Raw genomic sequence first — 72,089 nt, 5'->3', positions numbered from 1 at the left:
TGCTCTGATTGCTATGTATTTTGTTTCCTTGCTCCCTGGTAGGGGGAGCAATAATGCTGTCTGTAGTTGCTGTTGTTGGATAGGATAGAAAAAGAAAAGGCTGCAGGAAACATACCCGTTAGCAATTTTTCTATTCATGCATGGGGGTTCCACAAGCTCCCTTCTGCTCCTACTACATTTCAAAAGCAGTTTCTGCAGCTTCACGTTTAGAGTGTAGCTTGTTAATGTTTCCTAACATAGGCAAATATGCTATTCTAAAATATACATATTATTACAAAACCCAAGATATCAGGGTTTCCCTGGCATTATCCTTGCTTTGCTGGCCTGTATCTTGGTTTATAAGTGTTCTGTTTTAATCTGTATATTTCATGCATACAAACTCCAGGTGAGAATATACTGGGCTGAAAAACAACGCAAGTGGCAAGAAATGGAAGAGAAAGATCTACAACGTCTGGCAGAACTGAAGAAATTAATGATCGAACAAGCAACTAAAGATAAAGAAAGGTATTAAAACAAATAAAGAAAACAAAACAAAAAACCTTGAGACAGGGCCGGCTCCAGGCACCAGGCAACCAAGCTGGTGCTTGGGGCGGCACCTGGAGGGGGGCAGCGCGGCGCTCCGGCCGCCGGGGAGAGCGGGGCCACAGCCGGGCTCGCCGCCCTCCCCCCGGCGCTCTGGCCGCCCTCCCCCCCGCGCCCTCCCCCCGCCCTGGGGCGGCAAAAAAGCCAGAGCCGGCCCTGCCTTGAGAAGTGAATAGATGATCAACAGGCAAGAATGAGTAACTAGTCTCTTCCTGATCTGATTTGCTCAGTTGCCCCAAATTTGGGATAAATGGATTGTTCTTTTTTTTTTCTTTCCCATTATACAATGAAACTCTGTCCTACCATACAGTTACAATTGAATTATGGAACCCAATAGCAACACAGTTCCCTGGACCAATTTGTGTATACATATGAACTAAACCATATTAAACAAGGCTTTATACTGGTGTGAACTGCAAATTGTTGCAACTAGAACAGGATTCAACAATTTATAACTGAGTCCCTTGACTCCATTATAGTTTAGTGTAGATAACCCCTTCCATTCCTCCATCTCATAGAACTACTTCTAATCTATTTGAGAGACAGATAATGGGAGACATTTATATAGAATTGATTTCCTGCCTTAAAGATCCATTATTTAATGTATACATACTTGTGGCTTACATTTTCAAAAGTGACTAGTGATTTTGTGTACTTTGATTTTTTGGGGGGGATTTTTTTTAGGCACTCAAAAAGGGGGAAGTGTCTGATATTCAGAAAATGTTGAGCCCCAACACTCTGAAAGTCAGGGTGACATCCTTTTAAGGTGTTTCAAGTTGGATGCCCAAGAATTAAGACACTCAATTACTAGTTACTTTTGAAAATTTAGACTTAGTCTTTACATACGTAACATTGTATTTACAATATGAATCTTGATATGTATTGTGTTCATATGTGATACTATGCCACTCCAAAGAGAGGTTTTCAGTAGATGGGTGGATTCCCCCATCCAAAAAGGATTGTTTTAGAATTTTCAATATATAGAAAAAAGAGCATCTTGGTTATAGTTTCTCCACAATTTGGAACCAGTATAGTTCAAAATGAGAAAAGAAAATGTCTGACATGCATTGCAATTTATTAGTTTGATATTATAGACAACTTTACCCTAAGGATTGGGGCCCTCTGTGGACCGGGGTTCTGTCCGTTTTCTGGAACGGGAAGAAAGCCAGGAACCAGTTTAAAACCAGGCTATTTATCAAAAAACCCTTTCTTTGTCTGTTGGTCCCTGGGGAATCCCATTTGAATTAGTATATGCTCACCTTTCTAGCTTCTCTGGAGATGCTAAAACCTGAGTGAATTTGCCCAATCACCCCCCTGCTGTTCTCCTATTTATCCTTCCCATGGAAATTCATACAATTCCACAATAACATTCAATTGCATTTTCAATACAATGAATTCCAAAGATGTTAGTTAAACCTTACTGAATTAGTTTTATTTCAATAAATTTCATTCAGGATATTGTCAGTCTGTCACAGTATGAGCACTGTTCTGTCCTCTGTTCCACATCCTCAGTGTTCTTTACTTATGTATATTTATTTGTCGCCTCTTTAACACACCTGCAATGGCTTTTCGTTTAATTCACTGCACTGAAGCCATTAATCTTGTACTTTACCTAAAGCCATGAATGTTTGGGATTGAGATCCAGTTGAAATTATTGCCTGAGGCTATTTAAGGGTCAAGGGCAGAGAGACTGTATTATGTTTTCCAGCAGTAGTTTAAAAACAAAACAAAAAACCATCAACAAGGTGGATGTGTAGAAGCTGTTGTGTTGACTCTGTGCCATATGAGGACCCCTGTACAAGGGGGTGATCCTGCCAAGGCCAGCTATGTCAGTAATGCAGCCTGATTCCAGTGATAGTGCAGTATAAAACAGCCACACAACAAATAAGAATCTAGTCCTTCTATTTATGAGCAATTTACTATTCATTACAAAAGATACATAAGCAGTGCATGAGTTATTTTCTAATGTCTTTTTAAAAGCTATAGATATTTGGTTATATAGCATCATACGGTAGGAGAGGATTAAACGTATATAAAATAAACAAATGGCACAATTCAGTAAAGAAATAATAGAGGTGAGATTATGAATCAAAAGTAAGTAAATGCTCAATTTTACGTTTACCAGACTTGTCATACTATACAGAATAAAACAGTGTAAGGAAAGGAAAAACTACTTACTGTTTGTTGAGGATATTCATTCTTTGGAATTGTGTAGTGCTTTTCATCTTCAGATTCCTTCACTAACATTAATCAAAGAAGGAAAGAGAGGTGTTACTGTTATTAGGTACTGTAGTGCCGCATGTGTGCTGCCTGGCACTCTACACTATATTAAGTATGCCAAGCTAAAATGAAACACATGCCCCAGTGAGTTTACAGTCAAAGGTCACAATGCTATGAAGACTTAGGTATGTGCTTAATTATAAGCAGGAGTAGTCCTAGAATCTTTGGCTAGGTCTACACTACCCGCCTGAATCGGCGGGTAGAAATCGACCTCTCGGGGATCGATTTATTGCGTCCCGTCGGGACGCGACAATCGATCCCCGAATCGATGCTCTTACTCCACCAGAGAAGGTGGGAGTAAGCGCCGTCGACGGGAAGCCGCAGAGGTCGATTTTGCCGTCATCCCTACAGCGGGGTAAATCGGCTGCGATACGTCGAATTCAGCTACGCTATTCGCATAGCTGAATTTGCGTATCTTAAATCGACACCCCCCACCCCCGTAGTGAAGACGTAGCCTTTGTAGGATTGGGCTTTACAAAACTAAGAATGGGGGCAATACAAAGCAATACAGTACTAGACAGACATAGCATGGCAAGTAGTCATTACAGGTGGCATGTTTTACTGATCTAATGGATTTTCAGTAGATTTTTAAGGAGGACAGGAAAGGTGTTTGGCATATGTGAATTGTCTCGCTATTCCAGATACAGGGGGTGGCAAAGAAGAAGACACAAAAATAGGAGCAGGCAAATGGGATGGAAAAAGATAAATAGGCTTTTTTTTTTAACTAAAGTTTTCTGAATTAAAGATAAAATTGGGTAACTGGGCCTATGAAATTATCATTGAGAGGGAGAAGGGCTAGATTGGTCTTTTTCATCTCAAACATGGATGATCCTGTCACTATGTTAAGACTATATTCCAGAGGTTTACTTGTGTGCTGTAGCTGCTTATATTGCAAAGCACGAGTAAACCAGATTTACAGCTGCTTTGCATTACCAGAAAGTGCCAGTGAATCTGACCATAAATAAGATTTTTTTTCCTCTTAAAGACTAAGTACTTCACTTTTGACGCTTATTGAGGTTACAATTTCTGACTTTATGAAGAAATGTAAAATTATTGCTGTACTATTTAAAACTTTTAAAAAATCCATGTTGTGGGGTAGTGACAATTATTCATACCTCATTTGATAGTTTTCTGTTCTGATAGAAAATCAAAGGGTAGGTCTACACTTACCTCCGGGTCCGGCGGCAGGCAATCGATCTTCTGGGATCGATTTATCGCGTGTTGTCTAGATGCGATAAATCGATCCCGGATCGATCCTGGAAGTGCTCGCCGTCGACGCCGGTACTCCAGCTCGGCGAGAGGAGTACGCGGCATCGACGGGGGAGCCTGCCTGCCGCGTCTGGACCCGCGATAAGTTCGGACTAAGGTACTTCGAATTCAGCTACGTTATTAACGTAGCTGAATTTGCGTACCTTAGTCCGAAGTGGGGGGTTAGTGTGGACCAGGCCATAGTGTAATTCACTGCAGCAGACTGCTGAATCATTCATTGTTTGAAGCTCTAAACTTTTGATGTTCATTCTACACAAATGCTCTAAAAAGACCGGAAAGTAAAGGAATGTGAAAGAGATTATAGAACAATAGTGCACAGCTACTGACTATTAAACTTTAATAGTCTTATTTAATTTTCTAAGGAAGATTGTAGCTTTTTTTTGTAAGTAATAGAGTCTGTTGCATGGTAACTATCCCATAATGAGAGAGACTCCCACCATAAAAATAGAAACCTAATAAGAAAAATGTTCAAGTGGAGACTGAGTTGCATACACATATGTACTCACATTTGAACAGACAAAACCTGCATTTGCATATACACGTGAGATAAATGGGGCAGGTTATGCTTATAGACATTGAATAGTATCGTTCTCCACAAGTAGTCCCATTGAAACCAATAGGAACCACTTGTGGAGTAATGGGTTACTGAGGCTAGGTCTACACTACCCACCTGAATCGGCGGGTAGAAATTGATCTCTCGTGGATCGAATTATCGCGTCTCGTCGGGACGCGACAATCAATCCCCGAATCGACGCTCTTACTTCACCAGCGGAGGTGGGAGTAAGCGCCGTCGACTGGGAGCCGCGGAGGTCGATTTTGCCGCCGTCCTCACAGCGGGGTAAGTCGGCTGCGATACGTCGAATTCAGCTACGCTATTCGTGTAGCTGAATTTGCGTATCTTAAATCGACCCCCCCCCGTAGTGAAGACCTGCCCTCAGTATCAACAAAGGTATCAGCATTTGGTCCATTGAAAGGGCAAATGGGTACTTGTATGTGCAAATACTGTACCGATTTCCCTGTATACACATAGGGCCGTATCCTCAGCTCATGTAAATTGTCATAGCTCCATTGACTTCAATTGACAATTTACACCAGTTGAAGATTTGGCCCATAAATTTTATGGATGCCAGCAAGGAGCTACTTCTGGAAAACCTGGCCCAACATCTGATGTATTTTAGGCCCCAGGTATCCAATGACTTGGCAAGCTCATACAAGTGCGTGTCAGATATGGAAACATCTTCTGAGCTTCCGTCCTTTTGTTTAACCACTACATAAAAACTATATGTACCCACAGCATTCGTGACATATTTATTCTAATCACAGTAACAAACAATAACTGATTATAGTCTGAAAAAAACTTGTATTACAAACATTTTTAAAAGTTCTGTTAAAACTTTTATAATAAGCATGTTAGTTTTTTCCTCTTGAATAGTTATGAGACTGTCTGAAAGCAGAATTTTAATGAAATTATGCTTATCAGAAATTACATAAGTATGTACCCACAATACTTCAAAAGGTAGCTCTGCTGAAACTAATTAGCTAAACTCATTTGTCAGCTTGTTGCTTATTAAAATTGTTATTTACTGGGAACTTAAAGTCAAAATTGAATATTAAAACATTAAAATTAAAATGTTTTGCTGTAAAATTAAAGTTTACTTTGAAATAACAGTAGTTAAAATGTTACTGAGTATAATATAGTAAGTATAATAAAATTATTACAGTATCATGTGGATACTGTGAAGTTACAGCAGAAGTGAAACACTTAAAGTCAACTATAAAATATTTATTAAGCTGTTTTAAACTTGGAATACTATTTGCAACTGAGAATATATTTACAAATTAAAACTCCTCCTGTTGTGTATGTAGCTTTCATATCTCTACTGTTATCCTCTGACCAGGAAGCTAAAGATCTTTGTTAATGCTGCTCCCGACTGGACAGCTTGAACAACATGATGATCTTCTCAAGATAGTACAGGGGTTCTCAAACTGGGGGTCGGGACCCCTCAGGGGGTCATGAGGTTATTACATGGGGGTTGCAAGCTGTCAGCCTCCACCCCAAACCCCGCTTTGCCTCCAGCATTTATAATGGTGTTAAATATATAAAAAAGTATTTTTAATTTATTAGGGGGGTCGCACGCAGAGGCTTGCTATGTGAAAGGGGTCACCAGTAAAAATGTTTGAGAACCACTGAGATAGTATGATCATGAAAATATGATGATCTTCTTTCTTCTTCTCATGAGCTAGGAGTGCCACGTCTTCAACACTTTCAGCCCTTGCTTGGTCAGAAAACAAGAAACAGAAACCTTGGGCCTGATTCTCCACTGCTTTGCACATTACGTAATCATTTACACCTGTGCAAAGTGAATGCAAAATTCATGTAAGAATCTACCATTCTGCTGTGATAGTGTTTCACACTCCCTTTATACATGTATAAATGACTGCAGTAGGGACAAGTCACTTAAAAATCAGGCCTTGATACATGTCCCTACGTTTTTTATTTAGTAGTTCCTAGCAACTTCCAGCCTCATTTTTAATAGCACTGGATAATTTTAGAAAGAGTATGGTAGTGCAAGCAGTTAAAGCTTCATGAAAGGCTTTCAATAAAATGCTAATTTTATCATTTGCCATTTTCCATGAAAAAATAAAAATTCTTAAGTCATCTCACTTCATGCAAGAAGCAGATTAGGCTTTCACCTTGAGACAAAAATATTGCCGAGGCCTGTGTTGTGAGTCTGAACCTATTCAAAATACAGGAACAACAAGAACAAATTTAGAGAGTGTCTTGTGCATCCTTGAATACCAGTTTGTCCTGTTAATTGCTCTTGGATCATTGCAGCCGTGGTCTTTCGTAACTGCGTGGTTAACTGGCTGCTTTTTCCCAATCCTTGCAATTTACACTACAAGTTATACTCTCCTCTGAGTTTAATAAAGTTTTTCTTTTTCTAAGAGTAATAGTATTAAAAATCCCCACTTTTTTTGCAGTGCTTCCTAGTGCATATCCCCAAAGGAAGTTAAAAATTTTGAGGAAGAGGGGTGTGTGTCTGTCTGTCTGTCCCATGAATACAGGGGAGGGCAAATGCTACCTCATGCAAAAAGACAAAGCAGGTTTCTGCTTTTTTAGGGCAATACAATTCAGTAGCTTTACTTACTTCTACAAGAAGCAAGATTAGGGGTCTTGCCTATTTATTGAATGGAAAGAGGAAGGATAGGGAGAGTCATGTTTTTGCTGCCATGTCTGGATGTCAGAGTGCATTGCTTTTAAGGTTGTTAGTGAGGAAAATGGAAGAAAAATAATAATAAAGAATTATAGAGAATATTGGACAAAAATTAGGCTCCATAAATGTGTTCTGATAATTAGCTAACTTGTGAGAATATTCATGAATAATTATCCATTCTTTAAACTCTGGTAAAATAGTTAAATAAGTTAGTTTCAGGTGTTTTGAGGAAACCTCGTATTATTCATGAGACAGAAATAAAGAATTTCACCCTTGTTTTCAAGCAGAAACGTTAAAACCACAGTTTGATACAACTTGCCCAATGTTTTCATCATATATATATGCTCTATTGTACAGGGTTAAGTTTAGACAAGAACTGTTGGAAAAACGCCTGATGGAGAGAAAAGAACTGTCCCTTCAAGAAGCCCATGAGAAAGAAGAAAGAGAGAGACGTCTTGAAGCCCTCAGGCAACAGGTGATTTTGTTTCCTGTGTATAATATTTAGATATACAATTAAGCTACATAAAATTACATTAATATAACACATTACAAAAGCAATCCCCCAGCAATCAAGGAATGAAAAAGTTAAGGTTTTCACAGTAACATTACTTCTGCCACTTTACACACCCTTTGTGTTTTGTGCTTCTGACAATATGAGCATTAATATATTAAATGACATAGTGGAATCTGTTAACATTTGGAAGTGGATAGTCATTAATTTCTCTGAGTTGGGACCCTTTTCTCTTTTTCTTCTGTTGCTGTTCCTTTTAGTTTCAATCCTGTGTAGAGGACCAGCACAAGGCTTATGAACCACTTCAGCCCCGAAAATGAGCGTAAGTGGTTCATAGGCCCTGGGTTGGCTCTCTGCACAGAATAGAGTTTAACTCTCTATGAAGTTTGTGCAGTTCATGAAAAAACTGTATTCCAGACAGCACTTATCCAAGGTTGCCAAATAAAATTTACTGTGATAACGTTATTTTTTTCCCCTAACCTTTGAACATATGTCTTTGAAACATTTATGTTACCTTTAATTTTTTTTTCAATTTAATTTCCCTGAGTTGTTTTTTGTCTTCAAGGAATAAAAGGGAAATCCAGTACTTGAGATTCTATGCTGTATTCATGGAGGTGCGTGCAGCATAGGAAGTGCAACCCAGAGTGTGGGTGGGGAGCAGGGAAAAGTTTATTTAAACCACTTTTTGTGTCTTTCCAATTGTGGGCTACTCTAGGGGCCAAAACAGCACCCAGTGTAACTCAGATAGCCCTAGTGTTACAGCAGCCTCCCCAGGGTAGCCTGTGGTTTGCAATGCAAGCCAGAATGACCATAGCAGAATTCCCTATGACTCCCACCCCCAGCACACGCTCTGCACTGGGGCATAGGCAGCCCAATACAGTGTGTGAGCCAGGCCTGAGTGGCCTGTTTATGGCCTTATAAATTCCTTGAATTAAGACTTTGGATTTGCAGAGTTTACAAAGTCTACAAGGAAGGATGATCCTGCAGAGCTGAAAGTCTATAAATGAGGCTCTGAGGGTATGTCTACACTGCATCCAAAAACCCACAGCTGGCCTGTGCCAGCTGACTCAGGCTCGCAGGGCTCGGGATGAGGGGCTGTTTCATAGCAGTGTAGACTTCTGGGATTGGGCTGCAGCCCAAGCTCTGGGACCCTCCCTCCTCACAGGTCTTAAAGCCCGGGTTCCAGCCTGAGTCCTGAATTCTACACTGCAATAAAACAGCCCCTTAGCCCAAGCCCTGAGAGCCTGAGTCAGCTGGCACAGGCCAGCCGAAGGTTTTTAATTGCAGTGTAGACATACCTGAGGGAGAGAAATGCATAAGAAAAGTTATTTACTGAAAAATTAAATCTGTCTGCACAGATGCAAGCTGTGATACTGATCTTGCAAACAGTTATGTGCAAAAGTAACTGGACAGGGGTAGGCAGCCTATGGCATGCGTGCCAAAGGTGGCACGTGTGCTGATTTTCAGTGGCACTCACACTGGCTGGTTCCTGGCCACCAGTCCGGGGGGCTCTGCATTTTAATTTAATTTTAAATGAAGCTTCTTAAACATTTTAAAATCCTTATTTGATTTACATACAACAATAGTTTAATTATGTATTATAGACTTATAGAAAGAGACCTTCTAAAAATGTTAAAATGTATTACTGGCACGCGAAACCTTAAATTAGAGTGAATAAATGAAGACTCGGCACACCACTTCTGAAAGGTTGCTGACCCCTGTCCTAGTCCTTAGTTGTCTCTACTCAGAGCAACACCCCAAATCCTCTTATGTCTTGCTTGAAGTTAGCAAGATCCCTTTGCCAGCATGAGTACACTTTATGCATGGTTCTAGCACTAGAGTTTATGGTAACTCAGAAGAGCACTGTCTTTCTGTACAGGTTTCTGGAACATGCCAGCTTGTTACAGAGATACAGATTGAATTTACTTTCTTGAGTTTAAAAGGCAGGCCTAGGCTAGATTGTTCTCTTCTGGCCAAAATGTCCTCATTACATTCCTTTAACATGTTTCAGAGCTGGTTTTCAGATAAATGAGCCTCAAAGTTCAATTGGCTGCTATTTCAGTCTTTTCTTTTTTTTTTTTAAACCTATTGAAGTTTTTTTTAAGATTGAGTAAAATGATTGAGTTAAAATATTCTGCTAGAATAACCACATTATTTAGTGATGTCAATACAGTGAGTTACGAACATCAGAGTTATGAACTCACCAGTCAACCACACACCTCCTTTGGAACCGGAAGTACACAATCATGCAGTAGCAGAGACCTCCCTCACCCCCCCCCCCAAAAGTGCAAATTCAGTAAGTTATTGTGTTAAACATAAACAACTAAAAAAATAAAGGGAAAGTTTAAAAAAAGATTTGACAAGGTAAGGAAACTGTTTTTGTGCTTGTTTCATTTAAATTAAGATGGTTAAAAGCAGCATTTTTCTTCTGCATACTAAAGTTTCAAAGCTGTATTAAGTCAGTGTTCAGTTCTAAACTTTTGAAAGAACCACCATAACATTTTGTTTAGAGTTACGAACATTTCAGAGTTAGGAACAACCTCTGTTCCTAAGGGGATCATTACTCTGAGCTTCTACTATATGTTCCAGACAAACTTGATTAAATCAGTTGAATCAGATTGGCATTGTTTACATACAAGAAAGTATATTTTCTTGGTCGCAGTAACTCTGTGAGCTGCCACCATGCTGGTGATGGTACATCAAGGTTAAAATGTCTCCAAAAAGGCTTTTGATGACGATGACTGAGTTCCACCTTAACTATTCCTCTAATCAATCATTTTTCTCCATCTTCACCCGATATTGGTAGGGTCTTAGTCCATGAAATAAATCCCTTAGTTTTTATCTGGAACAGATAAAAATATTTAGAAAGTCCATTCAGTTGTTTATCTTTTTGACATGGTGAAACTATGGATATAACCTTTTGGTTAAAGAGAGAGAAAGGTTGAATCTTCTGTCATGTACGGTTTTAATATTTTTTGCTTGCATTAGTTATCTGATTAGGTGTCCGCAATTATATCCTACTTCAGATTGACTTTTCTTCATGCAGTTTGCTGTATTTTTACAAAACAGTATTAGGCCACTTGTATATACTACAGCACAAAGAAACTACATAAAAATTGTCTACAAACTGCAATTTATACTCTCTTGCAAGAAGAATTAGATTTGACTCTTTAATAAAGTAAGGATTGTTACTTAATATAACTACTAAGTTATTAGTCCACTTCTTTCATCTCGTTCATCATTTTTTGGTTGTTGGTTTTGACTGGGAAGAGTCCCTACATCTTTCTTAGAGCCCTGAGGACACCATCATTTCCCCTCATATATTCAATACCCTCACTCAGTTGAGAGCTCTTGCACAACCACCATAATTCCAGTCTTGGAAAGTCTGGTTAGAAATAAGCAATTTCTCTTCTTCAATATTTACCTCTGCACATTGCTGCTTATAGGATGTACACACATGCATACTCAGCTTGGAGCCATCTAAAAGAACAGTGGGCTATGTGAGCTCTCCTTTATGGATTTGGCTATTCAAACCATAAGCTTTCAAAAGGATAAGCCACCCCTACAGTACTCATTCACTTCCAATAGAATATGGCTGTGGATGTAAGGACCATCTTTATGGTGCCCTCACTGTTTTTAGGCAGAATTTCTGCATTTGCCTGTAGTTTTAGTTTAGTTTAGAATGTAGTGTAGTAAATTTTGAAGTTGTTTTATTTGACATATTTTGATTTAGACTGCACTTTGGGGCCCTTCCATGCTCCAGAACTGTGGTTCTCAAGTGTTGCCTTTACTGGTTCCCTTACCTTTGAACCATGCATAAACCAGAAGGGTGGGTATAAGAAGTATCCAGCAGGCAGCAATGAAGTGTCAGTGACTGATCAACACATTTTCTGCCTCTTTTGTTTTGGTAAGGATCATTCTTCAGCTCCATGGTCTGTCTGTGCAGCCTTTACACACAAAGCCTGAAAGCAGAGAAGCGCTTCTAAATATTTTCCTTATGCAAGAAGTCTTGAATCCTGGATCAGCCTCCTTCTAACTAGAGTCCTACTAGTTTCCAGGATGTTCTAGCTCTACCTTCAGTCCCATCTTGATTCCAGGGTCTATTAATTATGTGTTGACTTCCAGAAGATGCTTGGTCAGTGCTGAATCTTTGTAAGCTCCAGGAGTTTCTTCTGTTCCAAGGCTTATATTGGTGATGATGCCCTCCACATCGTTAGAGACTTTGGTATCTTCTTCCAGCAAGGAGGCCATAGTTCATCAAGGTTTCTTTGGAACCAACAGAATTTTCAAGGCATTCAGCTGCCAAGACTGCTGTTGGTTGTGAGGTTGCCTCAATTCATTTTTCCTCAGCATAGTCAGAGTTGGTAAGCGGGCTACCATCTAGATAGCACATTACATCAGTGCTCCAGGATCTGCGATGGCTACCTATGAGCTTCCAGACAAATTAAGGTTTAGGTTTTGACCTATAAAGCCCTAAATGGCCTGGGACCTGCCTCCCTGAGAGACTGTCTGTCCCTCTGTGATACACTGCCACAGTTGTGCTAGGTCTCCCTCCATAGGCTTGGCAGGGCTTCCTCCATATGGGTCTTGGGGCTCTGCTATGCCCTTTCATCCCTCATTTGACATAGCATAGGTTTGCTGATTTTCAGGGCATGCTGCATGGCCCATTTATTTTACCTAGCATTTGACCCTTTGAGGTAAGGTGACTGAGGTATGGTTGTCTGTGCGTGTTTGATTATGTGCTGCTGTTTATTTAAAAAATGACAAAAAATAATTGGCAGAACATGCATATTTTGTGAATGGGCACTTTTTATTTATTCTAAATAAAATAATAAAATACTGAGGTGCTAGGTCTTCTCTTAGCTGCCCAAGAATAAGATATGGCTTAGATGAGTCATCTCAGCACCAGATGGTGGTGCTGTCATCCAAATGCCAGAAGAAGCATCATGGATCGAAGGATAGGCCTCTATGGATGAGCAGTTTTGATCTGAGGAGACTGTCCTAAAAACGAGATTGGTTTGCTACCCAGATCTGTAGTTACTTCACATAGTGGCCTAGCTAGTGATAGATTGCTGAGAACAGATGTGAAGGAGTGCAGAACAAACTACTTCAGTGCAAGAAGGAGTCTATGGGAGCCTGCTATTCGTTGAAGTGGACAATGATCTCTGCATAAGCTGTAATCAATAGGCATTCACAAACGAAATAACCTATGTTGAAATTTTGGGCTAGTCAATTCAGTTCAGAGGAGTCAGGGGATCTATGCTATTATCCCTAAGCAGCAATTTCTGCTAAGTGAGATTCTTCTATTGTGTTCTGCCTGATGTCATCTTATGATGGTTCTTGAAGGGACATACGTGTGTATTTCTGTCAATCCCATAAGCTGTTCCATCTTTTGACTTGAACTTAGTGCTTACAAGATTGACAGCACCATGTTCAGGACTCCTGGCAGACTGCTGTCTGTCTTATATATCACATCTGAATTTCTGCAAAATTTTCATGAATCCTCTTATCCTCTACCAAAAGTTCCAGCCAGTACTGTTCCCACTGTGGAGATTAAGCAAAGCTATCATTTGTGGGTATCTAGACATATCTTTCTGCAGGACCACTCTTTTTTGATTTGGAATCTCAACTCACCCTGCTGCCTGTTCTAGGAGATCAGCTCTGCAATCATTGTTTAATTAACCCTTCTCAGTCCACCTCCTAGGGGATTGTAGTGCTAGTTCCTCTCTTAAATAGCTAGTTTACTAGTCATATTGAGAGGAAATTATTGGAGAAAGAGGAGTTATTTGTCAATAACTCTTGTTTTGCTCCTGCATTTCCACATTTCTCACCTCCTGTGGCCCCCCATTTCCCTGCTTCTTCTGAGTTTTCTGAGATTGTTGGATTCAGTGGAAGGAACTGAGGGCAGATGAAGTCACACATACTTTTTATAGCCTGGAGACCAATCATTTAGACCCACAGCGGGTCCCACTGCTTTTCAGAATGGTTCAAAGTTTGGCATGGGCACACTTACATCTCACAAATGTGGAGTTGCACAAGGAATATGTTTAAAGGACAACTGTTCCTTGGTAAGAACTTTTCTCCACGCCAGTCCATTTCTCTCCAACTTCATTCCAGTTAGATAGTATCAACTATTTGATTAATAAGTATTTTCATGTAATGTTATTTAGGTTGCTATTGTTGCTGAAATTGATCCAGCTAGAATGGTGGCTGATACAGTGGCATCTAAAGCTAAAATGGGCATTGGAACTGAAGAAGAAGAATGTGTTCTTCAAAGACCACTGTTTACATTACATACATACAGTGAACAACAGGTAATTGCCTATCTTGTATAGACTGTGTACAAATGAATATTCCATTAACAGAAAGATTAATAATAGAAAGTTATTGTCATGTGTGAAACCAAAAACACTGGAAAGAAACCAGTAGGGCTGTTGATTAATCACAGTTAACTCATGCATATAACTCTAAAAAATTAATTGTGATTAAAAAAATTAATCACAGTTTAATTGCCCTGTTAAACAATAGACTACCAATTGAAATTTATTAAATATTTTGGATGTTTTTCTACATTTTCAAATATATTGATTTCAATTACAACACAGAATACAAAGTGCTCACTTTATATTATTTTTATTACAAATATTTGCACTGTAAAAATTATAAACAAAAGAAATATATTTTTCAATTCACCTCATACAAGTACCGTAGTGCAATTTCTTTATCGTGGAAAGCGCAATTTACAAATGTAGATTATTTTTGTTACGTAACTGCACTCAAAAACAAAGCAATGTAAAACTTTAGAACCTACAAGTCCACTCAGTCCTACTTCTTGTTCAACCAGTCGCTAAGAGAAACAAGTTTGTTTACATTTACGGGAGTTAATGCTGCCCACTTCTTATTTACAATGTCACCTGAAAGTGAGAACAGATATTGACATGGCACTTTTGTAGCCAGCATTGCTAGGTATTTACATGCCAGATATGCTAAACATTCGTTTGCCCCTTCATGCTTTGGCCACCATTCCAGAGGACATGCTTCCATGTTGATGACACTCATTAAAAAAATAATGCGTTAATTAAATTTGTGACTGAACTCCTTGGGGGAGAATTGAATGTCTCTTGCTCTGTGTTTTACTCGCATTCTGCCATATATTTCATATTTTAGCAGTCTCAGATGATGACCCAGCATGTTGTTCGTTTTAAGAACACTTTCACTGCAGATTTGACAAAATGCAAAGAAGGTACCAGTGTGAGATTTCTAAAGACGGGGTGTGGAGCATGTTTTCAGAAGTCTTAAAAGAGCAACACTCCGATGCGAAAACTACAGAACCCAAACCACCAAAAAAGAAAATCAACCTTCTGCTGGTGGCATCTGACTCAGATGATGAAAATGAACATGCGTCGGTCTGCGCTGCTTTGGATCGTTATCGAGCAGAACCTGTCATCAGCATGGATACATGTTCTCTGGAATGATGGTTGAAGCATGAAGGGACATAGGAATCTTTAGCACATCTGGCATGTAAATATCTTGCAACGCCGGCTACAACAGTGCCATGCGAACGCCTGTTCTCACTTTCAGGTGATGTAAACAAGAAGCAGGCAGCATTATCTCCTGCAAATGTAAACAAACCTGTTTGTCTGAGTGATTGGCTGAACAAGAAGGAGGTCTGAGTGGACTTGTAGGCTCTAAAGTTTTACATTGTTTTATTTTTGAATGCAGTTATTTTTTGTACATAATTCTACATTTGTAAGTTAAACTTTCATGATAAAGAGATTGCAATACAGTATTTGTATTCAGTGTATTGAAAAATACTATTTCTTTTATTTTTACAATGCAAATATTTATAATAAAAAATAAATATAAAGTGAGAACTGTACACTTTGTGTTCTGTGTTGTAATTAAAATCAATATATTTGAAAATGTGTTAAACATCCAAAAATATTTATATAAATGGTATTCTATTATTGTTTAACAACGCAATTAATCGCACAATTAATCATTATTAATTTTTTTTAATCATTCAATTAATCACGATTAATTTTTTTAAATGCTTGACAGCCCTAATATCTATTTAATATATTTAAAATTAAAAAGTAAACTCTCTGACATGTATAATGTATTTCTCTAAAGGATTGTTGTTGTTCTTCCCCCTTCTCTGATTAGTATTATGTTAAATGTTTAGGGCAGGGATTGGCAACCTTTGGCACGCAGCCCGCCAGGGTAAGCCCCTGGTGGGCCGAGTCGGTTTGTTTACCTGCCCTGTCTGCAGGTTTGGCCGATCGCAGCTCCTACTGCCCGTGGTTCACTGTCCCAGGGCAATGGGGGCTGCGGGAAGTGGCATGGGCTGAGGGATGTGCTGGCCACTGCTTCTCACAGCCCCCATTGGCCTGGGACAGCGAACCACAGCCAGTGGGAGCTGTGATCGGCCAAACCTGCGGACGCGGCAGGTTGACAAACCGGCCCGGCCCTGGCGTGCCGTGTGCCAAAGGTTGCCGATCCCAGGTTTAGGGTAAACTCCTGCCCTTATAGAAAACTACTTCAAGTGAGAGTCACTGTTGGGTGGGTAGCTTTAAAACCTTAAGTAGTAGACGTCTTTCAATGAAATGGCAAATTATTCCATTGTCTGGGATGGCTCCTCTACAAGCCTAGTCAGGTGTAAAGGGAAAACACCAATTTAAAATAATGATACTCTTTCTCTCAGTTTGAATCAGATTGCTGAGGACATTCCCAGTTCTGCTTGAAATAGAAATTAAACAGTAGTACAACAGCATTATAGGTTGATTTATTTTTCCCCAAAAGCAATAACCATATGTTTAAAAACACTATCCACGCTCTAGAATAATGATGTGGAAAGTCTGTTTAGAAACATACACTATTGGTATACTTGTGAGGTATAACTTTTAGCCCTGCATCTGCTGAAATTAAATGATGCTGTTAGTTAAGGCTGCTAGATACTTTTCATTATGAGACCTTATTTTCAGTTTCTTATAACTTTGCCAAACTTTAAGCATTCAGATTGGATTTTTCAATGTTGAGTGTGCCATAAGCAGTGCTTTTTTTTTTTTTATTTAAGTTTCAGCAGCAATGGTTCAGCTCCTTCCAAGAAGAAGACAAAAGAAAAATAAATTGTTTTGGCCCTTTTTAAAAAAAAATGGAACTGTCTCATCGAAAAGCTCTAGTACCTCCGTATTTTGGAAAAAGGACTCAAAATTTTTCAGGCAGTAACCTTGATGTCAGGGATGTTCTCTTTGCTGTCCACGTGGAAATTCACCAACATTTGGCCAACTTAGAAGCTTCTGTAATATCTCAGTTTGTACATGGCCAGTAGAGACTTGTTAGAGTGTAGCACCTAAATTATCCAAATATTGTGTCTGCCGTGAGTGTGCTCCATCTTGTCACAGCTCCTACATGCCAGCCAGACTATGCTTGTCCCCACAGAGTGACTGAGCATTTTCCATCCCAGGGCTGCAGGGGCAGAGCAGGATTTTTCCTGCAATGGCTCCTCCCTGACACTGTAGACCACTGTGGTATTGGGCTCAGAACTGAGAACAGTGTGGCTCTCTCTCCTGTGCCCTCAATACTCCCCTGCTGGTCCCCAGGCAATGGGGAGGAAGAAGGCACACTGGAATGTAATGGGCTGAGGAGTGAGGGGAGGGAAGGGTTGCAGGAGGCAGGGGATGGGAGTGGATAAGGAGTAGAGAGGGAGCAGGGAGGGAGTAGGAGCTGGAGGGTGTGATTGGAACAGAGGGCAGATAATCTCCAGTGCAGCATCTGGAATTGAGCCCATGTACCCTCAGTCTCCACACACCTCTGCTGTCAGCAACGAGCTGTGAAACCCACTGGCAAAGTGTGTATCTCATCCCCCCATCCCACCCCAGTGGCCTGTCCGCATATAGGTTAACAGGCTCCTACTGCTACCTTTTACTTCATTAGTGGAAGAGGTCTGTGCTGTGGATTTTAAGAGCTAAACCCTGTTGATGGCAGAAGCTGGGACTCAAAATGGTTCCATATGATGGAATATCTGTTTTTTGTTTTTTTAATTAGGCAATTACATTAAAATACGTTTTAAAAAAAGTTAAGGATACAAAGTTAAGCACTGACAAGTTAGGAAATACCAGAATTAAGATTATCTTGTGTGTATGCATTATGATACAGTTTTTAACTACATGATCACATACAAATTTTCCACAGGACCCCTGTCTCATTCAGTGCTCAGGATTGCTGGTGCTCTGGGAATAAATCAGGATTGTGAAGTGAATGAGGCTGTCTTCTGTAGGACCCCTGCCTCATTTTTTGCAGAAGTTGGGGATACCACCACCACCTATTCTCACAAGGGTTGTGAAGATTAATTAATATTTGTGAAACACTCAGATAACTACAGTGTGAACACCAGGGCCGGCTCTAGGCACCAGCTCTCCAAGCATGTGCTTGGGGTGGCACTTTCCAAGGGGTGGCACTCCGGCTCCTTTTTTTTTTTTGCTTGGAGTGCAAAAAGTGGGGAGCCGGCTCTGAGGGGAGGTGAGCTGTGGCGGTGGGGGGCGCAGGGGGGGCCGCAGGAAGTAACCCCGGGGGGGGGGGAGGGCAGAGGAACTGCTCCCCCCCCAGCTCACCTTCGCTCCACTGCCGCCTGCTTCCCCGAGCACGCTGCTGCTCCACTTCTCCCCCCTCCCTCCCAGGCTTGCCGCGCGAATTAGCTGTTTTGCGGCAAGCCTGAGAGGGAGGGGGGAGAAGCGGAGCGGTGGTGGCGCGCTCGGGAGCAGGCGGAGCGGAGGTGAGCTGCAGCGGTGGGGGGCGTGGGGAGGGCCGCAGGAAGTAACCCTGGGGGGGGCCAGAGGAACCGCTCCCCCCCCCCAGCTCACCTGCACTCCACCTCTGCCTCCTCCCCGGAGCGCACCGCCGCTTCGCTTCTCCCCCACCTTCCCAAACAAGCCTGGGAGGGAGAGGTAGGAGGGGAAATGCGGCACACGCGGGGGAGGAGGCAGGGCCGGGGATTTGGGGAAGGGGTTGGAATGGGGCGGAGTTGGGGCGGGGCCGGGGTGGCGCGGGAAAAATGTTTTGCTTAGGGCGGCAAAAAACTTGGAGCCGGTCCTGGTGAATACCATAGAAATCCCAGAAAGAAATTAGTAAATCTATCTTCAGTGCAGGGCTACGATGGTATGCATTAAATATGTTCTGCAGCCACACATCAAATGTAGAGAATAAAAAGCAATTTTGAGTAACTCATAAAGCAGGGATCCTGTGGGAAAAATAGATGATCATGAAGTTAAAGGTTATGCATATGTACAAGGAGACTGAAATAAAATTGCACAAGCGATGTTAATTTTGGCATTTTCTAACTTTTGAGTCCTTGATTTTCCAACTTGAATGTTCTTTTAGCATAGGTTTTTATGTACCGGTAATATATAGAGACACACAAATATATATGTTACATTTTTGAGAAAGTATTAATACTGATATTTTGTTTCTGTTCATCATTATGATATTTTATTTTAACAGATCATTTCTGACCCTAGAGTTCGTGTTGAGCTAGCTCTTCGAGAAGCTGGACTTCATAAAACTCTTTATGCTAAAGAGATTTTACCAAAAATTCCTCCACTGAAACTTCCAAGAAGGGACATGGAATCTACAGTCTTTAAAATGTAGAATCCAGAATGGATTTCAGAACTCTTTGACTATCCTCTGGACTATAATAGGAAAATTTTTAAGAAACGTCTTTAATTTAGATAACTTTGTGAATTGAGGATACTTCATAGAATTATTTAGTTCTCAGTCAGTGCAGTTATTTAAAAATAAATGTATTTCCTATGGAATGTGCAGTAGGCCATTTAATACTCCCCCCACAATCTTGAATAGAGTTTTGGAACCTCATGTTCTTTAAGAACAGTTTACTGAGAGAGTAATCTAATTATCTGGAGCCAAATCAATCCCTTATGGAAAAGCTTCAGGAAGAGTCACTGTGCATGGAACCCTGTGTTAAGATTTCCACATAGCATCATGTTTGGGATGATGTTTTCCCACATGATAAACACTGTGGGGCCCAACCCCAAACCTGATGGATCTCTGGGGATCCATGGGAGACATGGGTCATCAGCATGTTCCCTCACTGGTTCTGATCCTTGGAAGCCTTCTCCCCATTCCCACCATGGCAGCGTGGTTCCTTTGGAGCTACACTTGTAGGTAGTCTCCCCCTTGGCCACAGTAGCACCTGAGCATTCCCCAGGAAACTCTGTGGGAAAGGTTATATAATGTGGGATCCTGCCCCCAGATTTACCCTTTTTCAGCCTCTCCCAGTGAAGGTCCTAGAGAGGGCTCCACTGGGTGTGTGATAGTGTTGAGCCTCTTCCCTGCAGAAGACGTGAGATCTGCATGTGGAGGGCTCTTCACACACAAATCACACAGAATACAATCTGGCACTTGGTAAACGGCATTTTAAAGAAATATTTTTGTGTTAATTGGCAACACAAATCTAACATACCTTCACAAAAGAGTCATTTTAGATGGTAATATAGTACATAGATGCATCCCACATAACTTTCATATCAGGTTATATTACCTGAGAATTTGATTTTTTAATTATAAAAACCTCATTATCATAAATGCTTCTATTATTCCTTCATTATTATAAGAGGAAACTTAACCTTTCTCTAAAATTAGAAACCAATTTGGTGCATCATGTTTACTGCAAACCAATCATCCAAACAATTTCATTTTGCAATTTAGTCCTTCAGAATACATTATAAAATTAGAAATAACATTTTAGCTCTAGGATCTGTATTTTGTTTGTTTGTTTTTTTTTTAAAAAGGAATTTTTTCATTTATGTGAAAGGGAAATTGAAAAGTAATTCTGTATAACTCTTCGCTTTTTCTAACCTTACATAATATGCGTGTAACATGTATGAAAACAAGAAGTATCAAATATGCACCTAGCAACCTAATCACCATTCAAGAAACTATTTGCATATGACTGAGAATATGGTCTTTTTATTTCATTTTACATTACTTGTCAAATAATATATACACATTGAAATTTCTTATTCAACCTTTCATAAAATACATACACTGTATGGATCATGCTGTATTAAGGGACAATAAATATTAGAATAAAAATAGGATGTATTCAATTCCCTTATCGATCTGGTTACATATGTCCCTAGTCACCATAGTCTCCGAATGCCTCTGTCATTAATGGATTGTACACTCACAATGCCCCAGTGATATAGGAAGCACTTCCCCATTTTACAGATGAGGAACTAAGGCACAGTGCAGATTAAGTGATTTGCACAAGTTCATATGGGAAGTCTGCGTCTGAACCAGGAGCTGAACCTGGTCCTTTGGGACCCAGTCCAGTGCCTTAGTCATGTCTTCCTACTCCAGTATCTATGCTCTCCTATTGTTAGCATGTTGTACATGTAATGTTTGGACTTGACTGCTGAGTGTTTGTGCCCAAATTACAATTCTGTGTTTATTTGTGCAATGGATGACTCTTAGAATCATAGAAATGTAGGACTGGAAGAACTTCGATAGGTCATCTAGTCCAGAGTTCTGCCCTCAGGCAGGACTACGTATTATCTAGACCAGTGTTTTTCAACCTGGGGGTTGGGAATGAGTTTAGAGGGATCGCAAGTGAAGGTAAGAAAAAACATGTGTGTGCCAGATCAAAGTTTATTTTTACATAGAAACAAACTATAAATTCACTTCTTATGAATTACAAGTCTTACAATCATGATATAGAATATTTTTGGGTAAAAAATTTCTCTGCTAATATAAGAATATAGGAACTGAAATTACTCAATATATTTGCGTAGATATTTAAAAGATTCATTTATTAATGCTGGTGGGCCAGTATTATTCATAATTTACTTAATATTTAAGGTAGTGGGTTTCAATTTTTTCAAGTCTTAGTATAGCGGCTCACAGTATTTTTTTTTTAAGTCCAAGGGTGTTACCTTCACAAAAAGGTTGAGAAAAGGCTGATCTAGGCCATCCCTGACAAGTGTTGTCTAAACTGTTCTTAAACACCTCCAATGATGGTGATTCCACAACCTCCCTATGTAATTTGTTCTTGAGCTTAACTACACTTACAGTTAGACAGTTACCTAAATCTTCCTTTCTGCAATATAACCCATTACTTCTTGTCCTGTTCTCAGTGATTAATGAGAACAATTTATCACCCTCCTCTTTATAACAATCTTTTATGTAGTTGAAGACGGTTATCATGTCCCCCTTCAGTCTTCTCTTCTCCAGACTAAGCAAACCCAATTTTTTCAGTCTTTCCTTGAAAACCATGTTTTCTAGATCTTTAATCATTTTCGTTGCTCTCATCTGGGCTTTCTCCAACTTGTCCATATTTTTCCTGAAATATGGTGCCCAGAACTGGACATAATACTTCAGTTGAGGCCTTATCAGAGCCGAGTACAGTGATAGAATTACTTCTCTTGTCTTGCTTACAGCATTCCTACTAATACATCCCAGCATAATGTTTGTGTTTTTTGCAACTGTTTTATATTGTTGTCTCGTATTTAGTTTGTGATCCACTATAACCCACAGATCCTTTTCTGCAGTACTCCTTCCTAGGCAATCATTTCACATTTGTTTTTGTGCAACTGATTATTCCTTCCTAACTGTAGTACTTTGCATTTGTCCTCATTGAATTTCATCCCATTTATTTCAGACCATTTCTCCAGTTTGTCAGGATCACTTTGAATTCTAATCAATTCTCCTAATCTAATTCTCATCCCATCCTCCAAAGCAACCTCTCCCAGCTTGGTATCATCTGAAAACTTTAAAAGTGTATACTCTATGCCATTATCCTAATAATTTATGAAGATAATGAATAGAAGTGGACCTATAACAGATCCCAATGGGACCCCAGTAGACATGCCCTTCCAGCTTGATTGTGAACCATTGATAACTATTCTCTGAGTATGCTTTTCCAATCAGTTGTGCACTCACCTTATAGTAGGTTCCTCTAGGCTATATTTCTCTAGTGTTTTTATGAGAAGGTCATGCAAGATAGAACCAAAAGTAGGGTGGGCAATTAATCAAAGTTAATGGCTGGGATTAATTGAAAACAAAATGAACGTGTTAATCACATACCTCTCTGCAGGGAGGGCTAAAGCCACAGCCCACAACTCCAGAGGTGGTGGGGGAGAGGCTGAAGCCCCAGCCCAGAGCTCTGCAGGCAGCGGTGGCGGCAGGGCTGAAGCTGCAGCCCGGAGCTCTGCGGACAGCAGCAGCGACAGGGCTGAAGCCCCAGCCCAGAGCTCAGTGAGCAGCGACGGTGGGGCTGAAGTCCCAGCCCAGAGCTCGGCGGGTGGCAGTGGCCTGAGGAGCCCTGAGTGGGGTTAAAACCCTAAGCCCCACACCCTAAGAGGGGCTGAAACCCAGAGCCCCGAGCAGGGCTGAAGCCCAGAACCCCATGCCCCAAGCCTCCCACCCCAAGCAGGGCTGAAGGTAGGGGGTCACAATTTTTTTTTAAGTCTAAATGGGGTCCCCAGCAGAAAAAGTTTGAGAAACACTGCCATAGGGAACAGGGGCTTGGCAAGCTCAGCCTCCCTGCACCAGCCTCTGCATGCCGAATCCCTGAGGTAAAGGCCATCCTCCCTTGCAAACAAGGGCTCACTCCGCTGAAAGGAGTTATGTAAAAATATTAATAATTCTACATTTGTAAGTTAAACTTTCACGATAAAGAGATTGCACTATGTATGAGGTGAATTGAAATACTATTTCTTTTATCTTTTTTACAGTGCAAATGTTTGTAATCAAAAATAATATAAAGTGAGCATTGTACACAGTGCTAACTTTCTGTCTTCTTACACTTGGGTAGAACAAGTTGTGGGATTCTAGCTGGTCCCTGTTTATGAGCATAAGGTGTCTGAGTAAATACTGCCCAGATTGGCCCTTAGTTTGTTGATGGTAGATTTGAGTTTGTGATAGTTTGTACCATTATTGACTTTCTGCAATTTGGCTGACAGAATTTGTTTTCTTAGCCTGAGAACAACTTATTTGTTACAGTGAAGTCTTGTAATATAGTATATTTCTATGAATAAAAAAATTAGCCAGTCAGTAAATAGCTTAAATGTTAATCAGTGATTAAAGGTCAAGTATCTAACTGGCACAGAATCTTTTTGGCAGAGAATTCTACACAGGGCCGGCTCCAGGCACCAGCGAAAGAAGCAGGTGCCTGGGGCGGCCAATAGAAAGGGGCAGCAGTCCGTCCATCCGTTGGGGCGGCATATCCGGGTCTGTGGCAGCAATTCGGCGGTGGGTCCTTCAGTCCCTCTCTCCCTCTTCGGCGGCACTTCGACGGCAGCTCAATCGGGCTTCTTTTTTTTTCTTCGCCGCTTGGGGCAGCAAAAAAGCTGGAGCCGGCCCTGATTCTACATATGCCCATGTACACTTTCTCAGTCTATTACCATTTGCAGGCAAAAAGGAAAGTGTGAGTGATTGTGATGCGAGTTGTAATGATCCCTTCCAAAACCAGAAAGGCCTTTACAGTAATGGTTGACATTTTGAAAATGAACTTCCCAGGGACTTAGTTTTCTGAACTCTGTAAACTGTTAACTGAAAGCATTATAGAGCATCAAACTTCACATTTGCAACAGAGAAATCATTTTACTCTAATCATTAAGCTGAAGGCAAAATAGACAAAATAATGTTCTTGCTAACCACAAAGCACTCTGAAAAAATGAAGAATTCACTATAATTGTTTAGCTTAATAATTAAGTATATGGTTTTCTAAGCTATAACATACTCCCCTTAACGATTTTGGGGATAAATTAAATTACTGCATGCATTTTGGTAGTGTGGTTTTAGATGAATCCTGTAAGGAAATTACAATTGTGGTTGCTAGGTGGTACAGTGGTCATTGCAATAGTCTTTAACCTCTGCAGAACTGAGTTCAAATTCTAGTGGGAAACTGTTTATAATGGTCTAATTTCTATTCCTAGAGGACATTGGTCCATGTCCCATTATCCATTAGCTTAAATCCAAGGTATGAATAAGACTGAAAACTAAGGACCAATCTGCCCCCACTGGAGTTGATGGGATTTGGGGAATCATAGAAATGTAGGGCTGGAAGGGAACTCAAAGTCATCAAGTCTAGCCTTCTGTGCTGTGGCAGGACCAAGTAAACCTACACCATCCCTGACTGTTATTTGTCCAGCCTGTTTTTAAAAACCTCCAATGCTAGGGATTCCACAACCTCCTTTGGAAACCTGTTCCAGAGCTTAAGTATCCTTATAGTTAGAAATTTTTTCCTAATATTTAGTCTAAATCTCCCTTGCTGCAGATTAAGCCCACTGCTTCTTGACCTACCGTCAGTGGACATGTACAACAATTGATCCCCATCCTCTTTATAGCAGCCTTTAACATATCTGAAGACTGTTATCATGTCTCAGTCTTCTTTTCTCAAGACTAAACATGCCCAGTTTTTTTAACCTTTCCTCATAGGTTAGGTTTTCTAAACCTTCTGTCATTTTTTTTTTTATTACTCTCCTCTGGACTCTTTCCAATTTGTTCACATCTTTCCTGAAGTGTGGAACCCAGAATTGGACACAGTACTCCAGCTGAGGCCTCACCATGGCCGAGTAGATTGGTGCAATTAACACACATTCCTTATTAATTCCTAATAACTCTCTTATTAATACACCTCAGAATGATATTAGCTTTATTTTTCAACTTTATCACATTCATAGATTCATAGATTCTAGGACTGGAAGGGACCTCGAGAGGTCATCGAGTCCAGTCCCCTGTCCTCATGGCAGGACCAAATACTGTCTAGACCATCCCTGATAGACATTTATCTAACCTACTCTTAAATATCTCCAGAGATGGAGATTCCACAACCTCCCTAGGCAATTTATTCCAGTGTTTAACCACCCTGATACTTAGGAACTTTTTCCTAATGTCCAACCTAAACCTCCCTTGCTGCAGTTTAAGCCCATTGCTTCTTGTTCTATCCTTAGAGGCTAAGGTGAACAAGTTTTCTCCCTCCTTCTTATGACACCCTTTTAGATACCTGAAAACTGCTATCATGTCCCCTCTCAGTCTTCTCTTTTCCAAACTAAACAAACCCAATTCTTTCAGCCTTCCTTCATAGGTCATGTTCTCAAGATTGCTTGTTGCTCTTCTCTGGACCCTCTCCAATTTCTCCACATCTTTCTTGAAATGCGGTGCCCAGAACTGGACACAATACTCCAGCTGAGGCCTAACCAGCGCAGAGTAGAGCAGAAGAATGACTTCTCGTGTCTTGCTCACAACACACCTGTTAATGCATCCCAGAATCATGTTTGCTTTTTTTGCAACAGCATCACACTGTTGACTCATATTTAGCTTGTGGTCCACTATAACCCCTAGATCCCTTTCTGCCGTACTCCTTCCTAGATAGTCTCTTCCCATTCTGTATGTGTGAAACTGATTTTTCCTTCCTAAGTGGAGCACTTTGCATTTGTCTTTGTTAAACTTCATCCTGTTTACCTCAGACCATTTCTTCAATTTGTCCAGATCATTTTGAATTATGACCCTGTCCTCCAAAGCAGTTGCGATCCCTCCCAGTTTGGTATCATCTGCAAACTTAATAAGCGAACTTTCTATGTCAATATCTAAGTCATTGATGAAGATATTGAACAGAGCCGGTCCCAAAATAGACCCCTGAGGAACCCCACTTGTTATACCTTTCCAGCAGGATTGGGAACCATTAATAACAACTCTCTTAGTACGGTTATCCAGCCAGTTATGCACCCATCTTATAGTAGGCCCATCTAAATTGTATTTGCCTAGTTTATCAATAAGAATATCATGCGAGACCGTATCAAATGCCTTACTAAAGTCTAGGTATACCACATCCACCGCTTCTCCCTTATCCACAAGACTCGTTATCTTATCAAAGAAAGCTATCAGATTGGTTTGACACGATTTGTTCTTTACAAATCTATGCTGGCTATTCCCTATCACCTTACCACCTTCCAAGTGTTTGCAGATGATTTCCTTAATTACTTGCTTCATTATCTTCCCTGGCACAGAAGTTAAACTAACTGGTCTGTAGTTTCCTGGGTTGTTTTTATTTCCCTTTTTATAGATGGGCACTATATTTGCCCTTTTCCAGTCTTCTGGAATCTGTTGGCGCATGTTCAATTTTTCATCCACTATAACCTGCAGATCCTTTTCAGCAATACTACCACCTGGCCAATTATTCCCCATTTTGTAGGTGTGTATTTGATTTTTCCTTGCTAAGTGAAGTACATTCCACTTGTCTTTTACTGAATTTCATCTTGTTGTTTTCAGACCAATTCTCCAATTTGTCAAGGTCATTTTGAATTCCAATCCTACCCTTGTAAATGTTTGAAACCCCTCCCAGCTTAGTGTCATCTGCAGATTTTATAAATATACTTTCCACCAGTGTTCCCTCTAATTTTTTATGTCCATGTGCAGAATGAATTTTGTTACGTGCAACAATATGGAAGTGATGTGTGACACATCCCCTTCATATTGGTGCACATAACAAAATTAATGTGGTGGGGGTGGGGCCCACGGGTCTGGAGTGTGGGAGGGGGCTCAGGGCTGGGGCGCAGAGGGGTGACGGCTCTGGCTGGGAGTGCGAGCTCTGGGGTGGGGCTGGGAATGAAGGGTTTGGGGGATGGGAGGGGGCTCAGGGCTGGGGCAGAGGGTTGGGTGCAGGGGTGAGGGCTACAGCTAGGGGTGAAGGCTCTGGGGTGGAGCTGGGGATGAGAGGTTTGGGGTGCAGGCTGCCCTGGGGCTACAGTGGGGAGAGAGGACTCCTCCCACCCCTCTCTCACAACAGCAGCTCAGGGCTGGGGGAGAGGCACCTCTCCACGGCTGCGGGAGCTCCGGCGGGGCAGGGCCAGGCCGGGGGAGGGGCGGGCAGGTCCGTGTTGGGGCCGGGGGAGGGGCGCCTCTCCATGCCATGGCAGGTCCATGTTGGAGGGGGGGCACCTCTCCCCGCCGCAGCCCCTGCGCAGAGCTTAATAGGCAGCTGCGTGGCCACACAGCCGTGCAGCTTACTTAGCTTTCCACTCCCTTATCCAAGTGATTAATTAAAATACTGAATAGTATTGGCCCAGGACTGACCCTATGAGAGCCCACTAGGTATGCCCTCCCAGTTTGACAGTGAACCATTGATAACTACTCTTTGATTACTGTCTTTCAGCCAGTTGTGCTCCCATCTTATACTAATTTCCTCTAGATCACATTTCCCAAATTTGCTTATGAGAATGTCATGTGGGAGTGTGTCAAATGCTTTACTAAAATCAAGCTATATCACATCTACTTCTTTCCCTCTCCCCCATCCACTCAGCCAGTAATCCTATCAGAGAAGGAAATTAGGTTGGTTTGGCATGATTTGTTCTTGACAAATCCATGCTTGCTATTCTTTATCACCCTATTATCCTCCAAGTGCTTACAAATTGATTATTTAATAATTTGTTCCAGTATCTTTCTAGGTATCAAAGTTAGGCTGACTGATCTGTAATTCCCTGGGTCCTCTTTGTTCCCCTTTTTAAAGACAGACATTATGTTTGCCCTTCTCCAGTCTTCTTGGACCACCCCGTATCACCGTGCCGGAGTGGGCCACAACTGAGAATACCAAATTTAGGACAAACTGCTGAGAAATAGGGCAGACACACCCCAAAACTGGTGGTTATTCCCCCATAAGATATACCAGACCAGCAACAAGAGTAACCTTCTGTTTTACCGCACTGGCTAACAAGAAATCAGAAAAGCAGTTTCCTTAGGTATTCTAGTCCTTGTATCACCACCAAAAACTCTAGACTTAACGATGAGTGGTTATTTAAAACCAATTTCATCAATCAAAGGGTTCTTCTGATCCCAAAGGACCAACCACATACGCAGGTCAATATATAATTTAGATCTTACCCAATAATCACACTGTTGCCAATCCTTTAGTATCTAATATCTAAATATCTAGTTTATTTATAAAAGGAAAGAAAGGTGAGAGTTAAAATTGGTTAAAGGAATCAAATACATACAATAATTGCAAAGTTTTTGGATCAGACTTGTAGCCTTATGAGTCAATAGTGTGCCCTTGTTGCCAAGAAGGCTAACGGCATTTTGGGCTGTATAAGTAGGGACATTGCCAGCAGATCGAGGGACGTGATCATTCCCCTCTATTCAACATTGGTGAGGCCTTATCTGGAGTACTGTGTCCAGTTTTAGGCCCTACAAGAAGGATGTGGAAAAATTAAAAAGAGTCCAGCAACAAAAGGAGGGCAACAAAAATGATTAGGGGGCTGGAGCACATGACTTATGAGGAGAGACTGAGGGAACTGGGATTGTTTAGTCTGCAGAAGAGAAGAATGAGGGGGGATTTGATAGCTGCTTTCAACTACCTGAAAGGGGGTTCCAAAGAGGATGGATCTAGACTGTTCTCAGTGGTGCCAGATGACAGAACAAGGTGTAATGGTCTCAAGTTGCAGTGGGGGAGGTTTAGCTTGGATAGTAGGAAAAACTTTTTCACCAGGAGGGTGGTGAAGCACTGGAATGGGTTACCTAGGGAGGTGGTGGAATCTCTTTCCTTGGAGGTTTTTAAGGTCAGGCTTGACAAAGCCCTGGCTGGGATGATTTAGTTGGGAATTGGTCCTGCTTTGAGGAGGGGGTTGGACTAGATGACCTCCTGAGGTCCCTTCCAACCCTGATATTCTATGATTCTATGATAGAATAAACTGCTGGCTTAAGTCAAGTCTCTGGTTGCTTCCAAATCATTGGAAGGCCTCAGTCCCTTGGTTAAAATGCTCCCATTAGTACAAGTTCATAGTTCAGAGGTTTGAGCAGGAAAGAGGCAAAATGGAGATGTTTCCAGAGCCTTTTATAGCTTCTGCCAAGTGAAGGGAAACCCATTGTTCTAGTTTGTGAAAAATTACAGGTAACAAGATGGAGTTTGGAATCACATAAGCAAGTCACATGTCCATGCATGCTTCGCTTAATCATAGCAGAGGCCAGTAACCATACTCTAGTTAGAATGTCCTCAGGAAAGTCCATTAAGTGTAGATAGGTGTCTTCCATGGTCCATTGTAAGTGAAGTGTTCTTTGATGGGCCATTCAACTTGAATAGTTCCTTCACAATGTTCTGACTAAATACCTTGTTGGTGTTACCACAAGAGCAAACACTTGAAATACAGGTACATAGTTAATATTCATAACTTCAAATACAAAAATGATACATGCATACAAATAGGATAATCACATTGAACAAATCATAAATTTTTGACACCTTCCTTGACATACTTTGTACAAGATCTGTTGTAATTATATAACAGTGGCAGCAACAATGATCTACCTGGTCATGTTTTAATCATATAACGTCTCACCCTGTCCTCCAGGAGTTCTCAGAGTTAATAGCTAATGGTCATAATAATTGCTAAGATTGCTTCAGTTGGTTCCTTAAGTTACCCTAGGATGAATTTCACCAACCCCTGCTAACTTGAATACATCTAACTTATCTAAATATTCTTTAACCTGTTATTTCCCTATTTTGGCTTGCATTCCTTCCCCTGTGTTGTTAATATTAATTGTGTTGAGTATCTGGTTATCATTAACTTTTTTAGTGAAGACTGAAGCAAAATAGGCATTAAACACTTCAGCTTTCTTGATGTCATCAGTTATTACCTCTCCTTCCCCACTAAATAGAGGACCTACACTCTCCTTCATCTTTCTCTTGCTCCTAATGTGTTTTCAGAACCTTTTCTGATTGCCTTTTATGTCCCTTGCTAACTCTAACTCATTTTGTGCCATAATCTTTCTGATTTTGCTCCTACATGCTTGTGCTATTCTTTTGTACTTCTCCTTAGCAATTTGTCCATGTTTCCACTTTTTGTAGGATTCCTTTAAAGAGCTCCTGGTGGAGCCATATTGGTCTCTTACAATTCTTCCTATCTTTCTCTCACATCAGGATGGTTTGCAGTTGTGCCTTTAATATTGTCTCCCTGAGAAACTGCCAGCTCTCCTGAACTCCTTTTTCCCATAGAGTTTCTTCCCAAAGGACCTTGCCTACCAGTTCTTAAAGTTTGTTAAAGTCTGCTTTTTTGAAGTCCATTGCCCTTATTCTGTTACTCTGACTCATTAGAATCATGAAATCTATCATTTCATGATCACTTCCCCCAAATTGCTTTCCATCGTCAGATTTGCTACCAATTACTCCCTGTTGGTCAGAATCAAGGGTAAAATGTCTGTCACCCTAGTTATTTCCTCCACTTTCTGGAACAAAAAGTTGTCCTCAGTACATTCCATGAACTTACTGGAAATTGTGTTTTGCCATATTACTTTCTGGCAACAGGATCAAGCCAAACGATATCGTGGATCAAGAAGTGAATCAATTGGAAGAGTGATGCACGGAAGCCTGAACAGCACTGGTCCACACTAAGCCTTGCTTTAGCAAGTGCTATTAATCTCACTTGCATTAACAGCAAATTCAAAGTAATGTTTAAAAACATTGTAAAAAAGGCTTATAATGTATTGTTTGCTAAAAGCTCCAATGGTGCTATACTGGTACTGTTATTTGTGTGGGGACTGGAGTGTTTAGAGGATTGGTAAGGAATATTAAACCATTTGGCCCATTTCAGTCTGTTGCTAGTATTTGAAGCCAATAATGGGTTTTTTGTTGCCTACATAGAATCAGTTGGTAGTCGCTGTCCACAAAGAGATCCCCACGAGTGACATAACTTTTAATTAAAACTGTACTTAATTAAGAAATTCAGACTTGCCGTCTGTTAACTATGATGTCATCTATAGGATTTATGCTGACAATCTCAGCAGAGAACATAAAAACAGCCATACTGGGTCAGACCAATGGTCCATCTAGTCCAGTATCCTGTCTTCCAACAGTGGCCAATGCTAGATGCTTCAGAGGGAATTAACAGAACAGAACAGCAATTATTGAGTGATAATCCCAGCTTCTGTTGTTAACTCCTAGTTTCTGGCATTTAAAGGCTTAAGACACCCACAGCTTGAGGTTGCATCTCTGACCATCTTGACTAATAACCATTGATGGACCTATCCTCCATGAACTTATCTAATTCTTTTTTGAAGGGATAAATAACACTTCCTTATTCGCTTTCTCCACACCATTCATTATTTTATAGACTTCTATCATATCCCCCTTTAGTCATCTCTTTTGCAAGCTGAATAGTCTGTCTTTTTAATCTTTCCTCATATGGAAGTTGTTCCATATGCCTAATCACTTTTGTTGCCCTTCTCTGCACTTTTTCCAATTATAATATATCTTTTCTGAGATGGGGTGACTAGAGTTGCACAAAGTATTCAAGGTGTAGGCGTACCATGGATTTATATATTGGCATTATATTTTTTGTCTTATTATTTATCTCTTTCCTAATTGTTCCTACATTGTTAGTTTTTTTTGACTGCTGCTTCACATTGAGTGGATATTTTCAGAGAACTATCCCAATGATTCCAAGATATCTTTTGTGATGGTAATGGCTAATTTAGACCTCATCATTTTGTATGCGTAGATGGGATTCTGTTTTCCAATGTGCATTACTTTGCATTTATCAACATTGAATTCCATCTGCTATTTTGTTGCCCAGTTTTGGAGATCCATTTGTAATTCACCGCAGTCTACTTTGGACTTTACTATCTTGAGTAATTTTGTATCATCTGCAAATTTTCCCACCTCACTGTTTATCCCTTTTTCCAGATCATTTATGAATATGTTGACCAGCACTGGGCCCAGAACAGATCCCTTGGGGACACTGGTGTTTAGGGGTTTTAAGATTTAGGGATTGATTTGACGTGAAACGTGAACTACCCAGAACTCCTAGAGGTGAGACCTCCAGCTCAGGCTGAGGCATACTAATGGGGCAAGGCAAGAAAGCCTGAGCCGGACCTGTTCTATAATTAAATAAAAGACTTCAGTTCAAATGCCTGAGTAGTGAGCACTACAGACCTGATATCCCTCTCACACCAGTGAGAAACAGGAGTAATTACAGTGAACCAAATGTAAAATAGCATAGGTGAGAGAAGCATCAGACCTTAAATTCCTTAAACAGATTTTTAAAAGTATTATTTCCTGGACTTAAAGTTGTTGTAGTAAAATAAATAAATAAATAAATAAAGATACAGTACAACCTCAATTTTATGAACATCAATCTTAGGACACTTTTCTTGATGGGGGTGCGGGGGAAGTCTTATGACTAAAGTGATGTCAGTGAAGAATAGGTTGACATCTTTTCACATTCTGATATCTTCAGTGCATCGGGAATTGCTTTGCAGGGGTTTGAAGGGCAAGAAGTAATCAATGCAGTGCACCATGCTGCAATTTATGCACTATACCTTCTGTAATTTTGAGATGTTCAGTTTTATGAATTTTTTTATTTAATGAACTCGATCCCCAAATAGCTGATAAAATGGGGATTCTCCTATGTTTGATGAAGATTTCATGAATATTGGTCATACAATTGTGGGTCTAGGCTAGCCCATGAAAAATACCTTTTTGTAACAGTTTCTTCTGATTCTATTTTCTGTTTAAAATTATAAAAACGTGTTCATTTGACAGGCCTGTACTCTATTTAATGTGATATATTAAGTTTATAATATTTAAAATAACAGTTACACTTCTATAAATTACTGTTACAAGATTGTAAGATTCTCATTGCAAACAACACTTTGAATGGGTCATAAAAATAGGGCCTGAGCCAGAGCCCATCGAAGTCATGGGAAAGTGAAAGAAGTGGACTCTGGATCAGGCCATAAGTTAAGTAAAAAATCCAAACAACAAAGAACCTTTTAGCCATTTACAAAGTTAGAGTTCATGATTTGTATTTCTATGTGCTGATTAGCAAACACATATGAAGGATACAGGATTTGTTAGTAATTTATAGTAAAATTAAATTTGTATCAATAATATTTATTCTCTCTTTATAAGCTGCCTATCACCTGTGTTTGCTGAAACTCAGTGAAGAACAATAATGCCACAAATCCTGATTTGCCTAGTTTTGGCTTTCTAAACAATCACCTTGGGGCCCAAACCTACACTCACTTAGTGAGCAGTTCCACCATGATGATAATTTTATTTTTGCTATAAGAAGGATTTCTGTGGCCTACCCTTTTATGTTATAGTAATACTTACATACTTTCCATTTCAGACCTTTTCTCAGATATATAAATATGTAAAATTAAACAAAACCAAGTCCTAGCTAGGTCTGGATCCTGGAACACTACAGGGCCAGATGTTCAGAGGTGCTGAACACCCTCAGGCCCTATTATAAATCAGGTTCACTGAACCCCACTAGGGCTACTTGTGATTACACTCCACACCTTTTTCTGCCTGTAGAGGGATCTGATGTGGAAAGTGTTTTATAGGTAGGTGTTAATTTTATGTGAATGTGTATGCCGTAAAATCCCCTTATAGGACAAAACGACTACATTATAACTGGCTTTAGAGTTTTCACTAACTATGCATTGAAACCATTTGGAACTATCATTCTGTTTCCCTATAAACAGTTTTATTTATATTTGAATTCACTACACAGCAACATTATATTTATGTCTGCCTATACGTATCAATATACAGAGATAAATACATAAGACATTCATTTTGTGTATTGGCAGGGTATATTTTCCCTTACTTATTCAGGAAAAATGCATTGTCTAGTAATTCCATTTGGTTATATAACCCAAGACGCTTTTTGATAAAAATTGAGATCAGATGCTGAGGCCGTTGCTGATATTCTACTAGAACTTCATGGGGTGCCTTAATCTGGTCACCTTCGAGTCGGTTAAGGAGTGCCACACAGACAACAGCAGCTATAAGAAAAACAAAAACGCCCTTTTAAGTAACTTATGATATACCGAAATATGCACGGTATTTGCTACAGTAAAGGATTATATTCCTAGCGCACATAGATAATGCAGGTTTATCGGGGGAGGGGTTAAATGAAGGGCTCAATATACCTCCCTGGGAAGGTGTAAGCTGCACTTCCTGGAACTTACAGGGGCAGCTGTACTGGAGAAGCAGAGGCAGTGTCATCATAATTACCCCCCATTTGCAGATCTGCAGCTGCAATCTTTAAGCTTTATCCAGAGCTCCTTAGGAGCTCAATTGGCAGAGCTTGCCTGAAAATTCATTCATCATATGCACTGAAAATATGCCCCACAATATGTTAGCAAGAGACAGGTGATCTTTGCAGCCAGTAAAAGAAAACCAGAGACACGGGCATAGCCAGGAAACTATTCAGAGCTGGGCTGAGTGAAATTTTGGTTTTGCCAAGACAGTTAAGTGTTTTTTCTACGCCCTGCACTTCCAAACAAGGAGTTTCAGGTAAACATTTTATGAAGCCACTGGATTTGTGTTAATATACGTTTTAATGAAAGAAGCTTGGAATACATTTTTAGTTTTCACATTGTATAAATCCCAGAGCTGACCAAATCCATATGTAGATAAAATTAGGAAGTGTGAAGGAGTATGAGAACAAACGTGAAAAGGAAATGGCCTGTGACAAGAAATCTTACCTTTTAGACCACAAAGCCCACATATAGCAGCAAATACAGTTGACTCCATTTCAATATTTCTTACACCAGCATCATAAGCTCTCTTTAAGTACTCCAACTTCTTTTCATTGGAAAAAGAACACAATGCTCCATCTAATCGTCCTTGACCTGGAAAGAAAAAAACCTGTGACTGCTCATCCTTCTATACATTATGGGGTTTACAGTCATAGTAAAACTGGCTGCAGTCTCAGGCAGTTTCTCTCAAAGTGCAGAATTTGTCTAAATTCTCCTTAAAACTGCATTAAATTGTTATTTTAATGGGGCTCATTAAATTATTTATTTCTTATTCCATTTGCTATGTATTTTTAAAGCCAATCTGCTATGACAAAATACAGCTGAGTTCACTATAGAAGTTTTAACAAAACCGAGACCAAAAAAACACAGGTGCATAGAGATATGGTGGCAGATTCTCAGCTGTGTAAGTTGGCATAGCTCTGAGGCTCTGGCAGATGAAATCTACAACATACCAAGTTGCTTTAGAAAACGATTAACAAATTTAGGTACACATGCCCCTTCCATTATGTGGAGAAAATGGAGATGGAAAAGACCTTTTAATCTTAATTTTAACTCCTTTTTTTGAAGGGAGATGGTTAATTATAGGAATCAAACTGGTTTAAGAGAATTTTTTCTTGACAACTTTGTTTTCTACCAGGGGTTCACACCTCTGTTCTCACTTTTCCAAATCTCTTAGGGCTTGGCTACACTTGCAAGTTAGAGCGCATTAAAGCAGCCCTAGGCACCCTAACTCCCAATGTGTCCACACTGCCAAGTCACATAGAGCGCCTGGACTCTGCAGCTGGAGCACTCCTGGTAATCCACCTCCACGAGAAGCATAAAGCTTGCTGTGCCCCAGCGGAAACGCCTGGGTGTCAGTGTGAACGAGGTGTTGCATTACTGCGCTGTGATTGGCCTCCAGAAACATCCCATAATCCCCTGAAGTCAAGTGGCCACTTTTTTCATTGTTTTGAAAGCTCTGTTTCTGACAGCTGGCATGCTTATCTGCTCCGGGACAAAGCAAGCCATTACTGTGGAATGCTGCTGTTGTGAGTGTGTGTGAGAGGGGGGGCGGGGGAGGGGTGGTCTGCTGCTGTCTGAACTTACAAGACAGCATGCTGACATGCTCACAGCCCCCCAAAACACACTCCCTGTCACACTCCACCCTCCATTTGAAAAGCACGTTGCAGCTACTTGCACCCTGGGATAGCTACCACAATGCACTGCTCTCTGTGGTGTTGCAAGAGCTGCTAATGTGGCCACGCCAGTGCGCTTGCACCTGACAGTGTAAACACGCGGCAGCGTTTTCCCTGTTGCGGTCTCCGAAGGCTGGTTTAACTCCCAGCGCTCTACATCTGCAAGTGTAGCCGTGCCCTCAGACTCAGGATCCATTTAGAAAAACAATTAACTCTCACTCATACTCTCAAATATTCTAAGGGCCCAATTCTTGGATCTGGCCAAGCTGCCCCCTTCACTGGATGCAGGAGGTGAGGGCAAGTGAGCAAAGATGCTCTTGCACTGCTCTGTCCCCGGGGCTGCCGAGGGCAGTCGCGTCCTCCCACATAATGCAGCACTTAGGTTAGGAAATGGCCTTCAAAGCGATCTATAAGGACTGCATTCCTGGTGGCTGTAACATTAGCAAAGAGAGCGGGTGAGATCCATGCTGCAAAACCGAGCCCTTCTTCAACAGTGTGCTGTAAGGATAGGTGACCTACGAGATGATTCAGTTTACTTGACTCAATCTATCAGTCTATCACTGTTGGTCCCTAATCTTCCTAATTTAGCAGGTGAGGCTAGATAGTTATCTTAAAAATGTTCTTAGTTACTGTTGAGAAAGAACAAAGCCTTTTTGTAAATCCCATAGATTATTTGTAGCAGATGGAGACCAGTCCAGAGGGCTGATAAATTTTGCTTAGAAAATAAGTGAATCATTCATTGCGTTCGAGCCTGCTGTGACTTTACATATGTCTTTAATTGAGGTTTTAGGCTTATCCGTACTTAAAACTGTACAGCTGTGCCGCTGCAGCTCTAGTGCTTTAGTGTAGACACCCCCAGCACTGATCAGATGGATTCTCCCGTCAGTGTCGGTAATCCATCTCCCCAGGAGGCAGTAGCTAGGTGAAGGAAGAATTCTTCCATTGACCTAGCACTTTCTACGTGGGGACTTAGGTTGGTCTAACTCCACCCTTCAGGGTTGTAGATTTTTCACATCCCTGAGCAACGTAGTTATGACGAGCAAATTTTCTACTGCAGACCAGGTCTCAGAACACTTTCTAATAGATCTGAAACAGCCTCTACACAATTGCTTAGAAAAGTCTCTGTAATAGAGATGTGTAAGGTTACTACATGGAGCTCAATTCACACATCTTTCCAGCAGCATTCTCTTTGAGTTAGCTTGTAGGTCTGATGTCCAATGAGGAAGAGTAGTCTTGTAATCATTAACTCAGTTAATACTCCTTTAGTGGGGTGGGGGTGGGTTTGTCATCATTAGCTAATTGCCAAATGGGGCAATTATCAAAGGACAAAAAAAGGCTGCTTATTAGCTACTGGATCCATATTGCCCAGCCACCTTCCCTGCTTCTGAGTCTTTAGATGATTTTTTGACTAAACAGGAAAAGAATTGATTTGGGATAGGCTGGGTTGAAGCACTTTATATGCCTTTGGGTCGGAAAGTCTGGATCTGTGCAGAAGCATGTGTACAACAGTGGACACAATTCCTCTAGCGGGTTCTGGCTGTAAACTGAGGGCACATGCACATTTCTACAAGTGTGGCTGTATTCAGGCAACTGACTGATAGAACTACAGCTCCTGGAAAGTGACCTGTCTTGATAACATCACTGATTTGTTTTTACTAGTATTTTGGAATTTAATTTTGATCTTCAAAGAATGAACCCCTTCTCACTTGTGCTTATGTTTCTCACTTAGATGTTATGTCCTCGGCTCAGGCAAATGTACACCTAAAACTTTACTACACTGGACAAACCTTTTAATATCCTTGTTGTTCCTACTGTTAATCCTCTCAAATGGCTTTTTATTTAAGTAAAACATGGCCTTGAGAAACACACAGATGGCTGCGTTTGCAAGCAGATCCAAAGATTTATAAATAGTCCTCCAATTATTAATTCTCCATTTATTCTGTTTCATCCACTTTGCAATCAGCATTTAATTTTGTAAAGGAAACCGTTCCAAGATATTGCCTAGGATCTAAGGTTTATTTACACAAATGCCACACACTTACTGACATTTTTCTTCTGTTAGGTAATTCTGAAGCTATAATCCTGTCATAGGAAGTAATTTAGTGTAACCCATCTGTTAAAATTATGTTAAGATTATAGACAAGGGGCTATTTACTTTAGCTGCTTAATGTTATGTGCCTATTGCTTTCAAAGATTCACTGAGTATATGCTGGTTTTGGTGGCTCAGTAGGGCTGAGGGATAGCAGGAAGTGCTATCCAGGGAATCCTATACTTTCCTAAGGGAGTGAGTGCTGTCCAGAATGAATTGTAATGCTTGATTCACTGCCATGGTTATAATAATATTTTCTTTGCAGATGTGTTGTTGTTACAAAATTTGACTAAGTGGCAGATGCAAATAGAGGCCAATTACACTATGGTTAATGGTTGTGCTAATTGGTATGACATATTATGAAAGTAGTTCCATTTCTGACCTGTAAACAAGTCTCTAAAATATATGGTGGATCAAATCCTAAAGTCCTTCCTTGCGTTTTACTCAGCACTTACTAAGGCAACTCTCCTGCTGACTGCACTGGTCATTTTGCCTGAGCAAGGGTTTCAGGATCTGGTCTTATGTTTGAAAAAGAAATGAATAGAAAATTAGAGATACCCCTCACCTTCATAAAAATCATAGGTGCACATAGTATTACCAATAAGTGTTGGAAAGTAATGAATCTCTTTGCTGCAGTTCAGTAGCTCCTCAACAAGGTCCTTATCAAGTTCAGTGCTTCGTACAACTATATTATCCAGTATCACCTGCTCAAACCGAGCCTTAAAAAATGAATCCACTGCGATATCTGTGATTACAACAGTTCCAGGGTCAATGCCTGCAGAAGTGGGGATTGGGGATAGGTTAGTGCTACGTAATATTTATAATTTAGATTATAACCTAATTTATTACAGTAATATCTTAATTAATATGAATATTTATCAGCAAACTATATATATGAGAGAACCATTCAAATACATACAAAGTAAAACTCAGTAAGTGGATATGAAAGGTTGCAAAGGGAATATGTTGGCTAAAGGGTATTTATTTCTTCTGATACGTAGGTGGGGCAAGGAGAGTTCATGTGTAGCTATTGGTTTGTATGTATGATTTGTCTATGTTTTAATGAATATTTGCTTAAGGTGAAAAGATAGGCATATTTATTTTGATTTCTAAGCCTCCCCTGCCCTCCCCACCCAAAACTGTGCATCTTAGATCCTGTACTCCTAAAAGGTAAAGGAGATTCTCAGTTAGCTAATTCACTAGGGGCTGTGGGCGTTTTGAGCAGAAGATTAGCTTTCTGTCCCACTACTGCCATGATGTTCCAAATGACCTTCTATGCAGGTGCAGCAGAGCGACAAATGTGAAGTCCTAAAGTGTCCATGGAGTGGTTAAAATACTTTATTGTGCTCCTCAATTTGGGTTTAATCCTGAAGGGTTTATGCAGTCAAAGCTCTCATTGGAGGAAATGGGAGTTTTGCCTGCATCCAGACTGAATGATCAGGCCTGCTTTATTTCCATTACATAGTTATTCCAATTCCTCTCTGAAAGTTGATCTAAATTTATATTTTCTGAACTTCAAGTTAATGTGGTCATTAATATTGACTGAACACTTCCATTATAAGAGAGAGATTTCTTAGTCCCCATTCCTTGCCTATCTTTTCCATTCATTCTTAGACTGTAACTTCTCTGGGAATTGTCTCTCCATTCATGTTTGTATAGCACCCCACACAATGGGGCCCCAATCCTGATTAGGACTTATGGGCTTGCCGTACAAAACCAATTGATTATACTTATTATTATTAACTGAGTGAAAGATGTTCTATTAGGGCTGAAACTTTCCGTGCTTGGTATCAGCTTATGGGTGAGTATTTTGGGAAATAAGAGTAAACTTCTGTCAGCTGGTTTGGGTCTGGAAAGAGTATTATTCAGATGTATTAGATTTCAAGATATCATGTATTATGAAAATGTATGTTTCTGCTAAACCAGCCATTAGAAGTTTGATATTTGTTGACTTGAAATAAAATCTCATGTTTTGTTTGATGTTTGAAGACCTGAAAAAAATAAAAAATATGTAAAGCTCCTAATAACTTGATCTATTACTTAGCTGTATTTTATTAAATGTCCTTTCCATCTGGCAGTAGTACAGCTGGTAGCTTACCTAAGCCCCCAGAAGTACCGATGCGTATAATAGTAACATCACGGCATTTTGCATGGTGTAGTAATTTGATTAGTTCATGAAGCATAATAGAAATGGAAGGAACACCCATCCCGTGCTATTGAGAGAAAAGAAAATGAAAGCATCATTAATCATCATTTTTGTTCAAGCTGATACATATTTATAAAATTACTTCAGAATTTTACTATATAGCCAGAGCTATCCTGTTCCCATTGATGTCAATGGGATATTTCTGTCGGAGAAGCATCGGACTGTGAATCACACCTTCATGGATTGGGGCATCCATGTGAGGGGCCAGCTTCTCTGAACTACTCTCTCTGATCCCACCTGACAGCGTGGCACCAGGTGAAGTTGTACTAATGATGGTTCTCTGTGTGCACCTACTGTGCTCCCTATCCACATACCTCTTACGGAGTTGGCAGCACAGAGATGGAGCCCAGAGGAATGAATGGTGTCAGGTTAAGCATTAGTTCCCACAGGTGTTTTTCTCCAGGTATATTAGGGAATGATGACATATAGAAAGCTCTTTGGAGCAGGGACTGTCTCTTGTTCTGTCATGCTTGGGAGGAGCTCCCTGTAAACATCTGCAAAGCTACCTCATTATCCACCTTCAAACCCCTCCTCAAAACTCTCCTGGGGCCATTGGCAAAAACATGACAATGGTTAGGCTGCTGGTGTGCTGAGACCACTGCCTAGTATGGTGACCAACACTGTCTCGTCGTTTCCTTTCACTCCCCTGTCTGTGTCCATCTGTTGTCTCTTGTCTTATTCTGAGATTGTAAGCTGGTTGCGGCAGGGACCGTCTTCCTGTGCTGTGTTTGTTTCTAGCACAGTGGGGTCCTGGTCCATGACTAGAGCTCCTAGGTGCTATAGCAAGACAAAAAATCATTAGTAAATATAATAATATGTTTGTGAAGTGCCAGGCACAACAGGGCCCCAATATCAGTAGGGGTCCCTAGGTGCTATTATAATGCAAATAATAAGAATGATTATTGTAATAATGGAGAGGCTATGACTCACCCGGAATTGCTCTCACCCCATGGAGCCCCAAACACATCACAGGTCCAGTTTCTTATATATCCTGCAGCTGCTTTATACTGCACTGGCAATACAAAGTATCCCTGCAGCCAACATAGCTGGCAATGGCAAGATCACCTTGGGTGTAGGCGCAGTGTTGCAGGCCCTATGCCACACCCAAACAGTCAATCACTTTACAACACAAGAGTCCAAAGGAGCAAGGCCCTGCAGGTTCTCAAACGGGGTGGTGGTTGGAGAAGGCTCTGCCTGAGGGCCTTACCTGCTCTGTGGTCTCTTTTCTGGCTCATTCTTCTGCCTGACTTCCTGGAAAAGAGTTCATTTCTCCTGCAGCTTGTCTACCACCCTTTGCCTGGGTTTCTGAGCTCTTTTTAACCCAGTCCTTCAGTTAGTGCATGCTCAGCAGGTCTGGAGGGGCGGGGCTAGCTGGGTCCAGTATTGCCTTTTAAACCCTTTGGGTCCAATGGGGTGTTTGTACTCTCCTGGGGCCATTGGCAACCATTATAATTTAAAGCATGATTTAGGCTGCTCTAAGTTACACCATGGGAACAAGATCAACGTACAGCTCTCCTGGAATAGCTATCCTGAGCTGCACTGTACATTCTTGCACTGCAGCCAAGGATGTAGGTCACGGGGCACACAGGAGAGGTGTCTGTATTGTGGGAAAGAGTCTGCTGCTTTGGCTCACCTTGCCTCTCTGGGTACGTCTACACTAAAAAAAAAGCCAAACAAACAACCCCCCCCCGCCCCCCCCACACAACCCCAAACCGTGCAGCGGCAAGTCTCAGAGCCTGGGTTCTCTGAGTTGGGGGGATAAAAATAGCAGCTCCAAAAACCTCCCCCCTCTCTGGATTTCAGAGCCTGGGCTTCAGCCTGAGCCTGAATGTCTACATTGCTATTTTTAGTCCTGTGGTGCAAGCCCAAGTCAATCGACCTGGGCTCTGAGATGTGCTGCCATAGGTCTTTTTTGCAGTTTCCTACTACTTTCATCCCCTTTGCCTAAAGTCAGTACAGCGAGAATGTCCTTTCCCTAAATCTGTCTTGTCAGTAAATCAGTTCTGCTTTCAAAAACCCAGAGGCAGGTGTTTTCAAATGGGTAGGATTTATTTTGGCCCAATGGGAACATCGTTGGTTCTATCATTTCTTTTTTCCATTTGCAGTGTGTCCCATCTCTCTCTCTGTTATAGGAAGATGGTTTTATTAAGTTTTATTGCATTTTATGTGTTAACATATTTTTGTGTTCTTATTATTCTTGTATAGCTGCCTGAGTTCCTTGACAGTGCGTTAAAAAAAAATATTTTTATAAGAATAGCCAAGGCAGAAATCTCATAAATACCCCTAAAAAGAACAGGAGTACTTGTGGCACCTTAGAGACTAACAAATTTATTAGAGCATAAGCTTTCGTGGGCTACAGCCCACTTCTTCGGATGCATATAGAATGGAACATAAATACCCCTAGTATTTCTGAGCCTGTTTGCATCTTGCTAAAACATGACATCAGCAACAACTCATAACAAATCATCTAATGGGGCATTGGCCAGAAATTTTATCCTACTTACCATCAGAATCATACAGTGTTCAACGTACAGTGGAAAGTTGCTCCTGACCTAGCCATCATTAATTGGCTGGTTTCTTGATGCCTGAAAGATATCAGTCAACTAATGATGTCTAGGTCAGGAGATATAAAACAAAAACAAATAATTTAGAATTGACAAGTTGTGCACACAGGTAGCCTCTGAAACTGTGAAGTTATTACTCTTCTTTTGTCTTCTCTTCTCTTTACTTCCTACTGTTTGGCTTAGTCATGTGCTACATCGTGTCTTAGGCCTTGTCCACACAGACTTCCATTGGTTTAACGAACAGTGTGTTTTAAAACTAATTTAGCTAAAATAGTACAAGTTTGTGTGTAGACAAAGCCTTATATTAGGATTGTATCCTGACAGTGTCACAGTTGTCACTGAATTTTAGACTGATTGAGCAATAATAAAAATGTCATTATTTCCTCTTTTGTTTTTCCAAGAGCCATGGGGCAGGGGTCGCTTGCTGGAGGATTCTCTGCGACTTGAAGTCTTTAAATCATGATTTGGGGACTTCAACAGCTGAGTCAAGGGAGAGAATTATTTCAGGAGTGGGTGGGTCAGCTTTTGTGGCCTGCATCATGCGGGAGGTCAGACTAGATGATCATAATGGTCCCTTCTGACCTTAAAGTCTATGAGTCTTTTCTGTGTCTGCTTTTTAGGCTCCAGTCCTGCAAACACAAGTGTGTAACTTCACTCAGGTGAGTGGTCTCCTTGACTTCTCATATGAGTAAAGTTAGGACTACTCAGATGAGTAAAATGACATATGTAGGTGATTGCAGGATTAAGATTTTATACCATGCCAAAAGTATTGTTGACATTTAAAGAATAATAACAAAATAAGATTGCTACCATAAGGCTTTTAGGGAATGGTTGTAATATTTTCAACTATATTTCATAGTTTGGGCATGGTGTGAAGTGATCTTACCTCTTGAACTTTCAGATTGCTAAACTGAGCAAAATGTGCCCTCTTTCTGTTGTAAGACAGGGACCTTGCAAACTGAATATACAGGATGCCAAGAAATATGACATGACTCAAACATAAGAATCTTTTTTTATAAATCATCATTCTCAGTCCTGAGCCGGCTCCTATTGAAATCCATGGCAAAACTCCCATTGGCATCCTTGGGAGCAGGAGCATGCTCCGTGCCTATTAAGCTTTTGTCTACACATGTAGTAGAAGTGTGGAAAAGGGAAATTCATGAGCAGGCATGAGCATGTGCTCTAGTCCAGTGGTTCTCAAGCTGTTTGGGTCGGGACCCCATTTTAATGGGGTCGTCAGGGCTGGTGTTAGACTTGCTGGGGTCTGGGGCCAAAGCCCAAGCCCCAGCATCTGGGGCCAAAGCTGAAGACTGAGGGCTTCAGCCCTGGGTGGCGGGGGCTTAGGTTACAGGCCCCCTGCCTGTAAGCTGAAGCCCTGGGTTTTGGTCCCTCCACCCCCACCATGAGGCGGCGGGGCTCAGACTTTGGCCCTCCCACCCAGGGCAGCGGGGGGCTTGGGTAGGGGCTTTGGTCCCCCCTCCTGGGGTCATGCAGTAATTTTTGTAGTCAGAAGTGGGTTGCGGTGCAATGAAGTTTGAGAACCCCTGCTCTAGTCCAAGTATTGAAAGTAAGGGGAAATAATTTATAGAAACCAAAAGATCAAGCAACAGCAGATTTTCACTAGGCTTATTGAAGTTTTAAATATAGCTTTATGAGTGACTGAAAGATTTTACTGGTGAAAATCTTTTGAGCGTAAAGGGAAAATTTGTTACTGGCTTAGTCCATTATGAATGAAAAGCACAGGCATGGGAATCAGGGCATCTCTAGAGAGCAGGAGATGTAACCTTGTGCAAGTCACTTAATCTCTGTGCCTTGGTCTCACCGTAAAATGAGGATAATTACCCTTTCCTACCACTTAGAATATTGAGAAGTTTAATCAATTAGCACTTTTGGATCCTCTGATGGCAGACACAACAGAAATGCAAAGAGACTGGGAGTGGAATTGTTGATATTTCCAGCTTGTCAACCTCTGAGACAATAAGGCTGTAGCTATGCCACTATAACCCCGTAAACACACTATCATACAGAAGGGGTTTTTCCATTGCTGTAGGAACTCCATCTCCCCAAGCGAAGATAGCTTAGTCAATAGATGCTGTGTCTACACCAGGGTTTAGGTTGGCATAACCACGGTGCTCGGGGGGGGGGGGGGGAACACGTTGGTGGATTTTTCAACCTAAGACTATGCCAACCTAAGTTTTAAGCATAGATCAGGCCTAAGAGATGTGATGGAAGAAAATTACCTGCTGTGGTAATCACTATGTTTAAACCATTGGCCAACCTGCTGGCTTGTTGAACTATGCTGTTATTTCTATATGCACTACCTCTAGGAAATAGCAAATAGAGAACAATGTAACAGTGTTAGCTGTTAGGCTTTTTTGGAAGAATCCAAAACTTTTTCCATCAGTTAAAAGTGGGGTCTTTATGGCTTGGGAGATAGGAGCCTTTTATCTCTAGGTCACAGATTTGAATCCAGCTCAGAGCAGTGGTGCATGGAAGTTATTATGATATGATGGCTTCTTGACAGCAACATGAAATTAACGTGATAGATCATCCAATAATCAGTGGATTACCACGATAACTGACACCCTTCTTGGCAGTCTCAACACAGAGGCCAAGAACTGAAGAGCATGAAGACTTAACTAGCCTCTCATTCCAAGAGGCAGTTCCTCTAGGTCAGGGGTAGGCAACCTATGGCACGTGTGCCGAAGGCGGTACGTGAGCTGATTTTCAGTGGCACTCTCACTGCCTGGGTCCTGGCCACCAGTCCGGGGGGCTCTGCATTTTAATTTAATTTTAAATGAAGCTTCTTAAACATTTTGAAACCTTATTTACTTTACATAGAACAATGGTTTAGTTATATATTATAGACTTATAGAAAGAGAACTTCTAAAAAGGTTAAAATGTATTACTGGCATGCAAGACTTTAAATTAGAGTGAATAAATGAAGACTCGGCACACCACTTCTGAAAGGTTGCCGACCCCTGCTCTAGGTCAACATGCTGAGGCTGTTCTTGTAATGCTGCTCCCCATAGTATGTTCCCTATTCAGTGTCCAGGGCTCTCAATCCAGCAGCTTTCAGAAGCTCTAAGTCCACATGGAACATTTAAAAAAGAAATACAAACAATGTGCTAAATTCTTCAGCTGTTGTTGGCCTGAAAATGGAAGTATTTTAGGTACACTATAAAGTACTTACACTGATGGAGAGCACTGGTCCAGCCTTGTACATAGAATACCGATCTGTCCCAGCACAAATATCTTTCAAGTCTTTCCCATCTCCTTCAAGTCCAAGTTCTTTGTGCATGAACTGAGCAAAAGCTTTCATTCTGTTAGGGCTGCCACCAACGCAGACAAACTAGAAATAAAATGTAAGATTATCTGTACCATTCTAGCTAAAGCAGGGATCAAGACTCAGTCTGCACTTCTAATGTTACACTCAATTGCTTTAGTGGAATCATATATCCAAAGGGAGCAGATGTGAAAGTAAAGCAACCGCAAGACACAATTATCTAGTCTTGCAATTCTTATATGGAAATTCTTTTTAGAAATATGTGACATTTTATAATTCCAGCCCCATCACAAATCTACTGTATATATTTTTTTAAAATATGCCAACACCGTGTTTTAGGAGGACAAACAGTCTGATTTATTAGACCCATATCCTAGCTAGATAACCATTGTTCATGTTGTAACCTTGTTAATGGATCTGGACTTGTGCTGATACTAAGTATCAAGTGTTTATTTGGATGGCTTTGTGGTTAGAGGATGGAACTCAGATTCTATTCCTAAAATATATTGTCTACATGTCCTGGTATTGCCACAGGCTTCCTTCCTGACTTCCTAGGCAAGTTACTTAATCTTTTTGTGCCTCAGATTATCCCTCTAAAATGGGAATAAGAATTACTGTGAAGCTTATGTTTGTAAAAGTGCATCGAAATCCTCAGATGGAAGCTGCAGTGAGAGTACATAAATGGAAAATATTATTGTTATTTGTTAGGTTTCTGACTATCATTCATGGGAATGAACAAACTAGGCTCTCTCTTTCTTTTAGTGAGGACTATAGAGGATCAGATTAGTTCAAGGGTCTAAAAAAATAGGAAATAACATTAAAAATTACATATGGTGTTACTATAGGATTTCACTACTGTACAGCTGCGAATACTTGGATATTAATTCCTGGCCAAGTAAATGCAAAATAACATCAGTGTAATATATGCACTGAATTTAAGTTGTTACTATTGCTACAGACAGCAAAGCAGAAACAGATGTTAGAGTAGCTAATGGTCTAATTTGTTCTATCAACAGTGTCAACAAGAATTATTGAGCATTGCTGGAGACATAAAAACAATGGGAGGAGACAACATTTCACAAATGACATTATTTTCAAAAATCTAATTCTACATTTAAAATGCAACTAAATGTTCCCCTCTGCCAACCTGATTTCAAATCTGGCTGCTGAGGTCAGAAGTAACATGAGGTTTCAGACCACCAACACAGTCTCTAGTGGATACTTGTTTACATTGTAAAACTATTGCACAATTTCCCACACAGTGCTCAGGAAAAAGAGAGGTCTGGGACAGTTGCAGGTTGAAATGAGGTGTTTGGCAGAGCTGTGGGGAGAGCTTAACTGCCAGTGTTACTGCCAGGCCCTCACTTTCAGGTGTACCACATTTGTCCCCCAAAAATATGTTTTAGGAGATTGTAGGGCTTGTCTACATGTGGGGATCCACAGCTTTTGAAGTTAATCCACTTTGAAAACGTTTGTGTACACACAACTGCATCATGTAGTGCACTGACTCCTCATGTACTGTGAACTCTGCGGTCCTCTTTCAAAATGAACTAACTTTTCTGTGAAGGAGTTAGTCCAGTCTAGTGTTCGTGTGTAAGCAATAATGCTGCAAATTACTTTGGCAGTCCTTCAACAGCTGTCTCACTCCGCTTTGTGAGTGACCATTACTGACCTGTCTGTTTACCTGTGTGCCCTCAGTCAAATTGACCAGGCGTCCCCTCCCCCACTTATAAGCTGGCACAGTGCCAGATTTTGTCCATTCGCTCCTAGATTCCAGTTTATCACAATACCTGTGATAATACTCCAGAAGCCCCATTACATGCCTCAGGCAGCCACCTGGCTGCATTGAGACCCCGAATCTAACCACTATCTGGAGAGAAACATCAATGCAGGAAGCTCTTGTGGCCAGCCATGAGAATAAAGACCTTTTTGTGGACATTGCTCAGCAGATTTCTCTGAGGGGCCATGACCAGCATACTGAACAGTGCCAGATAAAGAGCAAACAGCTCATGAGCACCTACATTACATGGAGGGACAACAGGAAAAATCCTTCTGGGGACATGTAACCTGTCAATTTTTATGAGGAACTGAAAGGATTTTGCATAGCTGCATGACCACCCAACCCAGGCAGCTTGTGGAGCCTGCTGGCCACCTTCTCTCTTCCCCTCCATCCCCCACTCCCAGAGGATGACATGCAAGATACATTGGGGTATGAACATAAAGAGGCCAGTAAAGGGATCTCCCCATAAAGCCAGGATCGGTTCAGGACCCAGGACCCTGATGCTGGCTATGTAGAACATGAGCCCAATTCCTGCACTGTAGCAACCAACCTCAATCCCCAGGCAGCCATCCAGACCAGGACTGAGGCTGATCCTATGGAGGGAAACTCAGCATGTACGTTTTTTTAAATTATTTTTTAACGATTTACTATTTAACTTTTAATTGATGCTGCTGCTGTACTGTTGTACTGGCTTCTGTTCTGGGCACCCCATGGCCACGGCCATTGATAACTCCATGGTCCCTGCCTGCCAGCCTCCCTAGACAAACATTGTCCATTGCCCTCCTAGCCCTGTAAACCTTTCCAAAATGGTACCTACCCTGGCCAGGCCTCTGTCTCATGCTAAAGCCCCAACTACTGACCAATTTCAGGCCTATGCCATGGAAGACACATGCGCGTGCTCCGATCTCCTTTTCCCCTTCCCTCGGCTGGTAACAGTGAATGCTTCAGGCAATCATTGCAGAACCCTGTCCATTTTTTCTTTTCGCTTTCTATATGCCTGCAGGGGAGATATCTAAGCACAATCTAAGAGAAACAGCTCAATTTTTGTTCTGAGATTATGAGGAATAGCTGCACGGCCATCCTCCCTGGTATAGCTAGTGACTCCCTTCCACTCCTGCAGCACTTCTGGAGGGACCATCTTGATGATTAACTTCACAGCGTATCTCACTGGTCTGCCTTTTGCCTTTTTGAATAAGTGGGGGCATTCTCTGCCTCCTAGTCACCCACCTCAGCATAACCTCATTCAGAGTCAGGACAGCCTAAAAGAGATGGAGAAGGGATTACTATACAGCTCACCCCCAGATTCACCCTGCTAACTCCTTTGACACCATATAGGCACCTAAAATGCACAGTAAAACGAGGCAGGGGACTTAATTCCCAAACCCGCCCCACCCTCCAAGGAACAATGGCAAAGCCACATAGACAAAAATCCCAACACAAACACCACGTACCATCTTCCAGGTCCCCCCAAGACTGGGAAGAAATGCAGAGAGGTAAAGGCAGAAACACATGTTAAAAAAAATAGCTATCACAGCCTTCCTAGAATGTGAACAGTAACTGCTTGTCATTTCTTTAATACCCCCAACTGCTGTGCACCTGCACTGGTCAGACCCTCAAGGACAGGGCCTTTATCAACAGCAGAATAAATCTGAGAGGGAGATAAGGGAAAAGTCCTGTGGAAATGTTCATGGACATCAATACAAAGTCCTCCAAAACCCTCGAAAAATGCAGAGCGGGGAGGCAGTATCTGAGAACTGAGAATGAAACTGACAAGGAGCTTTCTGGGAGATGGTTACAGTAGCAAAGGACAGTGTGGCAATTGGCAGGGAAAGCACTGCATTAGTCAAAGACAGTATGGAAAGAGACAGGGAGATGTAGAGGCAACTCCTGGAGGCAATATAAAGCCAAAATGCCCTGTTGCAGTGCATATTGCTCTTAGGGCAGCAGGCAATGTTTTCTTTCTGCTGCTTCCAACCTATTCTGCAAACAGCGCCATCTCCCTTTCAAACAACCAAATGCACCCTCCGCTGTCATTCTGAGGCTACTAAGGTAGTGGGTAAACAGTTCCTTCCTTCCTTCTGTCCAAGTGGCCTAGGAATGGCTTCATTAACCAGGGGAGCAGAGGGTAAGCAGGTCTCCCAGGAGCAATATCCACACCATTAATGTCCGTAGTGTTCCCAGGGGCAAAAGATCCTAGAATTTTGGACCCTTCTAAACCATCCTGCATTTATGTCTGTAACCCTGCCAAAATGGTTGACAAGCCCTTGGGAGCACCATGGAGAAATACCTCTGAGCCCTGATTGGGGGCAAATAACAGGCACATGAGTCCCATAAGTTGCCCAATAGTTTGGGAATCGCTTGCATGTAAAACCATCAATAGCCTCCTGAGCGTTACCAAGCTTTATAACCTGGTACAATAGTACCTTTTCCATGGCATCACACACAATGGCCCCAACATCTGATCTCCCCATGCTGAATTGGTTCACAACAGAGCAGGAGCATTCAGGGGTGGCCAGCTTCCAGAGAGCAATGGGGACCCCCAATCTGCCTGTTCACAGGTATGGGGCACTGCATATTGGCATGCTACCACTGTAGTGCTGGAATTAGTTCAGCATGGATCTCACAAAAGGTTGCGTTCCCCATCCTGAAATTCTCTCATCACTGCTGGCTGTCCTAGGTTTGCAGATCAAGCCGTTCCCACCAATCTCTGCTGGTTTCCTGAGCCCAGAAACCATGTTGCACACTGTGAAGCTGCTTAAGGAACAAATCCTCCACTGCCAGTTGGTCAGTGTCTTCTTCTTCATCCTCATCTGCGTCCCAGTTCCACCATCGCTGAGGACGCTCCTGTTGCTGGAGGAGCTGCTGCTGCTGCCACATCATCTGCTCAGTGGTGTGGTAGGCAAAGTCCCAAGTCGAATTCATCCAGCTTTGAATCCTGAAACACTGCCCAAGCAGCCTCTGCACATTTGAGGTTGCCAGCATAGCGGTGCAGGGCATTGTTGGGTCCAGGTTGACTAGCAGCAGTTCAAAAGTGGCACAAGCCTACCCATAAAGGAAGTATGGGGCAAAGACAGATGAATCATGGGATTTTAAAAAAATGTTGAAGTAGCTTGGCTTCCGCTCTGCATCCCACAAGACAGCAAGAAAAGTCCCAGAATAAACACCGCTCGGCAGCGAAGCATGGGAATGCCACGCCCTCAGTTTACAGCAAACTGTCGCCTTATGTACACACTGATGTGCATCAACAGAGGATACATCATCCCGTATGCACCCTATTATGCGGCATGGGTATGGTGTGTTACCTGATGCTCAGCAAAAAGTTGCGCATTAACCCCCCTTCCCCATCATGTAGACAAGCCCTTAGTCAATAAATCGAAAAGATTTGTAATCATAAGATGCATTTTGACCTCAGATCTCAATTGGAAACATGAAATCTTATGTCACTTGCCTCAAGTAGATGATGGCCAAATACTTCAAGACAAATATTCCTCCCCTGTGTAACTCCACTGATGTCATGGCAGATTGGAAACTAGGTTTTACCGAGGTGGGTTTTATTAAAGAAAACTTTTTGTTTGGGTTTCTGACCATATGATGAACTACAGAACTTTGTAGATTTGGGGCAAAAAGAATCTTTGCATATATACATTTCTGTATAACATCTTACCTTTGACTACGAGGATGAGTAGAAATTCCTTGAGAAATTGAGGTGAAAGCCATTCTCTGAAGTAATTTAGAATCCGTGCTGCTGGTGCAGAAATGGAGCACATCCTTCTTTCCTCAATAATAAAATACGTAGACTTGGAAATGACAGCTATCACCGATACGATGGGCCAAATTCATCCTTTGAAGTCAATGTACTCTCTCAGTTCTGAAGTCAGTAGAACTCCACCACGGAGGATTTTACCTCATTATGTCTGTGATAGGTTTAGTTTTTGAGTCTACATATTTTATTGAGAAAAGAAGAGTAATTTCCACTGCTGTATCTGCAGCACAGTTTTAGTAAGTTGCTTCACAGAATGGCATTGGCCTATGGGAAGTTTAACTCATCTTCCTAGTGAGACCTAAGAAGACACTAGATAAAGGTAACAGTAAGAGATGTTTGAAGAAAGGCAAGTATGAAGGAAATTATTTGTATTTAGAGCTATTGTAACCTTTGCATTTTTGTTTACCTTTACATCACCAAACATCACTGGTAGGTTGTGTGTTTTAGTTCCTAAATTTAAGTGATAAAGAACATCTTCGTCCATTGAATCCAAATGAGGGTTTTTAACATGAACAAGCCCATTTCTGAAAAAAAGTTTTGAGAAGTTTTATGGACAAGTCAGATCAAACAAAGAAGGGAATTCATGACACAAGAGACAGTATCTGAATGTTCGGTTGGTAACTTAGATTCATTGTTAGAATGTTATGCTCATGACATCAGGGCTACATGTCATAGACCCAACCACTAGGGATGGCGACAGCTTGTCCTCTTCCCAGTCAGTTTTTACTATTCTGTAGATGCCCCCTTGATGCAGCTGCAGGACTCGAGCACCTTCACACTCACTACTTTCCTCAACATTTTTTATGTAATTGCATCTCTGCTATTGGTCATGTGACTGAAACTGGCAAGTGTGAAGGGGGGTTGTACTAGAGAGCCTCTGATTTCTGCCACTGATATAAAACATGGAGCATGGGGTCTGGTACCACCACCTGTGAGGTGTAGAGTGGGGTGACTGCAGAGGAGTCCATCAGAGAGATTATTGTGTCTCACAAGCAAACCATTACCCCTGTAGGAATGGAGTGAGCTGTGTAGGCTCCTTCCCAAAATAATGCAAAGCGAGAGGAGAAGGAAGAGAATAGGATCTGCAGGGGAAGCATAAGTGCAGGGGAAGGGACAGATGGGGTAGGAGGAGAGAGTGTGGGGAGGTTTTGGGGGGGATTGGAGTGAAGAAGTAAATAAGGAATAGGGAGAGTAGGATATCACTGGTGGTGGAATTAAAGGAAAAGGGGACAGACCATACAGTGAGTGGAGAGGTGTGAGTGTCAGACAGGCAGACTACAGAGGAGAAAGAACAAGAAAGAAAACCTGAGGACACAAAAGAGGGAGGGAGGGAGGGGAGAAACAAGAGGAGAGGCAGAGTTAGAAGATCTGGAAAAATCCATTCTGTCAGAACTGAGAAAAGCTCCTCAGGAAGAACCAATGCAAACATCAGGAAATACAGGAGCAACAAGGAAAGATCTAATGGCTCAATTTAGGAAGGAAAACAAAGGGAGGATGGGAGGCAAGGCTGCCCCATTGCATTCAGCATTAAAGTGCTTGCATACTGCATCTGTTCCAAATAAATTGTTTCCTGGGTTGGTCCTTCCAGACAGCCAGCTGGATTTGGGATTCATAGCCAACTTCTTCCCCACTAACTCCACTAGCCCTTTTATTTAATTCTGAATTGGCTGCAGTGCCAGCATCTGCCTATAGTTTGCTGCCAAAGCTTTGATGCTAGGTCCCTTCATGGGTTCTAAGCAGCTGGCCAGCTCAGACTCCTGTTAGAAACTATTTCAGTAGGTGGACCCAGCATTCCCACACTTCCAGTATTACCACTGCAGTCACTGGCTGTTAATGTCTAGGGAAAGTCTTACTGTTCTATGTCTTGCCAAAGGCATGTCTCTGGAAATGTTTAATGTAATATTAACCATTTTTTGCAGCTATTACACAATCGTTAGAAACCTTAAATACTTTGTAACTGTTATCTACACAAAGTTCAGCAAAAAAGTCAATATTTTCCTCTAACCTTAGCAATGGAAAGAACCGTAACTCTTTCTTTAATACAGTTCTCCCAGAATTGGTGGATAAATAATGTACTTAAACACTGACTCTATATTATCTTACATACAGGAGTTTGCTGAAATTTTAACAAAAGTTGTGATTTTCATATTGTCCCAACATCTTGATAAATCACTGGGCAATAATCTGCATTTAAAGTAAAGTGAGATTCATAAGACAATGGGGTTTCAGTTTGCATTCCTTTTCCAATTGTATAATAAATGCAAGAGGATTAAATAGCAGTGTAGTTCAGTGTTCAAAATAAAAGCTAAAACAAAGCCTAGAAAACAGCTATCTTATCAAAACAAATTCAAAACTCACTCAATTACTTACCCAGCATAACCTTTCCTTTCAGTCATAATGGGCTTACTGGAGTCCGCTAAAAGGGATGTTATGACTTCCCCCTTTCAGAAAAACACTCCTTGGTTGACACCAGGTAAGGACCACACTCTTCTGTTGCTACAGCTGCTAATTTATAGGATCTAATATGAATATTTGAAGAAGCTTGGCAGTGAGTTAAATACCCTCTTTTCACTTAGTGTTATTCTAAGAACAACAATGGAACTTTTTCTTTTATGTTTTCTAGTCAACCAGTCAGATGCAAAATATTCCTCTTCCTGGAGATGCATTGCTATTTGTTTCAGTAGATCATCATCAGATCAGTATTCCAGGATTCAGATTGGCTATTTCTGAAGGACTGTCACTTCTCACTTTAACTCACCTCCCATTCTTATGGTAAGGCCTCAGATTGGCTATTTTTGAAGGAGTGTCATTTCTAACTTTAAGTTACCTCCCATCATTATGCTGAGGTAACCGAAGGGCCAGGGCTAGCTAACCTCCTGCTGTTGATATACTTACTCTTTGATCAGAGGCCCTGGTTCTCACACTTGGCAGTCATCCCAGCATGAGGCTCAAGTGGCACATGTACCTTCTGAAAACAAAAGGGGTGGAGAATACAAATTGTCTGCCTATTTTCATAATTCCATAAGGTTCTGTTGAAAATGCATATAAGGTACATGTGACAGCCAGAGCCAGGAGAACCTAGATGTTTTTGGATGACAAGAATTTGTGCAAACTACAGCTGGTCAGAAATGTTTGTGTGGCAAAACATTTATAAGAAATGCATCTATTTGAAGAAAGTTTGTTTGGAAAGAAAAAATTGAAGAACAGCACTTTGATAAGGTTGAAATGGAATGTTTCAATTCTTCTGTAATGGGACATTTTGATTTTCTGTTTCAAAATTACTTTTTGTTTCAATTGCTTAATTTTCTATAATATAACACAAAATAAAAGTTGAAAACAGAACAAAAGGTTTTGATCACCCCAAAATGAAACTGTTTTCAGAATTTTGTTTCATGGAAAATTTTGAATTTTTTTCTTTTGTTCGGTTTTGGAAGTGGAAAAAGAAATTCAATTCCCAGCACTCCCCGTGAAACGAAAAATCTGGTCCCTGCCATTGTCTACTGCAAAGCATTAGATCTGATTTTAACTGATGATGGCTCTCATCTCCTGAGCTTTGCTTCCATGTGCAAAACACCCCAATTTCTCAAAATTGGTTTTGAGTTGTATTATGAAACCATTATTCCATTCAGCACAATAATAAATCACTCCATGTTGTCTCAAATGGTTCGTGAACAGAGAGTAAACCTTTTGATAAATCTGCTCCGGATTTCAAATTTATAACAGAAGCCTGAAACAAAACAGAGATTTCAGACTGGACTCTGAACATTTCAAACAGCTCCCATGGCACAACTCTTTTTATATGCCTCCAAAACTCTTCCCCCATTTTTGTTTTTGTTTTGTTTTGGTCATCTAAATCATTCATAGAGATAGAAACCTATTTCGTATTATCTGGGCATTTCCTCTTTGGATTCTTGACCAGGGCTTTGGCACAACAAAAGAAGAGCTTGCTCACAGGGACTCTACCCTAGGTTTTACGCTGAGCCAGTGCATGCTGGGGAAGGACAGTGGGAGTGTTGTGTGAATACTCATGCAGTGCGGACATGTTTGATAAAGCCTAATTATGTGTCTCACTGCTTTGATTTAAGGAGCTTTGTTGCTTGGGATGCAACAGTGTTCAAGTGAGTATTTTAATATCTGGGCTGAATTTTGTTCATGCAGATGTAAAATAGAAGTCTGGTATGAAATGAGCATTTCTGGGGCAATGGGAACAAGAATTTTCTGTTATTCGGCCCTCTGGCTGTGGAACTGGCCAGATTCACCTGGTTGAATTTAGTGACTAGAAAGCATCTTTATTATTATTTATTTGTATTGTGCTAGCACCTAACAGCCCTAGTCATGGACCACATCCCCACTGTGCTAGGTGCTGTACAAACACAACAAAAAGATAGTTCCTGCTTCAAAGAGCTTACAGTCTAGGGCTGATTCTGCCACCCGTACTCAAGTTCCGTTCCTTCACTGAAATGTCTCATGGGAGTGAGTATTGCAAGACAGAGTCCCTAGGGCAGTTTGAGGCTTGGTTCCAATAAATGCCTAAAATTGCAGATCCTCATCTCATCCACATTAGAGCCAGCTGAGTGAGTCTCACAAAACCAGGCTCTGTTACAAAGTATCTACTACCGCCTGTTTCCGTAATGATATAATTCTCCCAGGAGAGGAGGAAGTGAACTGAACATCTCAAATCATTCAGAAAGGAGTAATAGGAGAAATTATTCCCAAACTATGCTGGTTTAGGAGAGATTAATCCATTGGTGCATTGAGGTTAACACAGAAACACTTTCCGTACCAATCTGCAGCTGATTTTAGCTATTTATGTTTTAAAAGATTTTCTGACAAAAATAAAAAAAATAAAAACATAATCAATAGGAATGATTGACCACTATCTATTCAAAAATTGCTTGTAATAAGTTAAATTGCAAAACACCCTGACACTTCTAGAGGACACTATAGATATTTATAGGAGAAACATCGAGCAAAGAAAGAAATGTTGACAGCACTTGAATCTATTTGAGATGGCAGTGCATTGACTTTTCCAACATGTGTACTGTCTTTTAGGAACATGAAAAAAATAAACGGAGGGTGCTAGGGCTGCTGCCTAGAACAAGCTCCTCAGAGTCTGTTGTTACATGCAACAATTTTTAAAGTGGTTTTAAGTATTGATTGGAGGGGCCCAAAGCTCCCATTTGGCATTTATATCTAGCTGTGGCAGATGAAAGTATTGGCTAATTAGATAAGTGTTAGGTAATTAATTACTCCAGTGAATTAAACTGGAGTAACTAATTAACATGTCTGATTCTGGTGCAGATTTTGTTAGCCAACACTTTTGATCTGCAGCAGTCACAGAAATAACTCAGTGTGAGAGTTATATGCCCTAGGTAACAGCTCTCCTGGTTATTATGGCAAGTGCTTGTTATCTTATTGAAAGATCCCCATAAGGCTGGGTAGAAAATCTGAGCACAGCAGCTTTTGCCTATGCCCTCCAGAGACTGATCATAGCTGTTGATCAGAGATGACTGGTAAAGCAGTAGGTGTTACCAGCGCTGCTTTTTAACTACTATAAGAATATGTGCAAGCTGCAGCCATCTCTTTCACAGGCAGATCTGCCACTCATGATAATTCCTCTGTTATACTATGGCAAGATTAACTGCAATATATTCTATGGTGGATCACCAAAAAAGCAGATCCATCACCAGCAGCTCTTACAGCACGTAGTAGCTGTACGGCTGTTGTAGGCAGTGGTGATTTTGTCTTCCTACCACTGGGTTTACTTCTGCGCTTTGACTGCGTGGCCACAACTTCAGTATTAGTTGAATATTTTACCTAACTATTAAGGTCCTCAGCTGGGCTGGGTCCCATGGTTCTTTCTGATCTTCTGCTTCATTCTGTGTTATCACTCTGGTTGTGGCCACAGGGAATAGAGCTTTTGGCCCCTGCAATTGGTACAGCCAGGAGGGCTACTATATGCCTACCTTTCTCTCCTCCCAGTGCTGTGAAATGCCCCTGCCTTTCTTTTGATCTATAATTAACCAAGACATTGGTCTCTTTTAAAATGGGTTTAAAGGGTTTTTCATGTATGTGGTGGTTTTATTCTTGTACAATAGTCAGTTAACTTGCACTTTAAAAAAAAAAATCAAAGTATTATGTAAGCATCTGGCCATTCAGATGAACCATCATTCCCTGTTAAAAATACATTATGGGTGGCATGATTTTTGCAAGTAATAAAATCTAAGCTACAGTTTCATACATCACTCACTCATTATTCCAAGGCTAGTTCTCATACACGGCTCAGATGTTTTATTTTCCTAGCTTATAAGAAGTAAAAAAACACTAAATAGCTGGAGTAATTATGGAACAGTGTGTATGAAGAGAAGTAACCTAATAACATATTAACCTAGTAGACTGAGTTCAGATCATCTATTAAGAATCCCATGGAAGCTTGAGAATATTGATCTCCAGGGCATATGCTTCATATAAAGTCTTGCCTTGGAGTGGAGAACATATGCTACTGAAGCTGCTCTAGCCTGAGGTGCACTTCCAGGATGTCGAGACAAGGCACAGTTTGGACTGAACTGGGTTGTAAGAAAGAAGATTGAAAAGACAAGGGGAAAAAGTCCTAGAGCAGAATTCTGCTCTTGGATGTGTGTTTGGTGACCTTTGACTTGACTGTCCCTTTTTCAGATGATAAGCAAAGCACATCTGTGGTGCGGCAGCTAAAACAGAAAGAGTCTACGTTCAGATCTTTGGTTTTTTAAATCCTGGTGTAATAGAGTCCTTGGTGGTTCATCTGTCAGGGTTGGGGGAACCTGACCATGCCCAGTTAGCTACATTGGGTGGTCACAATAGTGTCCCAGTTACTCACTATTTGCAGAGGGGTTCTACCCTTTGTGGGCCTCCTTAAGTCTCTCTGGCTGGGGGATCAAAATGAAAGTCACAAACTGCGATGTGTTCAGGGATACTCCCTCTCTGCAGTCAGGGCTGGCTCCAGCTTTTTTGCTGCTCCAAGCGGCGAAGAAAAAAAAAATTCTTCAGCCATTTGGCGGCTGGTCCTTCCCTCTGAGAGGGACCCGCCGCTGAATTGCCGCCGAAGACACGGACGTGCCACCCCTTTCCATTGGCCGCCCCAAGCACCTGCTTCCTGCGCTGGTGCCTGGAGCCTGCCCTGTCTGCAGTCCCAGCAAAGCATTATACAAAGGTGAGTAAGCATTATGAGCCAATATTACAGAAACTCATACGTTATGTGACTTACCTTCGGTAAGCTGGCAACACTGGGAATGGAACCAGTGATGCACTGGATGGAGCTTGTCCTAACTTCTTGTTAAAGTTCCAGTCCCCAAATGATCAAGATAGCTATATCATGGCGGGGCTTGGGAGATTTCTCATGTGATGGAGCTCTTCCCTCTCTGGATACTACTAAAATATTCCTGCCTCAGATGACTTACTTCTGCGCCTCTCAAATACTCATGAAGAGCAAGATTTTTGTCTTTGGAATGCAGCAGTTTTCACTGATGGGTATTTAAAAAACATTCCCTGAGGAGTCTATGTGCATCTCTCTCCCCCCAGTCTTAAATTGCAGAAGTCAATCAACATAATCAGTACACTTCTCAGAACAAAGCTATAAATGTTTCAGGCACTTTCCACTTAATACAGTGATTGCCATTAAAATCTTTACAGTTTTGCTTAATTAACATTACTTGATAGAGGGAATTCAATAGTAATGTTACTTGCAAATAGCAGTTGTAAAGATTTTAATGGAGATGAGATCACAGTATAAGCTTGCCAAATGGGGTTGCTCTCTTTCTTTGGAGTGTTTTTGTTTGTCAAACTGAAGTGGGGTTCATCTTACTCCACAGACCCGTTCCTGGTGTGTTATTCAGAGTCTTCTGTTCAGTGACTAACCATTTTTTTTCTTGCTTTTTAGTCCTGCAGAGGAAACATAGCTGTGGGGGAGTGAGCTGGATTCTATGCCTTCTTGTGTGTCAAACATAATTGTTTACTGTGTTGCAATTGGTTACATGTGTGCAAATGAAGTCAATGGGGTTACACAGCTATTGCTAGGGGAATAATTTGGTCTGCAGAAACCTTATTACCAGTGATGATGTATCAACTGGAAAGAATGCAGTTTGGGTGCCAGAACCCAGGTGAGTTAGCAGGACTAGCAAGTAGAAAAAGCGATCTCTGCTTGCAAATGTAACACATTTGATACAGAAATCATTGAGAGATAGAGAGGAATTCCTACTGTCACATTTTTTTTACCTTTTCCAACTAGCACTGCAATTCAAAAAATTGCAACCTGGTACCAGTGAAAAAGTTTGCAGTCTTCCCTTGGGGTGTCTGACAGTTCAGAGAAGGCTGTATGTATGGTCTCACTTTTACCTGAAGATACAGTGGTTCCTGAGAGATGTCCACTCTTGCTGCTTTGTGCACCTTCTCTCCTACCCCATCACTTAAGCCCCTTCCGTGTAGCAATGGGCTGCCAAGTTGCAAAGTCAGCCAACACCTACGCACTTAAAACTGAGCTATTTGGAGATGAACACTGCAGTTTTACTGAAGACAATGTAATGGGAGTTTGCCTTCATATCAGGGCGATCCATTCAGTGGGAGGGAAGAGGTGGGATGTGGGTGGGTTTTTATATTATTCTGCTTTCCAGTGTTGTTGTTTGTTTTAAGAGTTAGATTAGATAAAGCTAGTTAGGGTGGATCACTTGCCTCCTGTGGTTTTATGCTGGGATTTTCCTGGGAGACTAAGAAAATTAGATGCCCAGCTCCCATTGACATTTAGTGGATGTTGGGTGCCTAACTCCCTTGGGCTGCTCAGCCTTATCATCCGCTTAACAGGAGGCAGTGTATTCTAGTTAGTGTACTGGCCTTGGACTCATAAGAGCGAGGTTCAATTCCTAGTTCTGCCACTGGTTTGCTGGGTGACCTTGGACAAGTCACTTTCCCTCTCCGAACTTTGGTTTCCTCATCTGTAAAACTGGGATAATGATACTGATCTCCTTTGTAAAGCATTTTGGGATCTAGGGATGAAAAGTGCCATCTGTATAACAGCTGTGTCTGATTGTTGTTGTTGTGTTTTGTTGGCCTCCCACTGTACAAACAGCCCCCATTAATGTAAGTGAGTTACTCTGGCTTTTCTCTGTATATCTTCCTGGGGGACAGCAGCCTGCACTCATTATTTCCCCAGAGGGAAGCACTGTGCATTCTTTATCCTCTTTATCCAGACTTATCCTCTGGGAGAGCCCCCACATGGCTCCAGCAGTCCCATCGCTCTGCTTAAAGCCTGGGGACTACTGTCCTGAAGAGGGTCCCCTTGTGCCAAAGCAAGTGGATGGGATCTCTTTGAGGGAGGCATTGCATTTCCATTTGTGGCTGCTAGTGAACATTGTCATTTTACTGACTGTTTTCAACAGCAAACCCAGTCTAGGGCAGTTCAACTACAGGCACTATAGCAGTGGTTTTCAACCAGGGGGACCCATACCCCTGGGGATACTCAGAGGTCTTCCAGGGCAACTCATCTAGATATTTGCCTAGTTTTACAACAGGCTACATAAAAAGCACTGGCAAAGTCAGTACAAAGTAACATTTCATACAGACAATGACTTGTTTATGCTGCTCCATATACCCTACACTGAAATATAAGCACAGTATTTATATTCCAACTGATTTATTTTATAACTATATGGTAAAAATGAGAAAGTAAGCAATTTTTTCAGTAATAGTGTGCTGTGACACTTTTTGCCTGATTTTGTAAGCAAGTAGTTTTTAAGTGAGGTGAAACCGGGGGGGTACGCAAGACAAATCAGACTCCTGAAAGATGTACAGTAGTCTAAAAAGGTTGAGAGCCACTGCACTATAGTACCTCTTAGGAAAGGAAGAGGGGAAGTTGGGAGGGGAGCTCTTTGCTTCAAACCACTGTTGCCTTATCTAAAAATGGAAACACAGTTGTGCTGTCTATAAAAGATGGTTCATTGGACAATTTCAGAGTCTCTTACCTCATGGTTTGTATGCTGATGAGCTGTTTGTGCTTCTTGAGCCTCAGGCTGTCACAATGGCACTTTCCTGCTTCATAGTAAATGTTGTTTTCATTGATGCTACATCAATACTCCTTTGTAAGCAGCTGCAATGATTACAGTCTCTTACACTTTTTTGTTTTGTTTTAAGTCCACCTGCAAGTATTGAAACTTTTTGCTGATCATTTTTTTATTACAGTTAAGTCTGACTGCTATACCCTCTGCAGTGGGCTACCAAAAAGACAGATCCAGCAGTGGCAGCAGCTCTTACAGTGCATGGTAGCTCTGTGGTTGGGGTAGGCAGTGGTGATTCTGCCATAACACATATTTGCTTTAGCAAGATAAGCATGGTTTAATACTCAAAACAGGGATCAGGAACCTGAGTTCTGTTCCTAGCTCTGTCACTGACTCTGTGTAGCAATAATGGAAATCAATTAAACCCTGTTATAAAGGGGGATGCTTTCCTAGCTCAGACAGACAAAGAGTTAATGTGACCATTATTAAAGTTACATAACATATATGCTTGTGTGTACCAAAAATTCAAGGCAACTTTTGGAGGGTATTTGCCTTTAAGCAGGTCATGTTGAGGAACAGGGTTTTGACTTCTGCATTTGGTCAGAGAGTAGTTCCTAAAGTTTCTCTGGGACTGGGGTTAAAGAAGCCACCCCAAATGCTTATCTCAGAAGATCTGCAACTCAGATCCTATGCAGAGCTGCATGTACAGACCAGATGTACATTAATGGAAGCATCTTTTACTTCCTGAGTTAGGAAGGGCAGGTTAGTTTATAGATATTGTCATGCTGGAAGTTGTTAATGGCTGCAAGCAAGCATGTGTTTGATCTGTGGGCAATCACAGCTGATGGACATCCTAGCCACCCTTAATTCAGGATAAATGGAAGACTCTGTTAAGCTCCTTTATGGAGTAAGATAGCTGAAACAATAGAAACCGCCACAAAAGGTGCTGGGTCACAATGGAAGGCCTGAACAAGAACGAACTCTGGAGAATAGGAGGTGTTTCCCTGGGGACTAGTAGCAAGTGCAGTGGATGGGGCACTGATAGATTGGAGCTGTTACACTCCTGGGGGAATTCTGTGCCAAAATATTAAAAATTCTGCTCCAAAATAAAAATAAAAATCCTGTGCACAATATTTTAAAATTCTGCAAATTTTAGTTGTCAAAATAACACTACATAATCACACCAGTTTCAATTATTTTGGTAATTTATTTCAAAATACCTGTCAGCAAGAATGTGTGTAACAATACAGACACACAAAAATTCCCCCAGAAAGTTAAAGAAACCTCTATGACAACCCAGTTCCTGTTTCTCTGCCCTTTCTCCCCCCAGAACCCAGCTGCAAGGTCCCCCTTGCCCAAACACCCACCCCCTCTCCTGCCAGAGCCCAGCCATGGCCCCCCCAGCCCAGACACCCACCCCCCTAGCCCTCAGAGCCCAGGGATCCAGAGGGAGAAACAGCCTGATGCTTGGTCCCAGGCTTGCACGGAGTTTCCTGCGACCTGCATGCTGCTGTCTCCTTCCCTCAGGGCGCAGGGAACTGCAGTTGCCGGGAACCCTCTAACTCCCTCCCCCTTCCTTGACCAGTGTCTTCTACATGTGAGCTGGGCTGTGCTGGGTCATGGTGGCCAGCAACACTGCAGCCCATTTCGGGGGGGGGGGGGAAATTCTGCATGCAAAACATTAATTTCTGCATTGCGCAATGGCACAGAATTCCCCCAGGAGTACTGTGTGTGTCTGATACTACGGTGATGAGTGCAGTATAAGAACCTGTATAGACTAGAATAGATCAGCGGTTCTCAAACTTCATTGCACTGTGACCCCTTCTGACAACAAAAATTGCCCCAAATGGTGCCCTAGGCAGCTGCGTGCTACATACGCGGCAGCACCAGCCCCGGCGACCAGCCCTATCCCTCGGCCGGTCCTCCCTGCAAGGAGCAGGGCCATCCCTGGGGGAGAGGGGCCCCGGACAATTCCCTCTGCCCCACCTCTTACCCTTCTCCCCTGCTCCACCCCCGGCCCGACCCCATTCCACCTCTTCCCCCAGCAACCCTGCACTCACCGGCAGCGGCAAGAAGTGGAGCAACCCAGCCCCAGCTTGCTCTACTCCGCCAGCTCCCAGCTGCGGCGCTCCGCTTCCCACCTCCGGTGAGTGCGGGAAAAGGATCATCTCCCGCACTTACCAGCGGTGGGAAGCAGAGAGACAGAGACGCAGCCCCAGCCTGCTCTGCTTCCCTTGCCCCGTCCCCAGCCATATCACTCGGGTTGGGGAAAGGACCGCCCCTGGCTCTCACCGGCGGCGGGAAGTGGAGCGCCGGAGCTGGGAGCTGGCGGAATAGAGCGGGCTGGGGCTGGGCTGCTCTGGTTCCCGCCGCTGCCAGTAAGTGGGTGGGGGGGGGGAATCCCTTCCCCCAAGCCTTCTCCCCCGAGCAACATGGCTGGGGCTGGGGCCGGGGCAAGGGAAGCGGAGCGGGCTTCTCCCGGCCCCCCGCTAGTTCCCTGGGCCTGTGGGGCCCCCAAAAGTGGCCCCCCACAGCGGCTCCTGCCTCCCAGATCCTGGGGGGGAGGCCTGGTGCCCCACACGGGCCCCACACAGCCCCCCATGGGGGTGTGTGCGTAGGGCACCCAAATGGCTAGGGATGGCCCTGCCCGCCATGCAGGGCTGAAGCTGAAGCCTGAGCCCCGCCACCCAGGGCTGAAGCTCTCGGGCTTTGGCTTCGGTCCCAGATGGTAGGGCTCGGGCTTCGGCCTGGACACCAGCTAGTCTAGACACCAGCCCTGGTGTCTAAATGACTAAAATGGGGTCATGACCCACTTTGGGGTCCCATCCCACAGTATGAGAACCCCTGGAATAGATTAAGCAGAAAGCCAGAGAAGCAGCTGTGAGTATGGTCCTGAGAGGGAGCTCTAGGGCATAGGAGTGGCTGGAAAGGCAGTTTGGAAACTGTGAGCAAGGAAGCTCGCTGCTGCTGCTTGTTCCTATTGCATTCAGGGAAACAGGACTTTGAGTACATTCTTTGTAAATAAACAGGATTGCACTTAAAAAAAACCAACAACCCTGACTGTTATCAATTTCTCCTTCTGACTGAAACAGTCCAGCAGGGCCCTGAATAGTGGCCAGCTGTTCAAGCCAAGGAACAACAATACCCACAGAGAGAGTCACACACTTTTTTTTTTAGCATCTAGATGGAAAATAATGGAGTCTGTTTTCACTATCTGGGCCTGACTCTGGGCTGTGATAAGGACTCTTTATGTCTGTTCTGTTCCAGAGACAGACAAATCATGATTCTTTTTGTCAGGGCCATTCTTCTTTAGACCGGCTTTAAGGGCAGCCTCAAGTTAAACCCAGTCACTATTTTCTTAACTAGCTTATTGTACAGCTGTCCAATACAGTTACAGATAGACTTTGCTGTGGTGCTTTGTAGACTCTAATAGGGCAGTATTTTATCCTTTTTTTACACATGGGGCGGGGGGAGAGGAGGGAGTAGGAAAATGAGGCACAGAGAGCCCTTGCCCAAACATGGGATTTGTAGCAGAGCCAGGAATAAAGCTCAGATCTGCTTCATTCCAGTTAGTAGAGTTTTAACAATCTGTGTGGAAAGATGAACTAAAACAAGATCGAAATATAAAGCAGAAATGTGTATGTAATTCTATTTCTAGTATAAGTGTAATAGAGAAAAACTCAGCAATATAGGGCTCTGGAGTGCTAGTGTCCTTGGGTTCATCAAACACCTTAATTCATATTAAATGCCATTTTAAAATACTGTTAGCTGCACCTCAACCTTTGTACAGAAGAAAGAGATTCCACCCACCGTAGTCTGTCCAATCAGCAATGTTCTGTTTTGGACAAGTCTGAACTCCAGACTATTCCTGATTTTTATCTTGTGATACTTCTGCTGCAATATTATGAAACTGCTGCACTGTTTGAAACAGCTAAGTGAGATATTACACTTGCAGAATAGGTCCCGGTACAGTGAATGAGGACAGACAGCCTACTGTGAGTCCTTTGAGGCTGAAGTTCCCTGTTGCTGTGAAGAAACAGAGAGCTTGTATTCATAGGAGGAGCACACTGTTTCATTGTATTTACAATGGCGTATACAAGCCCATGCTTACATGAGTGAGTTATTGTCAGATTTTAAATTAACAATTGTGCTTCATTAGTGCAAGGCTGATGTTAATACACCTCTTAGGCAATACCTGCTATATTCTTCTGGCATTAGTCACAAAAACAGGGTAAAAGCACTCGGGATACTTTTGACATAGAGGAAATAAGGCTGTTTGCTAAATGGTCGGCTGCTTTTAAAAAAAATATTTGTTTAAAATACAGACACAGAATAGCAAAGAGGATGGGCAGAATGTAGATTTTTATCAAATGTTTCATTTGTGTCTGTATTGTCTTGTTTTATTGTTTGCATAAATGTGATCCAGGCTGTGTGAGAAGGAAGTAAAATGCTGTAGGAAGGAATGCGATGCCCCTAATCCTTAGAGACATGCAAAGAATTAGGAGCTTGTCAAGACATGTCTTTCCCTGAGGTGAAACTGTCACTAAACCTACTCAATAATGTTTCAAATCTTCAAAAATAGAATCCACCCCCTCATCCCCTACCCCTTTGCCCCTTCTACATCCCCACATCCCCAACTTGTACTGTTAAAGGACTAATCCCCCTCCACATCCCTGCTATCTACACCCCCCCCCCGCATCCTCACTATGTATTATTAAAGCCCTTCCCCTACCCCCACCCCATCCCCACTATGTATTGTTAAAGGCCTACACATTTTGATTGCTACATTTTCTGCACCCCTCAGCTAGTCCATGGTGCTTCCTCCTTAGCCCACAACCCTTTTCTAGGGTGACCAGACAGCAAGTGTAAAAAATCGGGACAGGGGGTGGTGGGTAATAGGAGCCTATATAAGAAAAAGACCCCAAAATCGGGACTGTCCCTATAAAATCGGGACATCTGGTCACCCTATTGGGAAATGTTGGGGGAGGCGGGGTAGATCTTCATAATATACTTCTTCTCCTTTCTTATACGCTTTAAAATATGTTATACGTCAACACCATTAACTATCATTGATGGCATTTAAATGAAAAAGGCAGTTCATACCTCAGAGCTATTATTTTAGGCTCTCTGCAGACTCAGGTACGGCTCTCTGCACCGGTCACACTCACTTCATGAAATTTTTCTTCCCAATCATTATAGCTAGAATCTTTTTTTTCAAAAGCTGAGACTCAGGAGAAGAATTTAAAGGCCTGTCTGCCCTCCTCCAGCTAGTCCTTCATGCCCTCTGTACCCTTCAGTTCCCTCTCACCATCACCCCAAGGGTACACCTTATACTTTGGGAAACATTGTTCTAGTATGACCTTATAATCTCTAGTTTCTGGTAGCAGTGAGTATGCATTGAAAAAACCCAAACTTGAAATGAAAGAACACCAGCTGTAGTGGTTTCTGGATCATCAGTTATCACTTCATAACAGGAACAGTCCCTGTAGTCCAGTTCACTTCTGGCACAAGTGGGCATAACTCCATTGAAATGAATGAGTTGTACCTGCTCACGCCAGGGATGCTGTCTCTGTGTGGTGTATGTCTACACAGCACCTGGGAGGTTTGATTGCAGCACATATAGACATGTCCAAGCTAACTTTGATCAAGCTAGATTGAATAACAATAGTAGCAAAGCTGCGGCAGCATTGGAAGTGGCATGGGCTAGCCCCTTGGAGTATGTATCCAGGATATTGGGCAAACTTGTACTCAAGTGGCTAGGCCATGCTGCTGTGACTTCACTGCACTTTTTCGTGAGCTATGTAATGGGGTTCACTCACCCCTCTGGCGCCTCCTGCCAGCTGTCATGGGAATTAGCTCTGCATGTTAGTGCGCCCTCTTTGGGTGGTGCTTCGGCACCGTCACTTCTGCTCTAGGATCCACAACTCTCCAAGGACCACGGCGTCCGACTGTCCCATGCCAGGCCTGGCTCCCAAAGCGGCAGGCCTACCTTTTTTGAGGATTCGCCTGCTGCCACTAGGTCACCTGAAGCTCAATTTCCTCCCAGTAGCAGATTAGCCACTGAGCCAAAGGGGCGTGCCCAGGGGCTCCAGCCAATTGGGGGACCCCGGCAAAATGGGCGCCCCGACCCTGCTCTCCGGCTGGAGTGCTGGGCGGGCAGATGGAACTGGGCAAGCCCCTGACCGTGCTCCCTGGCTGGAGTGCCAGGTGGGCAGACGGAGCAGGGCAAGCCTCCACGCCCTGATCCCACTCGCAGCTGGAACGCTGGGCAGAGCGGGGCAAGCTGGCTGAGAGTGGGTGCTGGATGCTAAATGGGTGGGCCGCAGCCCACCCAGGTCCACCCCTGGCTATGCCCCTGCTGTGCTCCCCCATTCCGGAGGACCTGCAGTCCGTTGTTCAGCCACTTCCCTTAGTGGCAACTGCAGCGAATTGTCTGGCCACTTCCTTGTGGCCACAGCATCCTCTTTGCCTTTGCCTCAGGGCCTCAGCCTGCAAACCCCAGCACCTAGCCAGGAGCTTTCTTGCTCCTCCGGTCCCTGCTTGCAGCACTGCTCTGTCCAGGGTGCTGGCAGTTCTCTCAACCCTCCAGAGACTGCCCTCCTCTGCCCTGAAGCTCCCTTTTTATATGGGACTGCTTGGTCCTGATTGGCTACTCTGTTCAGCTGTTCAGCCCTTCTGTGATTGGCTGCCCCTTAGATTCCAGTGTGGGGCAGGTGCCCCATCACAAGCTAGTTTAGTGAAAGCTAGTCCGGGTATGCCCACATGTGCTGCAATCATTGCAGCTTGTGCTAGAGGGAGGAGTACAAGCGACTCTAAGCAACTTCTCGATACCCATCCCTCGCTCCTGAGCCAAACAGGTGCCAAACTGGCCCCCAGACCAAGTTAGAATGGACGTCAGCAGGAAGGGTCCCAAAAGGATAGTTCTGCTGGCTGGGGATCAGCAGAACACATTGCATGGCAGCTCTACCCCCTCCAGCCCCTGTCACAACTCAAGGAGCCTCAACACACCTGCATCAAGAAGTGGCTGGTTGAGAGCTGGGGGAATCTTTAGTGACCCCCCCCCCAACATTAAAATACCTTTAGGGCTTGCTCTGGCAGTGCAAAGTGACCTTACCAGATCAACCCCTGAGGCTATAAGCCTGCGGGGGCAGGGACTTTTATTATGTTTATGTGTCTGTACAATGCCTACCCTTAGGATGCTACTAGAATACAAATAATAGGGATGTGGGGTAGCAAGGCTATTTTCAAGCATCAGCTTTAAGCAAATTCTCCTGGAAAGGTGTTCCATCACCTCTGGCTCGAGTCTGCTGGGAAATGCCATAATGTAACCATGTAATGCACCCTAGATCCGTGTATCAAACAGGCAATAACATTTTACCCTCCAGTGTGGTCAGTTCCCATTATTAAATATGGATAACGATTTTGTATGGGACCCTACATATAAAGACTGTAAACTTTAAGCTAGGGTCAAATTATATCAGCCAAATGTAGAAGAGGAGAATGAATAAGGAAAATTAAAGAGCAGAAACAGAGAAAGACCAGGGTGAGACTTAAGAATAAATGTGTTGTGTATTGAGTGCATTTATAGTCTGACCTTTTCAAATGAGAGCTACACATGGGAAGAGTGGAGGAGTCAGCACAGGAGTGGTGCTCTGCAGTGGCAAGCGATGCTACATAACTCTGTTTTGAGACAGGTTTTATAGGATGATGGAAAGACACTTGGCCCACTAGAAGAGTGAAATTAGGGCAAAGTCTCCCATGGGACTTCGACAGAAGTGAGACCAGACCCATAGAGGGAAGTTGACGAGACTGGAAGGAAGAGATTAAAGGAACAAGGTGAAGAGAGTGGGAAGAGCACAGACTGTGATGTAGAGAGTGACAGGAGAAGAAAGAAGTTGTAGGCAAGGCAGAATTGTACAGAGCCTTAAATGAGGACAATTTGATTTGTATATGGAAAGAGATGGAGTCTGGGAAGAGGTTGTAGAGAGACAGGGGAGAGGGAAGGGTGCCGTGGTCAGAAGTGGGACAGAATGATTTCTTTTGCTGCTGGATATTGGGAAGAACTGATAAAAATATACAATAGTCCAGAGGGAGTGTTTCCGGGCCTGAGCCAGGTTTTTGCTGTGGAGATGCGGAGGAAGGTGTGAATTTTAGATGTTTTATAGAAGAAGAAGTAATAAAATGTATCAAGAGCTTATAGGTGAGGAGAGAAAGAAAGGAAGTTGTCCAGAATAATCCTAACTTGTGAGATTGTATGTCTGGGAGGATATGATGCATGATAAAATGTTTAGGAAGCCTATGAGGAAAGATTAAGAAAACAGAGCAGGTTTAGTCTTGAGAAAAGGAGACAGAGAGGGGACCTTCAGATATGTTAAGGAATGTTATAAAGAGGACAGCGATCAATTGTTCTCCATGTCCACTGAAGGGAGGACAAGAAGCAATGAGCTAAATCTCCAGCAAGGGAAATTTAGGTTATCTATTAGGAATACCTTTCTAACTATAAGGACAGGTAAGCACAGGAATAGGCTTACAAGAGAGGTTGTGGAATTCCCATCATTGGAGGTTTTTAAGAACAGGTTAGACACACACCTGCCAGGGATGGTCTAGGTTTACTTGGTCCTGTCTCAGCACAGGGGGGATGGACTAGAATGACCAAGGTCCGTTTCAGCCCTACGTTTCTATGAGGCAGAACAAGGAAAGATGAGAAATTCCATTTTGCCACCCTTAGTTCAAGGAAGGGGCAGGACATTCTTGAGGAGATATTGGATGGTCAGAAAAATATGTGATAAGACAAGGAGGGAGCAAGGGATGGTAGGGGATGGATGAGATGGGGTAAAGTTGTCAAAGTAAGTGGTCTGAAGCAGACAAAAGATCAAATAGCTCAGTGGCAGATATATGAATAAAGGACAAATCAAGGGGCAGGGTGGGGGAGGGAAGGAGAAGTGGGTGGAGAGCTCCTGCTTTAAAGAAGTTAGCAATAGCTTGAGCAGAAAAGAGGGAAGAGGCAGGAGTGGAAGGGAAATGTGTCTTGAGTGGGCATTAAAAATCTGCTATGGATTAGAGTCATGAGAGTGGCTAAAGGCTTGGCTGTACCATTGCACTTGGCTGGCTTACAAGTGAACAGTCCTTATTCCTGCCTAGCATTACTCGGGATGGAATATTTCCTTCTCTCTTATCCTGTGTCAGACAGCTGCGCTTTCACCATACCTCAGATCATAATTCTATGTTTAAAGCAAGCCAGCTCCTCACGGAGACTCTTCAATGCTGGTCAGTGCTGCAGAACTTATTCTCCCTCCCACCTGCCCCGCAATCTCTCTTGAGAATTCTCTTTTCATTCCAGTGTATCTACCAGCTCTGCAGCTGTTCCTCTGGATTAGGATGGCACCTTCTTGGACTCAATGGAGCATAATCTGCATCCTACCCACACATTGTTCCACTCCTGTGTCTGCCTTACAGACTCCAGGCAATGAAATTTGAGTGCCAATTCCATGTTCTTTGCACACCTGGATTTCCACTTTCCAAATGTTCACAGATGGAGCCATTTTTTAATGTGGCCTCTTAGATCCTTCATCAGTGAGGAATTCCTTACAGGCCTGGAAACTGATCTGCTACTGAGCTTCTCATTGAGAGATGCCTATTCATCTTAATCACAGAATTATTTAGTTAAACTTGTCTTCCATACATCTTCCTCCTTAATCCAGCTAAGAAAGTTCCCTGCAGGTTCTTTCTTCAGACGAGCTAAGTTGTTCAGCCACTTGATAGTATTTTAGTTCATGTCTGATGTTCACATCC

The 72,089-nt window shown here is 42.1% G+C and overlaps 2 protein-coding genes across 4 annotated transcripts in view; one reads left to right on the top strand and one right to left on the bottom strand.

Annotated features, from left to right (window-relative positions):
- The window catches only part of CCDC148 (coiled-coil domain containing 148), a 124,944-nt gene extending 104,050 nt beyond the window's left edge, over window positions 1-20,894 (top strand). The window contains exons 13-16 of the mRNA XM_029910513.1: window positions 386-504; window positions 7,704-7,821; window positions 14,028-14,171; window positions 19,357-20,894. Of these exons, the coding sequence (XP_029766373.1) occupies window positions 386-504; window positions 7,704-7,821; window positions 14,028-14,171; window positions 19,357-19,503 (528 nt within the window). The 3' untranslated portion in view covers window positions 19,504-20,894. The remainder of the gene's footprint in view (window positions 1-385; window positions 505-7,703; window positions 7,822-14,027; window positions 14,172-19,356) is intronic.
- Window positions 20,895-34,330: 13,436 nt separating this feature from the next.
- Window positions 34,331-54,934, bottom strand: UPP2 (uridine phosphorylase 2). 3 transcript variants are annotated; one of them, XM_024219034.1, is made up of 7 exons: window positions 54,646-54,934; window positions 52,682-52,799; window positions 46,640-46,798; window positions 40,775-40,889; window positions 39,242-39,451; window positions 35,359-35,505; window positions 34,331-34,653 (listed from the first exon to the last, which is right to left on the bottom strand). In XM_024219034.1, exons 1-7 carry the CDS (start codon window positions 54,669-54,671, stop codon window positions 34,472-34,474), a joined length of 957 nt encoding a protein of 318 aa, XP_024074802.1. In that variant the 5' UTR covers window positions 54,672-54,934; the 3' UTR covers window positions 34,331-34,471. The 3 variants fall into 3 exon arrangements, with proteins under 3 accessions (XP_024074802.1, XP_024074811.1, XP_024074820.1); XM_024219043.1 differs by lacking the exon at window positions 52,682-52,799; XM_024219052.1 differs by lacking the exons at window positions 46,640-46,798; window positions 52,682-52,799; window positions 54,646-54,934 and adding an exon at window positions 41,197-41,378.
- Between the last annotated feature and the right edge of the window lie 17,155 nt (window positions 54,935-72,089).

The sequence above is a fragment of the Terrapene carolina genome, unplaced genomic scaffold, assembly GCF_002925995.2.
Source record: "Terrapene carolina triunguis isolate 2854851 unplaced genomic scaffold, T_m_triunguis-2.0 Scaffold62, whole genome shotgun sequence".
Taxonomy (NCBI): Eukaryota; Metazoa; Chordata; order Testudines; family Emydidae; genus Terrapene; species Terrapene triunguis.
This window is presented reverse-complemented; position numbering and strand designations above follow the sequence as displayed.

Bases quoted from the DNA above. Each gene is read 5' to 3' on its own strand.
- UPP2 (XM_024219034.1), bottom strand. From the start codon at position 54,671: ATGACTGAAAGGAAAGGTTATGCTGG. The intron at 52,800-54,645 runs GTAAGTAATTGA...ACTTTTTTTCAG, and splicing joins GAAAGGAAAGGTTATGCTGG to AAATGGGCTTGTTCATGTTA. The intron at 35,506-39,241 runs GTGAGGGGTATC...TTTTCTTTCCAG, and splicing joins CACCTATGATTTTTATGAAG to GTCAAGGACGATTAGATGGA.